Source organism: Stegostoma tigrinum, chromosome 3 (genome assembly GCF_030684315.1).
Source record: "Stegostoma tigrinum isolate sSteTig4 chromosome 3, sSteTig4.hap1, whole genome shotgun sequence".
Classification (NCBI taxonomy): domain Eukaryota; kingdom Metazoa; phylum Chordata; class Chondrichthyes; order Orectolobiformes; family Stegostomatidae; genus Stegostoma; species Stegostoma tigrinum.
The window spans coordinates 111745571-111817659 of record NC_081356.1 but is presented as its reverse complement, the minus strand read 5'-3'; the positions used below and the strand labels follow the sequence as shown (position 1 = coordinate 111817659).

The 72089-nt window shown below is 43.2% G+C and overlaps 1 protein-coding gene across 3 annotated transcripts; it reads left to right on the top strand.

Moving 5' to 3' along the window:
- Positions 1–35472: 35472 nt before the first annotated feature.
- tlr3 (toll-like receptor 3) lies at positions 35473–62214 on the top strand. 3 transcript variants are annotated; one of them, XM_059644834.1, is made up of 5 exons: positions 35473–35808; positions 47201–47672; positions 54628–54819; positions 56150–57990; positions 59341–62214. In XM_059644834.1, exons 2-5 carry the CDS (start codon positions 47232–47234, stop codon positions 59567–59569), a joined length of 2703 nt encoding a protein of 900 aa, XP_059500817.1. In that variant the 5' UTR covers positions 35473–35808; positions 47201–47231; the 3' UTR covers positions 59570–62214. The 3 variants fall into 3 exon arrangements, with proteins under 3 accessions (XP_059500817.1, XP_059500815.1, XP_059500816.1); XM_059644832.1 differs by having other exon boundaries at positions 35473–35890; XM_059644833.1 differs by having other exon boundaries at positions 35474–35777.
- The last annotated feature ends 9875 nt before the right edge of the window (positions 62215–72089 follow it).

The window sequence follows — 72089 nt, the reverse complement described above, 5'->3', positions numbered from 1 at the left end:
CTGCCTCTTTCAGGACCTGCAACCTGTACGCCTGCATCCCTCTGCATGTTAATGCTCCTAAGGTTCTGTCATTTATTACATACTTCCCTCCCGCATTAGGCCCTCCAAAATGCATCACCTCACATTTGTCCGAAATATGTCTTTTGATTTCTATAAATTAGAAACAATTGTATTATTATCAAAGTGCCAATATTTCATGAGTTTTTCCTGATTATTCTTCATGTGGCTGGTAAACAACCAGAGATAATTAGATTAGATTACCTACAGTGTGGAAACAGGCCCTTTGGCCCAACAAGTCCACACTGCCCCTGTCTACAAGCAAAATAACAAGCTTGTAGCTGGTGAACACAGCAGGCCAAGCAGCATCTTAGGAGCGCAAAAGCTGCTGTTTCGGGCCTAGACCCTCCATCAGGGATCAACTTTTCTGATGAAGGGTAGGCCTGAAACGTCAGCTTTTGTGCTCCTGAGATGCTGCTCGGCCTGCTGTGTTCATCCAGCTCCACACTTTGTTATCTTGGATTCTCCAGCATCTGCAGTTCCCATTATCTCTGATCACAAAGTCTACAAGCATACAAGTACAAAACAAAGGTTAGGGAGAATAGGAAAGAGGGTGGAGATTAAATTAAAATGGGGTCTTAGAGGGAATAGTCATTACTATTTCTTCTTTTCTTTCTAGCCAGAGAGGCTTTTCCACACCTCTGGAGCATTTTTTTTTAAACCACCTCCAAATAATCCATGCTTCAAATGAACAAAAAGTTTACAAGTTTTTCCCACAAGGGGGCAGTGCTACGACAAGAAAAGTGAGGGAGAGTAGGGAGAAACGGAAGCAGTGTTGATGGTATTCATGAGGAGCTAACAAATGCAAAAGAGTTTCCAAAAGAGGTCACAAAACGTGCCAAACCACCTAGAAGCTTCTGAGAACTTGATATCAAAATGTCATCTCATCACCAGGTATGTTACTCCACATGCCCTTCTAAAACTCCAAGGAGGATGAGAAAATTAAACCCATTTTCTTTTCACGTTTACAATACTGTCTTTCCCTTTAAGGATGATAATTTTGAAGGCCCCTTTGGATTTGGTCCAGTTCCTATAATCATCAGCAAATCAATTCAATTGTAAATAAAGAACATCAGAAAAATTTATTGTCTGTGTCTAAATACCATTAGATATTAAATAGAGCAAAACAGACATGCAGAGCCACCAAAGAATCCAAATATTATCACAAAGATAACATAAGGCTGCCACAGACTATAGGCTTGGTCGATATTCAAGCAATCACAATGGGAACCATTGCGACGGATGCATCAAACACAGATTTTGTTTTAATTTTAACATGAAATCAACTTTTAATGTCCATCCATACTTGTTCCTGAGAAGATGTTTGTCAGTTCACAATGTATTAGATGAAAATAATTTCACTGAAAAATCGTAATTTTTTTTATTTTCTCGGGAAGTGGCCATCACAGGCAAGATTTGTTGCTTTTCTCTATGTGTCCTGAAACGGTGATACTGCAGTCTCTATGGTACTGTACAGTATTTTGGCAGTACTTCATATCTTAATAGTTCACCTCGGACGCAATTAAAATTCAACCACTTTTGGATCTAGAGTCACGTATGACGCATAATGGGAAAAGTTTGTATTTTAAAGGACTTTGTGAACTGAATGGCTTTTCACAATATTCTATCAGTTTCATGGTCATTTTGCTCTACCAGACATTGGCCTTTAGGTCCAGACCTTATAAACAAAATTAGATTTTCCAGTTAGGATTTGAACTCATAGTCTTTGGATTATTTGTACAAGGACAGTATCATTACACTATTGTATGATTTAGCTGTAATGTTTTAAACAATGTCTATGATGAGGTTGAATTAATGAAAAGTGCCTTGAGGCCCAGTAAATTAAATGCTTTCTAAAGTCAATTGGTTGTTTGGAGGAGAAAGACCATCCTGGGTGAAATGAGTGCTAATTGCAAGGATACCAGCAGCAAAGGGGCTCCATCTGCTGAGTGAAACGCAGTAAATTTCATGTGAGAGCTGAGAAACATAAGAGTGTTTTAGGATAACTTCATGCAACAGCTGCCAAAGTAGCTGTAGATGAAAACAGCCTTCAAACAACAACATTGAATCTTGTACAGACGAAAGTCTTGTACCAAGTTTAATGGGAAAATACAACAAGTCATATGAAAACAGGAAGCTAAAAGCCAAGTTGCTATTTTCATGAAGCTATCAGTGGAACCATGCAACTCAGGGAACAAATTCTGGATCATCTTCAACTGAGCTTCTGCTTTTTGCCCGTAATTGAATGCAAGTTCTAGCCTAATGATGTCGGAATTTTCAGCTAACTGTCCAACCAGAGGGGAAGACCAGTTAAAAAACGGCACAGGAATACTTGGAAAAGAATGGATTAGTTGTAACATTTGAACCAGACAAGGGATGCCAGAGGAGTACATCTCAATCAGTAGTTTCACTGGCTTTTCTTTCTGCACATACACAAAATGTCTCAGCAACATAGAAAATTGGAACAGAAGTTGCCCATTTGACCCTTTGACCTTGCTCCACCATTCAATATGATCATGGTTGATCAACCAACTCAACAGCCTGTTCCAGATTTGTCCCCATACCCTTTGATCCCTTCAGAGCTAAGACCTACTAACTCTTTCTTGGAAGCATTCAGTGTGTTGGCTCAGTGATTAGCACTGCTGCCTGGCAGCTCCAGGAACCCAGGTTCAATTTTCACCTCACGCGCTTGTGTGTGTGGAGTTTGCACATTCTCCCTGTGTCTGCATCAGGGTGGATTGGCCATGCTAAACTGCCCATAGTGTTCAGGGATGTCAAGGTTAGATGCATTAGCCATGGGAAATACAAGGATAGAGGAGGGGGTTGGGTCAGAATTGGATGCTCTTCAGAGTGTTGGTGTGGACATTTTGGACTGAATGTCCTGTTTCTACACTGTGAGGATTCTATGAACTGGGTTCTGTGGCATAGAATTCTACAGGCTCACCTCTCGCTTGGTGAAGATTTTAACCTCCAGAGTCAGTAGAATCTTGAGAGACTACCAAATAATTCATCCGCTGTTTATGGGGCTACGGTGTGATGTACATTATCAGGCCTTGAGGGTTTATCAGCCTGTGGTCCCATCAATTTCACCAACATCATTTCCCTACTAATGCTGAAGTCCTTCAGTTCCTTCATTTCACTGAAACCTGTATTGCCAAGCATTTTTGGGTATTATTTTTGTAAAGAAATAACATATTATATTTTATAAAGACAGAACCAAAGTAAGTATGTAATTGGTTTGCCATCTCTTTGTTCCCCATTATAACTTCCCGTGTCTCTGACTGTAAAGAGCTTTCATTCGTCTTCTCTATTTTTTTCTCTTCACATACCTATAGAAGCTTTGTAATTGGCATATTCCCCACAAGCTTACTCCAGTACCTTATTTTCCTGCTCTTAATCAATCCCTTTGTCCTTCTTTGCTGAATTCTAAAGTGTTCCCAATCCTCAGGGCTGCTACTTTCTTCGGCTTATTTTGTAAACCCTTTCCCTAATTTCCCTTACTGGCCATGACCTGGACACCTTTAGTGTTTTAGTTTTATGATGGGCAGGAATGAGCATTTGTGCCGTTCAACTATGTACTGCTTAAATGTTTGCCTATCCACTGTCATTCCTTTAAATAATATTCACTGACTTATCAAAGCCAGCTCACACCTTATACCATCATAATGTCCTCTATTTATATCCAAATAACAGAGAACTGTCATGAGAACAGGACGTAAAAGCACTTCAGGACAAAGCTTTCTGTACTTCATTTATAACTTTGAAGTTAACATCTTCAAATCAAACCGTTTTATTAAGCCCTTCTCTCTGTCTTATACACTTTCATCTGGATTAATTTTTTATTTGCCATTAAAATTGAGAATATTCCTGCAGCTTCCTATGTCACTTACCTTGCCTCGTCTAGCCTTCCAAGTCAAATTTCTCTGAAGATTCCTCCCTGTCTTATTCCTAAGTTTACACTTTTTTCGAGTTTCTCTCAATGAATGCCACCTCCTGCTCTCTCCATTCTATTTCACTCAACAATATTCCTTCCTTACTGCCATATTAACTGATAATGTACACAATTCCTTCTCTTTGGGTAATTAAAATATATGTGCTCCTCCCAATCTGGCTTCTTGCACATTCCCATTTCTAATAGATCCACAATTGGTGGCTGTGTGGTTTGCTCCCTAGCCCCCTAAGCTTTGGACTTCACTTGTCCCTACTTAAGCTCTGCCTCCTGACGTCTCTCACTTCCACTTTTAACATGGTCTTTAAAACTTAATTCTTTGACAAACCTTTTGGTCACCTGTCATAATATCTCCTCCTGAAACTGTGATTTTGTCATCTTAAAAAGTTTTATATTATCGTATTGTGGTCATGAACGATGAGAAGAAATGCAGAGATTTCTTAGTTAATAATCAATTGAAACAGAGGTGAAAGGAGAAGAGGAGTGATTTCCAGTTTCAGTAGTTCAGCTGGAAGTGAAAATTGGTTTTAAAAAGAATGGTGCAAAGTTGTGAGATAGAACCCAGGCTCGGGTGGACCTGTTAGTAGAGAGGCCACAATACCATGCATACACTGTATTAGAAGCATTTACTGCCTTCATTTTGCTTGGACATTACAGTGCTCACAGGGAATTTCCATTGGCAGGTTGATCAAATCCTGCCAGGTCACAAAAACACAGGCAATTCCCCAGAAATCAGAGCTACTCTGACCTGTAACTTTTCCCATGACCATTATCCATCTGCCTCTGAGAGAAATTTATCAGGAGTGGGGCAGGTGTCCAGTAGCCTGATGGCCTATCTTGAGCAGGTTGCATCACTTAGGTGACTTTATTTTACCAGTGGAAGGGAGCCAGGTAAACACGGAAAGCTCCGCTGTGCGGTCAACAGATGAGCCTCTCCATCTGGGCATTCTGTATCCATTGGCGGTCCACCTCTAACAGCAACCTCCGCTTCCTCCCTCCCTTCCTTCTTGTTTCTCCCAAGCCCACCTGGCCTGCAGATCCTTGCAGGGGCCTCCCTCACTGACCTATCAGTCCAACCTCTGTGCTGTTCCTCATGAATAAAGGGCTGTAGTCGCAGAAAATGAGCACTATCCCTCAGAATGGATCCAATATCCTTGCTGGTAGGTTTACTCAGCTGTTGAAAAGGTTTTACACTAATTCGGCAGGGGCGTGAGACACAGAACAGATGCAAAGTTGGGTGGAAAATCCAGTCAGATATGGAAGGAACGGTAGATCCGGTAGATAGAGAAGATATGGATAAGGCACACGGCAGGTCTAGAAAGCCAAACTGCATCTATTTTAATGCAAATGGTTTGACTAGTAGGGCGGATGAACTTAGAGTATTGATCAACACACATGGGTACATGATATTGTTGCAATCACTGAGACATGGCTGAGGAAAGGAGAGGACGGGCAGCTCAACATGCCGGGCTATAGAAGCTTCTGGCACAATAGGTGGGTAGGTAAGAGAGGTGGGAGCATTGTATTATTGATGAAGGAAACCATCACTGCAGTAATGAAGTAGGATGTCCTCAACTGATCTTCAAGTGAGGCTTTTTGGGCAGAAGCTAGAAATAAAAAAGGGTAGATTACTTTTCTGGGATTATATTACAGACCTCCAAATAATCAGAAGGAGATAGAGGAGCAGATATGTAGACAAATCACAGAAAGGTGTGAGAGAAATGGGGTTACAGTTGAAGGGTATTTCACCTTTGCTGGCATTAACTAAGATTGCCTTAGTGTAAAAGGGTTAGACAGGGTGGAATTTTTGAAGTGCATCTGGAGAGCTTTCTGTGTCAGTACATAGATAGTTCTACTAGAGGTGGGGCAGTGCTAGCTCTAATTCTTGGGAATGAAACCACTCAAGTGGCTCAACAGTTTCAGTGGACAAGCATTTTGTGGATAGTGACCATAACTCTGCAAGTATCAAAGTCATTACGGAAAGAAGGGCAACAGAGTTAGGCTAGGTAATTACAGACCACTTAGTCTGGTGTCAGTGTAGGGAAATTACTGGCATAAATTTTGAAAGACAGGATTAATCAATACTTGGAAAGACAGTGATTGATTGGAGATATTAAGTACAGATTTATTAGCAGGAGATCCTGTCTGATGACTTAATTGAGACTTTTGTAAAGACAACCAAATATATTAATGAGGGTAGTGCAATTGATGCTTTTTACATATAAGGTTTTTGACAAAGCCCACATAATAGGTTGGTCCAAAAGGTGCCCCTAGGATGCAAAACAAGTTGGCAAACTAGATCCAAAATTGGCTTACAAATAGGAGCCTAAGGGTGATGGTGGATGGATATTTTTGTGATTGGAAGCTTGTGACCAGCTGCATACCACAGAAATCAGTGTTGGAACCCTTGCTGTTTGTCTTGTGCATTAATGACTTGGATGTGAATGTAGAAGGTACAATTAGTAAGTTTGAAGATGATGTGAAAATTGGAGAAGTTATAAATAACCTTTGCATTCATTTAAGTAACAGGGGAGATCACAGTAAACTGTAGAATGGCCAACATTGTTGCTTTGATTAAGAAGGGCAACAGGGATAATCTGGGAAATTACAAGCTGGTGAGCTTTACTCCATTTGTAGTGAAATTATTGGAGGAGATTCTCAGGGATAGGATTTACTCACATTTGGAAAAATATGGACTTATTAGTGACAGGCAGCATGGTTTTGTGCAGGGGAAGGGATGTCTCACAAACTTGATTGAGTTTTTTGAAGAAGTGACAAAAATGAGGGCCAGGCGTTGGATATTGTCTACATGGACATTACCAAGGCTTTTTACAAGATCCTCATGGCAGGCTGATAGAAAAAATGAAGTCATGAGGAATCCACCGGTAATGGATAGAGAACTGATTTGGTCACAGAAGTTAAGAGTAATGCTGAAAGTGTGTTTTTCTGACTGGAGGTCTGTGACCTGTGGTGTTCCACAGAAATCAGTGCTGGGACCCCCACTGCCTGTCATATATAAATAATTTGGTGGAGAATGTGGGTCGCCTAATTGGTAAGTTTGTGGACAACACAAAGATTGTGGGAGCCGCAGATACTGAGGAGGATTACCAGAGGATACAGCAGGATATAGGTAGGCTGGAGGCTCAGGTAGAGAAATGACAGATGAAATTTAATCCAGACAAATGTGAGGTGATCCATTCTGGAAGTCTGAATATGCAGGTGGGAGGCAGACAGTAAATGGTAGAACCTTTCGAAGCATTAACATATAGAGTGATCTCGGCATACAGGTCCACTGCTCCTATAAGTGGCAACACAAGGGGATATGGTGGTCAAGAAGGCATACAGCAGGAGTCGCAGGTCTGGCAGACTTGCTGAGCTTTTCCAGCAATTTCTGTTTTGTTTCTCGATTTACAGCATCTGCAGTTCTTTCGTTATTTATACAGCATGAGTCAGTTAGATCATAGAGTATAAAAATTGGTAAGTCATGTAGCAGCCTTATACATCTTGAGTCAGATCACATTTGGAATAATGTATACAGTTCTAGTTGCCACAGTACCAGGGAATGTGAAGGCTTTTAACAGGAAAGGTTTATCAGGATTTGGCTGTTATTAGCTATGAGGGGAGATTGGAAAAACCCGGCTTGTTTTCATTTGAACATTAGAGGTTGAGAGGCTGAGAATTACAAAATTTTGAGACGCATGAATAAATAGATAGTCAGAGTCTTTTTCCCAGGTACAAATGCCAATTACTCAGGGACACAGGATTAAAGTAAAGGAGGAAACTGTAACGGAGATGTGAGAGGCACGTTTTTGACAATGACGGTGGCAAGTGCCTGGAATGCGCTGCCAGAGGAGGTAGTAGAAGCAGATACAATAGTAACATTTAAGATGCAACTTGACGGATACATGAATAGGCAGGGAATGGAGGGATAAGGACTGCAAAGGGGCAAACAACTTTAGTCCAGAAAGCATCATATGTTAGCACAGTCTTGGTCGGTCAAACGGCCTGTTCCTGTGCATTATTCTTCTTCGTTCTTTGTTATACACAAGAGAATTGTTCTCTTTTGCAATTGAACATTGTGGTATCCTCACAATTTGTTTAATAAGTAATAGTTACCTTATCACACAGTATGTATTACTGCTGCACTCAACTGTTGTTTAGCCATTTGAATCTGTTATCCTTGCGTCCATATACCTTTTAGTTTGGCGGGCTCATTCTGTAGAAACAATGTCTCATTGCAAATGTACAAACAACCTGTTTTCCCAACCTCAACACTCATCATCCCGTAACCACAGGTTTCATTTCCATTTTCTCACACAGACACCATCTGTTTAAGCATTTCCTTCCAGGCAACTATGAAATAATAGTTGTACATTCATTCATCTTGTTAAAATGTTGCGACTTAGATTTCACAAAATAATGGTTAAAATCTATATCGCTGTTAAATGCAGCATAGCAATGTGAAACCAGTAGCTTCCTTCATCAAACAAAGACAGTCACAAAATCTCGACTACTATTTTGATTAACTTTTCCCAATTTGTTCTTTTACATTCCCTGAATGGATTACCTGTCAGGGGGCAAAAGCCTAGGGCCAGACAGATCTAAAATTTATAAATAGTCCCCTCATGAACAACCCACTTTTCCTTGGCTCCATCAAAATATGTTTCAAGTCAAGGACCTCTTTTTTGCCTTGACAGATTTTTGCAAAGCTATATCAACCAGAACAGGTAGCATGACTTGTGTTAAGAAGTGGCAAGAAACATTCATGCCACCCAAAGATTGGGCAAAGGCCATCTTCAACAAGGTTACTGGACCAGCCATATATATGCAGCTACAAAATCATGTCAAAGCCTGGGAATTATGTGGTAGGTAACTCATATCATGTCTCCTCAGCCTGCTCACAAGTAAAAAGTAGGGAGTATGATAGAGGACACCCCACTTTCCAGGCTAAGCACATCTACAGTAATACTGGGCAAGGCAAGCACCAATTTTTAGTATCCCACCCATACCTTAAGCATTCACTCTCTCCACCATCACTAAACAATGGCACTGGTGTATTTCATCAACTAGGGCCTGAGGCAGGTACATCAGGTGCCAATAACCAGGACCCAGAATCTCAAAGGGATCTTCTCTCCTTGAGTCTAGGTGGGGTTACTATGTTGGATGGGCTGTACTATCCCCAGTGAGCAAAGGACAGGGGCCTAATACACAATATGCCCCTGCTTAGAGACCAAACTACACCAACCATAGGCACACGTATATAACTTGATGCCAAGGCAGCAAAGTAGTCACTTGTTAAAGTCACCAGGAAATCAGTTAAGAAACTGAAGAACACATGAAAGGGCTACTCGACTTACGTAGAAAGAATACAGTCCCAAGTTCATTGTTCAACAAGGATTTTGAGCAAAGCTATGAGTGTCATGAACACCTTCATTATTGACATTTTTGAGTGCATTGGATCTGTAACTCATTCACTAGTGCCATATGATCTTGGCTAGGGACATCCAAAGTACATTTGTCTCTTTTTGCCAGTGGAATAAGCCACACACACCAACTCCAAAGCCACAAAAGCAGTCACCAAATACTCCAACTCCATTCAGGCCACCTATACAATTGAGAAATAAACAATCCATTCCTATTTGGCTACAGTTGTCTGTCAGAATTCACATACACTACACACATTCATGCCAGAGATAGTAGGAACTGCAGATGCTGGAGAATCTGAGATAACAAGGTGTAGAGCTGCATGAACACAGCAGGCTAAGCTGCATCAGAAGAGCAGGAAAGCTGACATTTCAGGCCTAGACCCTCCTTCAGAAATGACTTCTGAAGAAGGGTCTAGGCCCAAAATGTCAGCATTCCTGCTCCCCTGATGCTGCTTGGCCTGCTGTGTTCATACAGCTCTACACTTTGTTATCACACATTCATGCCAGTTCTCTTAATTTGTCTTCTACAAAAAGAAACATGAGTGTATCGGTAGTGATGGGGGTCTACTGACTATGCATTTGAAAATCTGAGACATGCCGTGATGTAACTATAACTCTAGCAAGTCTCTGCTAGAAGGTTGAACGATAGTGGCTTAAAACAGAGTCTCTACTGCACAGTCTTCATGTATATAGGCCTAATAAATATTGTGTAACAAAATATGTTGAGCTCTGACCTAAGCTTATGTGGTAGAAAGCATGTGATTTATATATATTTTGATATCATTTATTTTTGAGCTTGAATTTTGAATGAGTGGCATATGGGTTTTGGTTTACGTGGCTAAGGTTTAATTCTTTTTCTGTTAATTTTGTGGGATGTGGGAATTGCTGGCTAGCCAGCGGTTTCTTGCCAACCCTTAGCTGCCCTTGAGAAGGGGGTGGTGAGATGCCTTTTGAACCACTGCAGTCCACTTGCTGTGGGTTGACCCACAATGCCGTTAGGCAGGGAATTCCAGGATTTTGACCCAATGATGAAACCCGAGACTGAAGGAACGGCTCCAAATCAGAATGGTGAGTAGCTTGAGGGGTATTTGAATGTGGCAGTGTTCCACATGTTTGCTTCCCGCATCCTTTTAGATGGAAGTCATTCGTAAGTTTGGAAGGTGCTATCTGAGGCTCTTTGGTGAATTTCTGCAGTGCATCTTGTAGATAGTATATACTACTGCTACTGAGCGTCGGTGGTGGAGGGAATGGATGCTTGTGGATGTAGTGCCAATCAAGTGGGCTGCTTTGTCCTGGATGGTGACAAGCTTCTTGAGTGTTGCATTCATCTGGGCAAGTGGGGAGTATTCCATCACACTCCTGATTTATGCCTTGTAGATGGTGAACAGGCTTTGAGGAGTCAGGTGGTGAGTTACTCACCACAGTATTCCCAGATTCTGGCCTTCTCTTGTAGCCAATGTGTTTACGTGGTGAGTCCAGTTGAGTTTCTGGTCAATGATAACCCCCAGGATATTAATAGTGGGGGAATTCAGTGATGGTAACACCATTGAATGTTAAGGCGTGGTGGTTAGATTGTTTCTTAACGGTGATGGCCATAGCCTGGCATTTGTGTGGCACGAATATCACTTGCCAATTGTCAGCCCAAGCCTGGATATGGTCCAGATCTTGTTGCATTTGAACATGGACTGCTTCAGTATCTGAGGGATCGTGAATGGGGCTGAACATTGTGCAATCATTAGTGAACATCCTCACTTGTGACCTTATGATGGAGGGAAGGTCAATGATGAAGCAGCTGAAAATGGTTGCGCTGAGGACACTACCTGAAGAACTCCAGCAGAGATGTCCTGGAACTGAGAGGATTGACCTCCAACAACCACAACCATCCTCCTATGTGTCAGGTGTGACTCCAACCACTGGAGAGTTTGTCACCTGATACCCATTGATTCCAGTTTTGCTCAGGGCTCCTTGATGCCACACTCAGTCATCTGAAGCTTTGATGTCAAGAGTTGTCACTCTCACCCTATCTCTGGAATTCAGCTCTTTTGTCCATGTTTGAACCAGGGCTGTAATGAGATCAGGAGCTGAGTGGCCCTGGCGGAACCCAAACAGGGTGTCACTGAGCAGGTTATTGCTGAGCAGGTGCTGCGGGGTAGCACTGTTGATAGCACCTTCCATCACTTTACTGACGATCGAGAGGAGACTGATTGGGCGATAATTGGCTGGGTTGGATTTGTCCTACTTTTTATGTACAGGACATACTTGGGCGACCTCCCAAATTGCCAGGTAGATACCAGTGTTGTAACTGTAGTGGAGCAGCTTGGCTAGGGAAGCGGCATGTTCTGGAGCCTGAGTTTTCAGTACTATTGCCGGGATGTTGTCAGGGCCCCTAACCTTTGCAGTATCCAGTGTCTTGAACCATTTCTTGACATCACGTGGTTGAAAATAGATACCTGTAATGCTGGGGATGACTGGAGAAGGCCGAGATGGATCATCCACTTGGCACTTCCAGCTGAAGATTTCTGCGAATGCTTCAGCCTTATCTTGTGTGCTGGATACTTCTATCATTGAGGATGTAGATATTTCTGGAGCCTCCTCCTCCAGTGAGTTGTTTAATTGTTCACCACCATTCATGACTGGATTGCGAAGTTTAGATCTGATCCATTGGTTGTGGCATCATTTAGCTCAGCCTAACACTTGCTGCTTTTGCTATTTGGTGTACAAGTACTCCTGTTTGGTGGTTTCACCAAATTGATACCACATCTTCAGGTATGCCTGGTGCTGCCCCTGGCGTGCCTTCCTGCACTCTCCATTGAACCAGGGACGATCCCCTAGCTTGACAGTAATAGTTGAGTGGGAGAGATGTTAGACCATGAGGTTACAGATTGTGCTGGAATACAATTCTGCTGCTGTTGATGGCCCAAAGTGCCTCATGGATGCCCTGTCCTGAGTTGCTAGATCTGTGTGAAGTCTGCCCCATTTAGCACGGTGATAGTGCCACAGAATATGATGGAAGTTATTCTCAGTGTGAAGGTGGAACTTCTTCTCCACAAGGACTGTGCGATGGTCACTCTTACTGATACTGTCATGGACAAATGTGTTTGCAGCTGGCAGGTTGGTAAGGGTAAGGTCAAGTATGCTTTTCCCTCTTGTTGTTTCCCTCACCACCTGCCGCAGACCCAGTCTAGCAGCTGTGTCCTATCTGGCCTGACCGGCTTTATCAGTCGTGTTGCTGCCAAGCCACTCTTGGTGGAGGACATTGAAATCCCCCACCCAGAGTACATTTTGTGCCCTTGCCATCCTCAGTGCTTCCTCTAAGTGTTGTTCAACAGCTGAGGGATGACAGAATGTGGTAATCAGCAGGAGGTTTCCTTGCCCATGTTTAACCAGAAGCCATGAGACTTCATGGGGTCCGGAGTCAATGCTGAGGACTCCCAGGGCATCTCTCTCCTGGCTGTATACCACTATGTCACCCTCTCTGCTGGGTCTATCCTGCTGATGGGACAGGACATATCCAGGAGTGGTGACAGTGGTGTCAGAGACATTGTCTGTAAGGTATGATTCTGTGAGTATGACTATGTCAGGCTGTTGCTTGAATATTCTATGAGACAGCTCTCCCAATTTTGTCACTAACCCTCAGACATTAGTGAGGAGGACTTTGCAGGGTCTACAGGGCTGTTTCCGTTGTTCTCTTCTCCAGTGCCTAGGTCGATGTCAGATGCTCCATTCAGTTTTTTTCTTTTAGACTCTATAGTGATTGGTGCAAAGTAATGGCTTGCTAGGCCATTTCAGACGGCAATTGAGAGTCAACCACAATGCTGTGGGTCTGGAGTCACATGCAGGCCAGACCAGGTGACGGTGGCAGAATTCCTTCCCTGAAGTGTATTAGTGAACCAAATGGGTTTTTCCAACTGTCAACTTGGGTTCATGGTCATCATTAGATTCTTAATACTAGATATTTATTGAAACCGAATTCCACCATCTGCCGTGGTAGGATTCAAATCCCAGTTCCCAGAGCTTTATCTGGTCTCTGGATTAACAGTCCAGTGATAATACCTCTTGGCCATTGCCTCCCCTCTTCTGGACAATAGACAGTAGACAATAGGTGCAGGAGTAGGCCAATCAGCCCTTCGAGCCAGCACCACCATTCATTATGATCATGGCTGATCATCCACAATCAGTATCCTGTTCCTGCCTTATCCCCAGAACCCTTGATTCCACTAACTTTAAGAGCTCTATCTATCTCTTTCTTGAAACTATCCAGAGACTTGGCCTCCACTGCCTTCTGGGCCAGAGCATTCCATATATCCACCATTCTCTGGGTGAAGAAGTTTCTCCCCAACTCTGTTCTAAATGGCCTACCCCTTATTTTTAAACCGTGTCCTCTGGTTCTGGACTCCCCCATCAATGGAAACATGCTTCCTGCCTCCAGAGTGTCCAATCCTTGGGATTAATGTGATCATGTGTTTCAAGATCTGTAAACCTGTGTTATATGTAGATAATTTGGCTTATTCTATTTTATTTTCCTGTCTTTTGCATAATAACTTTCTTTGTTATTACTAAAAATATATCTATAGCTTTGCTTGTTTGTGTTTCAGTGTAAGACAACCTCATTGAAACCAGAAATCAAAATATGATCTGTCACGCTGCGTTTCAGTCTGGGATCTGACTTGTCCAGTAGTAGCATCAGATCAGCTCATAACACTGATCAAACAGACAAAACCACACCAAAACAACTTTAATGACCTCAAAATGTTATTAATCCTTAGATCATGTGGTGCAGGCATATTGTGTATTGTCTAGGTGCATAGAGGTCTCACTGACTTCCTCATCAGAGACATAAAGAAAGAGTGGCCGTGTCACAGGACTGGTAACCAAGAGGATCACAATATTTTTCTGGGGACATGAGTTCAAAAAAATTCAAGTGCAAGTATTAAAAAATCTGGAAGTGAAAGCTAGTCCACAAAACCATGAAACTATATTTGATTGCTGTATAAATCCATGTGGTTCACTACTGTCCTTTAGAGATCGAAATCCATCATCTTGTCCTGGCCTAGTCTTCATGTGAATTCAGATCTAGGGGAATGTAGTTCACTCTGTTCTGTAAAATGGTCTACGAAACTATTCATTTCAACGGCAATCAGAGATCGGCAATAATTTATGCCTTTGCCAGTGACACTCACATCCAATAAATGAAAAGATTTGAAAAACTGGGATTTGAATCTGTCATGAAGTTTTACTTCCTAAAAAGATCGATGCAATTAATTACCTCTCTGTATTGTGGATACGCAACAAGTACAACATCAGTACAAATGTTGATAGTGAAACTACCTGAACATGAACATTATCTGATATACCTTTGTTCATGTGAAGGGAACACTTGGGTGACACAGTGGGACACTTCCCGCAGACACCGGTCTCTCATTTGCATCTAATTGTTGGACCCTCTCTCAGCATTGCCAAAGATCTGTGTAAGAACAGCCTATTTGGCAGAAATAAGGCTTCTTTTTCCCCCATGTTATGGCTGTCACAACCTGAAGCCCCAATGTGGTCAATTTAGAAAAAAGAGACTGCAGCTGACTGGTGGCTTGAGCCTTTGTCTTAGCATTCGTTGTGGAAGCCATACTGCCAAGTGAGGTCTGCAGTAGAAGATACTACAGTCATTATAGTATAGAATGGCCTTTATTATCACATGCTCTTGAATGAGTGCAGTGAAAAATTTGTCATGTCACCTCTCAGTGCCATCTTAGGTACAGGGTACCTAGGTCCAGATACTTAAAGTGTTGTTACAGAATTGAAACAGTAAGAAAAGATAGTCTAGTATAGGAATGTATCATACGATCATGCAGCACTGCAGAGATATGTTCAGAGAACTGTTGCCCCGAAACCATCAGATGACAATTCTGACAAACAGGCATTGGTACTTGGGAGAAGTCAGAGATACAGTCAGACAAATCGATCTACACCTCAGAATATGTTGTCATTGACAAGTCTAAAGAAGAAAAATGTAACTATTGCGAAGAGTACAGAAGAACAAGAACTTGGACAGCATGGTGGCTCAGTGGTTAGCAGTGCTGTCTCGCCAGGTTCGATTCCAGCCTCAGGTGACTGTCTGTGTGGAATGTGCACATTCTCTCTGTGTCTGTGTGGGTTTCCACCAGGTGCTCCGGTTACCTCCCACAGGTCAATGATGTGCAAATCAGGTGAACTGACCTTGCTAAATTTCCCAGAGCGTTCAGGGGTGTGTAGGCTGGTGGTGGGTGGGCGGGGGGGGGGGAGTTGGTGGTGGTGGTGGTAGCTGTAGGAAATGCCGGGATAGGATGGGGGGTGGGTCTGGTTGGGATGCCCTTCAGAGGTTTGGTCAGTGTGGATTCATTGGGCCGAATGGTATATTTACACACTGAAGGAGTTTGATGGTTCTAACATCAACCACATATGAAGTATTAGGTCCCTTCACATTAATTGTGCACCAAGGAGCCCTAGCAAAACTAGAAACAACAGGATTCAGGCCATCTCTGCAGGACTTCCTCAGGGTCGTGTCCCGGACCAAACCATCTTCAGCTGCTTCATTAATGACTTTTCCTCCATCGTAAGGTCAGAATGGGGATAATCACTGATGATGACACAATGTTCAGCGCCATTCACAACTTTTCAGATACTGAACCAGTCCATGTTCAAGTGAAGCAAGACCTGGGCAATACCCAGGTTTGGGCTGACAAGTGGCAAGCAACATTTGTAACAAATGTCTGGCAATGACCAGTAAATGATATTGGCAAAATCCAGGAGAACCAATGAGGTGACAACTTTTGCAATGGTTTATCACTTTATGAATGTCACTTTTATCAATGTAGTGATGTGCTATTTAGATTCAAAAATACACCAGCAACTTGCCAATAATTCACCAGCAGTCATTGAAAGATTGTGCAATTGTATTGTTCCCATAGGTGAAGTCATTGTGTTCAGCCAAACCTCAGAAGAACATTGCCACCACTTTAACAAACTGAATAGGTTGAACATCACTTCAACAAATCGATCAGAACAACTTTTCATTGTTCTTTTCGTCACCTCATCCAATCCCAATCAAATTTATCATTTTTGCTATTTAACTAGACTATCAACAACCCCTCAATCACAAATGTGACTTGAAGGGATTATAACTGAAGCACATCTGATCCTATTTGATTAATGCTGCTTCTGCATTATGACAATCAGAGGAATCTCCCAAAAGCATGTGGTCAATTTATGAGACACAGCCTACTCTTTCCAAATTCGTGGTGCCTGTTCAGTGTTTTTGTCATTAATATCGACTGGGTCACATTTAATGCTCCATAACATTTCAGCCCGGACAAAAAGCAAACATATCTCCATTTTCCAGTTTTCCACTAGAGGAAAAGATTTACCTGACTGCAAGATGGAAGTCTGTCTAAATTACAGTTTTGTTTTGATGATACACGTCTGGTAAAGAAAGATGTACTTGATCTTTTCTTGGTTGAGGACTCTGTCAAACCAGACAGCAACCAATTCTTTTTTTCTCCTCAATCTCATTGTCCCTCCTGTCAGTTGTCATCGTAACCAAACTTTGCCAATAGGAGCAAATGGAGTCATTGAGACAGAGAATTGTGCAACAGGGAAACAGACTCTTCAGTCTAACTCATTCATGCTGATCAGATATCCTAAACTAATTTAGTCCCATTTGCCAGATTTGGCCCATATCACTCTAAACCATCTTATATATTTACCTATTCAGATGCCTTTTAAACGTTGTCATTATATACTGGCCTCCACCACTTCCTCTGGCAGCTCATTCCATACATGCATGAAAATGTTGCCCCTTCAGTTCCTTTTAAATCTTTCCTCCCTCACCTTAAACTATGTCCTCTAGTTTTGGACTCCCCAACCCTTGGGAATAGGCCTTGCCTATTTACCCTATCCATGCTCTTCATGATTTTATAAACTTCTATAAGGTCACCCCTCAGCCTACGATGCTCCAGGGAAAATAGCCGCAGCCTGTTCAGCCTGTCCCTGTAGTTCAAACCTTTGTAAATTTTTTCTGAACCCTTTCAAGTTTCACATCATCCTTCCTACAGCAGGAAAACCAGAATTGAGTGCAATATTCCAAAAGTGGCCCAACCAATGTCCCGTACAACTGCAACATGATCTCCCAACTCCCATACTCAATGCACTGACCAATAAAGGCAAGCTTACCAAATATCCAGTCTACCTGAAACTCCACTTTCAAGGAACTATGAACTTGTACTCCAAGGTCTCTTTGTTCAGCAACACCCCCAAAGGACCTTACCAATAAGTATATATAAGTTCTGCCCTAATTTTCCTTTCCAAAATGCAGCACCTCACATTTATCTAAATTAAACTCAATTTGCTACTCTTCAGCCAATCGGCCCATCTGATCAAAGTCCTGTGGTACTCTGAAGTAACCTGCTTTGCTGTCCACTACACCTCCAATTTTGGAGTCATCTGCAAACTTACTAACCATACTTCCTATGTTCACATCCAAATCATTTATATAAATTACAAAAAGCAGTGGACCCAGTACAAATCCTGAAGCCAGCAGTAGCAGGAAGCCTGAGTGACAAAATCAAGTTGGAACAACAGAAAGCCAAATTTGACTTTGATAGATGTGCTAAGTCATTTCCAGAGCAGAGAATTAGGGAGCCAGTCAGAGTACAAATGTTTAACATCCTCAACAAAAGTCTGCCTAAATAGCAACTTAGGGTCTGTGTAGGGCAATTGTAAGACCAAAAGACCATAAGATATAAGAGCAATGTTAGGCTTATCGACCCATTGAATCTCATCCACCATTTGTTCATGGCTGATAATGTTTCTCAATCCCATAACCCTTGATTCCCTTCGCAATCAAGAACCTATGTATGCCTTAAATACATTCAATGACTTGGCCTCCACAGCTTCTGTGACAATGAGTTTCTCGGATCAACCATGCACTAGCTGAGGGTGTCGCCTCAACTGTTTACAACGAATATCAAGGACCTGACATATTGTCACAACGACAGACAAATACATACAACATAAGGAGCTGTTCCTTAACTGCAGACGCTGGATCAGGAATAAACTCACCACTAGCACAGAACAACCATCAGTCCCAGCAATCCCCTGTTCCCAGCAACAGAAATGGATCAGCGACAACAGTTAACATGGCAACAGCATTACCCATAGGAATGACACTCCCTGGAGAAGAAACATCACCCGAGGAATAGGCAGGTACAAAAAGAACAGCAATAACAACACAGATGCATATCACCATTTACAGACCCACACTGTTTATTGATGTCTGTGATGCATGTGCAGAACTGATGGAATTGGAACTGATTGAGTTAACACATTGTGTTGTTAATCAGTGAAAATTTTTTTTGTATCTGTGTATACTTGGTAACTTACACAATTTGTAAATGCAAATGATAGTGAATGTATTTGTTTGTGTTTCTTCAATAAACATGGGACATTTGGCTGCTGCTTCTGCTGTACGTGTTCTAGTGTGACTTTTGTTGAGAATGTTAAACATTTGTACTCTGACTGGCATCCTCATTCTCTGCTCTGGAAATGACTTGGCACATCTATCAAAGTCAAATTTGGCTTTCTTTTATTCCACCTTGATTTTGTCATGGCAGCCATTCAAGAGATCACTTATGACAATCTTTGGTACCAACAATCACAACCATCTTCCTTTGTGCTAGTTTGGCAACAAACAGGAGACAGTTTCCCCAATTCCCATTGACTTCAATTGTGCTCCTGCACCGTAATGCAATATTTAAATATTACCTGTATGTCAAGCACAGCTACTCACACATTGCTTCTAGAATCATTTCTTTGTTGGAGAACCAAGTAGTTCTGTTTCATTTTAAACACGTATTACTGTTAGATGTAATTGATGTAACAAGTAGCAGCATTTAAGCATCATTTTGTCACTTGAAAATGAATGTTTCAGTTACATTCTTCAAGAACTAATCCGTATTTCTGTCTCCAGTTATGATTCCTATCAATTTCTCTTGTAATCCAAAATTTTACGCTATTATTATCAGCCATATTGCCTACATTACAACCACAGCCACTTTTCAAAAGTAGTGAATTGCTTGTAAAGTGTTTTGAGATGTCCTTTAGTTGTGAAAGGTGCGATATAAATTTTAACATTTCTTTTCATAACTACAGCTGAAGTTAATGATATATTTCTTGGGATAGAGATAAGGTCAAATTCCAGCTAAACTACTGCAATCAACTCAACTCTAAATTGCTACATTCTCAATGTTTTTTTTAGAAAGCCTTGTTAAAACTAATCCGAGCAATCTACAAACAGCTTCGAGAAACAAGTGGCATTTAGCCATATGAGATTATTTAAATCGTGTTTCTCACGCAAGTCTTCTGCTCCCTCTGCAGGATAAACAAGGTATTCTCCTCAAAAATTAAAGGGCCTAAGTTAATTGGACATGCAAAGGACTTGGGCTTGAACTTCACATTTGGGTCCATTTTCATCTCTGTGTAACTACAGAGAGAAAGTGAGAAGGTCAAGAACCATACAATGGTGCAAAATAGAGTTCTGCCAAGATTCTCCCCTCCAGAATAAATAGTATCAACTTGTACTGAAATAAACATCATTATTGTAGAAAACATTACAGAATTTCACTGTCACAGTTAGATAAAAGCATTAAATATCCTGCCAAGGCATAGTGTTGCAGCTAAAACAAACCCCACCATCTCTATGGTGGAAAAAAAAGTTGTAATTCTCCAGAAAGATATTCACAAAGCCTTCAATACTACTCTCAAGTTTGTAAAATCGCTTGATGCTGTCACATAATTTATTGCTCTACACAAATGAAATATGAATAAGTTTCAAGGTTGAATGAGACTATTTCACAGACCCCCAAAACAACAAACTTCTTATCTAGGCAAAAACGCCAACCACAAAATATAACCAGTTGTCAACAAAGGGACCATCACAGTAAACAAAATGCACCAACAAGATTCTGCAATTATCTATGAAATAAAGTGTCCAGTTGATTTACAATGTGGTGATGTTGATTAGGGAAGGGGTTTTAGTTTCCATATGAATCACTGTGCAATTGGTTAGGCCCCAGACTTAATGGACTGCACTTAGAATAATGCAGCAAAGAAATTCATTGGTGCATTAGCTTAAGTCAGGTAGTGAAATAGTCGCAAGGGGCTTGCATCTTCAACCTTCTAATCAAGTTAACTTTATATTATAGAGGGTGTTCAAGATTTTCTCATCTTTGAGATACCAAATCAGTCTGTGTTGCACGTATCAGGTTCTGGATAATATTTAGGTCTGTGAAGATAAATGCCAAGTAGCATTCATGCCAAAATTCCAGACAATGCCCATCTCTAGCAAAAGGGAATCTAACCACTTACATTTGACATTCAATATCATTACCAAGTGCCCGCCTGTAAGTATCCTATGGGCTCATCATGATCATGAATTTAACTGGACATAGGAAAGCAGGGTAGGAGGAGACCTTTGATCCCCTTGAGCCTGCTCCACCATTCATAAGACCGTAGCTGTAAGATACAGGAGCAGAATTAAGACATTCAACCCATCAAATCTGCTTCACCATTCTATCATGGCTGATATGTTTCTCAATCCATTCTCCTGTCTTCTCCCCTGTAACCCTTTCAACAACAGCTGATCTGGTACGTTAACACTACTTATCTGCACTGAGCCCAAATGTTTTTATATCACTAATGTCAATCTTGATATCAATCTACATTAATACCATGTGATGTAAGAACAGATTCTGCTGAATCTCCAAACCTTTCTACTATTTACATGGCACAACTCGGGAATGGAACTAAATGCAACAGGCTACAAGGAAGTTGACGAAAACAATAGAAGTAAAAGAGTGACCTCAGTGAAGGATGAAATTACCTGCCTGATAATGGATGCTATTATGAGAGTTGAGCGTACAGTGAAGACATTATATGTGCATAATTATAAACAGAAAGTAATTTCAGTCTGGAGCAGCTGTTATGTGCAGGACACATGAGCAGCTATTAGCTGGCATTTTGTACAAAGGGAAGGATTAAACAGGCAATAATGGCACAATAATTTTAATAGATAATTTTAATTTCTTATAGATTGGGACAGGCAGACTGTAACATGTCAGAAGGGTAGTGAGTTTCTTGCATGTGTCTGGGTAGTTTTCTGCAGCAATATGTCCCAGGTTCACAAAGTGGGCATCCCATATTCAAATTAGCAATGAGTGATGAACCAATTTTAGGTTATAGCCTGATGCCAGGTTATTTCAAAAGTGTTTAAAAAGGAGAAATGCAAAGCATCCAGAAAAGATTCCAGATTTAAATAAGGCTGAGTTCAATAGGAGAAGAAATGACCTCCCACAGAATACTTGTCTAATCTGTGAATTGGTAAAATGACTGAAGATCAATGGGAGGTGTTCGAAATGAAATCAAACGATTTCGAGCCAGTCTGTATCGCTAAGGCGTAAAACTTACACCTGCCAAAATGGACAGCCTTGCGCAACTAAAAAAGATCAAAGTAAAAGAAAGAAAAGTAAAATCACGGAAATAAACTGTAAGACCAAACCTAATGAATTGGAAAATTACAATAAGTGGCAATGGGTGGCAGTTAGCACTGTTAAGGGGAGCATGAAAAAATCCTTCAAAAGGATATCAAATTCAGCACGAACAAAATCATTATTACATCAGGGGAAATGTTGACAATCAGGGCAACTGTAAAAATTGATAACTGATGTCATCAATGTAAACAAGAAAATGGAAGGTATGCTAACCAATAACTTAGTGTCGATATTTACCGTAGCAGAAGAGTTCAGTGTGCCAAACATTAAAGGAAGTTACCATTGAATAAGCAACAGACTCAACCAAACTGATGTCGGCAAAGTAAGAGTCAAGAGAAGGAAGGTTCTGAACAGGGTCTTAGATAATAAAATGTAAGGCTGGATGAACACAGCAGGCCCAGCAGCATCTCAGGAGCACAAAAGCTGACGCTTTGAGGGTCTAGGCCCGAAACATCAGCTTTTGTGCTCCTGAGATGCTGCTGGGCCTGCTGTGTTCATCCAGCCTCACATTTTATTATCTTGGATTCTCCAGCTTCTGCAGTTCCCATTATCTCTGAACAGGGTCTGTTGCTTTCCATCTCAGGACTTTTAAAAATGTAGATAGAATATTGCAACCACAATTAAACTTAAAAAGTTCTCTCAATTTGGGAGCTATTTCTTTCAATCGGAAAATTGATTGTGTCATTTCATTATTTAAGGAAAGTGAGAGAGAGAGGGAACTGAGGGAATTACAACCAGTTAGCCTTGCATCACTTGTCTGGTAATGATTAGAGGCAGTGAGCAGAACTTTAACAGCTAAAGGGAAGTGGTGTGTGGGTCAGACATGGAGGTTAAAGCACAGACAGATTAGGAATCTAGCAGGCTTAAGCCTGGATGGATTTGCAGATGAGGTGTGGAAGCTCCACGGGACAGCTGGGAAAGGAATTAAAATACTGGATGAGGCAATTAACTGAGAATTTAACTCAGCAATCTGGGTTGAACAGCAAGTCTCTGGGCTTCCTGATCAGTGTGGAGCTTACCAAAGTCAACTAAAGAAAAGTAGTGGGATGTGCTACGTCAGTGAAACTGATCAATTGAGAAGCCTTCAAACAGTGAAACTGAATAGCAGTATCCAGGCCTCATTGAGAAGTTGATGCTTATAGCACATCTTTTGTCTTCTTACTGTTTGACAGGTGGGTTCCAACTTCTTGGAAGTCAGTCCACTCACGCGGTCTGCACATCCCTGCTGTAACGCTTCAGTGGAGCAGCCTCTGCAACCCCTCACTGCACCTCTGATGACTAACAAGAACAGTAACATCCCAACAGCAACTCCTGGGAGTGCAGGAGGAGCAACACCGCTTCCTTCTCCTCAGCCATATACCACTCCACAAGACACAAAGATCATGCCTGAAACAGGGAGAAGGATCTTCAACCCAAGACCTACAGGCAGAGAATCAGCTCCCCCAGCATGTGCAAAAGCATGTGCCATAGGAGGTTTTAGGTTTCACAGTAGATTGTTGCTGAACTCCTGCAGCTCCCTGGAACAAAACCTCCAACCCAGATGACCAGGCAAGAATGCACTGCCAAAGCTAAAGCCAACGCTCTTGAAATTAAAGAAAAAAGGCTGATTTTTTTTTAGGAAATTGGGTGAATGGAAGAAGACAAACTGGAGGGACAATGGGCCATGGCTCTGATAGGCAGAATCTTACAAATTATAAAAGGATCTATGTTGGGAGCTCAACTATATATCTTGCTAATGAACAGAATAAATAATAGCTACATACCTGAGCTTGGTGACATCACAAAGATTATTAGCATTATCAGCAGTGAAGGAGGAAGCACAGCATTTCAAAAAAAAATACATACATTAAATTCCTAATTTATATGAATGAACAATGTGGACAAACCTAAGGTCATGCAATTTCGAATCCAAAATGCTGGAAGAGGGTGCTTTTTAACTGGTGAAAATCTAGAAACAGTGAAAGCCCAAAAAGTCTGTTTTTTTATTATTAACTTCAGATGAATTAACTAAATTACATTTCGCCTGATGCTGTGCTGAAATCTGAAATCATACCCTTGAATCATTAACTTGAGCTTCTAGGTTATTAATTCAACAACATTACCAGGATGCTACGTTTCTGAAGTAGGGTCAAGGGTCTAGGCCCAAAACGTCGGCTTTTGTGCTCCTGAGATGCTGCTTGGCCTGCTGTGTTCATCCAGCTTCATACTTTGTTATCTAGGCCTGAAATGTCAGCTTTCCTGCTCCTCTGATGCTGCTTGGCCTGTTGTGTTCCTCCAAGTCAACACCTTGTTATCTCAGATTCTCCAGCATCTGCAGTTCCTATTATCGCTGCCACATTGTGCATTGTTTCAGGGAAGGAAATCTGCCATTCTTATCAATGGCTCACTAAGCCATTCAGTTGTATCAAACTAAAATTAAACCATTTATCATCACAATGGCAAACACAACCTTACCGACCTTGCCAAGTCCTCTTTGCTGGCTTGAGCCAAAACTGGGAGAGCTGTCAAACAACATTGTATTCAGAGAAACATACTTTATAAGAGAATGAAGCAACATACCAGGCATCCCCGGGTATGTCCTGTCATTGGCAGAAAGGCTCCCTGAGGTGGTGACAGGGTGGCATACAGTTGGGAGGGAGATGCCTTGGAGCCCTGCAATATCAACTGTGGACCCCAAGAAGTGAAATAGCACCAAATCAGTCATCAGGAAGGAAATCTGCCAGTTATCGCCAATGCCTTCCCAACCCCCAACCCTGCCTCAGGTGATGAATCAATATCCCTTCACTTTGAGGGTGCCAAGGTCACAGAATGTTATTTGGGTGGGCTCTTCAGTGTCCATCATCAATCATGGCTCAGTAGCCCCATTACAGACCAAGCTGTCTGAGCCATAAAGAACAGAGGAGCTAGCCTGGATCTGAGAGAAACAATAAGAGGATAAAAAATGTATTGTCCTTATCCTCACCAATCTGCCTGTGATAAATGCATCTGACCATAATGGTACCTGGTGGAATATAAGAACACAGAACATAAGAAATAGAAGCAGGAGTAGGCCATCTACCCCATCAAACATGATCTGCCATTCAATAATGGCTGATCTTTTCATGGATTCAGCTCCACTCGTCTGCCCACTCACCATAGCCCTTAGTCCCTTTACTATTCAAAAATCTATCTTTGCCTTAAAAACATTCAGCGAGCTAGCCTCATCTGCTTCACTGGGCAGGGAATTCCATAGATTCACAGCCCTTTGAGTGAAGACATTCCTCCTCAACTCATTCCTAAATCTGTTCCCCTTTATTTTGAGGCAATGCACCCTGGTGATGACCACAACATAATCCTTTGGAGACAAAGTCCAATCTTCACTCTGAGGATATGCTTCATTGTGTTGTGGGTCGCTGCAACCAGGCTAAATGGGCTGGATCAGCTCAAAATTGGGCACCAATGAGATGCTGGGGCCAACAGCAGCCGCATAATTATATTAGACGACAATCTGTAATCTCGTGGCCTGGCACCTCCCTCACTCCAGCTGTATTATCAATCCAGAGGATCAAGACTACTTCAATGAAGAGTAGAGGAGGGCGTGCAAAAAGCAGTTTTAAGCATGCCTGATGACAATACATATTTATATTTAAGGACGGTATGAAAAAATGGAAAGACGTGGAATTATTTGAGACATTTTTCTGGAGTTAAAAGGATGCCATGTGGTTTTACTAAGGAATAAAGTCAACAGTCTGATGTGTGCTCGAAACCACCTGTTTTTTCCTGAAAAACTTATGCACCTTCAGAGAAGGCAAGAAAAGTTTTCCAGGAGGTAAAGATTTTGTGGTCCTTAATTACTGAAAGACCTAAATTTTTAAAGACTAGAACTCCTCTAAAGCTAACCATTGCTCAGCAACTTTTACTGGACTTAGTTTGCTGTTTTACAAACCTGTGTCAATCAGGAAGGAAGACATCCCAGATGCTGAAAGTCTCTCTCCTGGTTTGTTTTTCCCCCCAATACAAGCCCCTGGTAACCTGACAAAATTTCCCAATATCAGTATTTCTGACCACCTTTTAAAAAGTGGGACGACGGGCAGTCAACACATTCCAAAGACTCAGATCCAGGATGATTCCATTCAGAACTGAACATTTTCCATCAATTAGTGGAAGTCAGCAATTCAGTTTTACCAACAAGGAACCCAGTGGAGCATGAGAAGTCATCAGTATGTCCCTTGTCTTCAAACTCTTGTCTCACAGATTTCTTCTTTTCCTTTTTTCTATTTTATAAGAAATATATGCAAAGATTGTTGTCTTTTTGTACTGTCTAAATGAGTCTGTGCTCGCAATTGTGGGGATATAATTTTAATTCTAGATCAGAGCTTAGACATTAAACAGTATTTGCTGCTTGTTTGGAAAAGAAGTTTTGTTTTTGGATAAATAAATTATTTTGAGTTCATCAAAGAAGCCTTGTGAGAATATCTTTAATCCTGGATAGCAGTACAAAAATCAAGAGATTTGCCACTTTGATGACTGAATCAACTCATTTATAATAATCCAGTTATGTGGAAGGGTCACCGGACCCAAAACATTTACTCTTGAGTTCTCTCCACAGATGCTGCCGACCTGCTAAGCTCTACCAGCAATTTCTGATTTTGTTTCTGAGTTACAGCATCTGCAGTTCTTTCAGATTTTCCATTTATAATAATGTTGGGGACTGGTGGGACTCTTCACCTAACCTACATATCCCTGGACACCTGGGGGGAAATTTAACATGGTCAATCCGCAAACCTGCACATCTTTGGACCATGGGAGGAAACAAGAGCACTTGGAGGAAACCCGCGCAGGTACATGGGCAACGAGTAAACTCCACACAGTCACCCAAGGCTTGAGTTAAATCTGGATCCCTGGTGCTGTGAGGCAACAGTGTTAGCCATTGAGACACAGTACCATCCCAAGTTTGGAGGTATAGAAAAGTTGTGAATTGCACTTGAGCCAGGTAGGAATCTGCATAATGACATTTGTGATGAATTTGCCGTGCCACCCAGAGCCTTCCATTTCCCAACATTCTACAATCTCTCTCCATTTAAGTAATATTCTGCCTCTCTTGTCTTCCTACCAAAGTGGTCAAGGTCATATTTTCCCACATTATATCAAGAGCAGCAAAGATTCATGAATGATACCCGGACTCCAAGCATTAAACAACGACGAGGGAATGCACAAACTAGACTTGTATACCATGAATTATGCAAAGGGAAGAGCGCTTTAATAAAAATAAATCAGCATATTAAAAAGGATATATAATAGACACTAGGTTAAACATTTACCATCAGTTGGAGATCTTTGGGCTAGGATGGCTGAGTCAAAACTTAAAGCAGACTTTTCAGAATTGCTATTAGGAAACACTGCTTCAAACAAAAGAAGTTAACATAGAACATAGAACATAGAACAGTACAGCACAGAACAGGCCCTTCAGCCCACAATGTTGTGCCGACCATTGATCCTCATCTATGCACCCTCAAATTTCTGTGACCAACATCTATGACTCTCTTCCACAAACACAACAAGCATTGCTGTACTCATTGTTATTTCTGCACTAATGGAGAGCAGCTAATGGGGAAAGGAGCACCAAACAGAAGTCACAGAATGTTGAGGCACTTCTTTGCTATTAATGTGACAAAATCTGATGATATGCATTTCATCAAGATGTCATACAAACATGTTAATCCTTCAAAAATGCCTGCAAAGGACAGCCATCACATAGCTTACTGTATATTCATGAACAACAGTTCAGCTTTTCATTTTGGACTCAACTTTTCATAATAATTTCACCGAATATTGTTGCTAAGTCAAAGAGTCGAACATTTTTCTTTGTTTTTTACACAAAACTGTGAACCAAACCAAATGATGTACTGGCTTCTAGGGATGATCCACTTTATGGAATAATTTTAACTCACAATACGTGAACTTGATAATGTGGGACACTGGAAAATGCCATTCAAAAAGAGATGAAAGAGACAGAAGTTGCAGTCAGTTGTATTGTACTGCATGTCGGTGCTTCATAAATTTCAGCCTAGAATTGTGTGTCTATGAACACCATTCCAATTCGGTAATTTCAAAATAATAAACTACTATTAACCAGTACTGTATTGATCGCAGTTATTTATTAAGCCAGCGTGAAACTTGCCTTTGCAGCATTATCTCTTCAATTCATCTCGTCATCTCAAAAAGACACGAATTAATTTCCTCAAATTATATTTTTAAACCACTTCTGTTTGTTCATTCGGGGAACATTCACTTTAGTGGCCAGGCGAGCATCCATTGCCCATTCCAATCATCCTTGAGAAGGTGAACTGGCTTTTTGAGCTGATGCAGTCTATTTGGTTTAGGTAGACCCAAATGCTATTAGGAAGAGATTTCCAGGATGTTGACACAGTGATGGTGATGAAACAGTAACATATTTCCAAGCCAGGATGGCGAGTGGCTTGGAGGTGTGGTGAATCCACGTATCTGTTACCCATGTCCTTCTAGATGGAAGTGGGTTTGGACATGTATGGTGCTGTCTAAGGATCTTCGGTGGTGCAACTTTTAGATAGCGCTGCTGCTACTGTGGTGTGGTAGTGCAGGGAATTAATGTTTGTGGATGTGGTACCAGTCAAACAAGCTGCTTTTACCTGTATGGTGTCAAGCTTCTTGAGGGTTGTTGGAGCTGCACTCATCCAAACAAATGGGGAATATTCCCTGTCTTGTGCCTTGTAGAGGATTGACAGCTTTTCGGGAGTCAGGATTCCTAACCTCCGACCTTGTTTTGAGCAACAGTATTGATATCCCTGAATATATATCGTAATCCCTGAAAGTTGCCACCCAGGTTGATAGTGCTGTCAAGAAGGCTCACAGTGTGTTAGGTTTTATTGGTAGAGGGATTGAGTTCCGGAGCCGTGATGTCATGCTGCAACTGTACAAAATGCTAGTGCGGCCTCATTTGGAATATTGCGTGCAGTTCTGGTCGCCCCATTACAGGAAGGATGTGGAAGCATTGGAAAAGGTGCAGAGGAGATTTAACAGGATGTTGCCTGGTCTGGAGTGCAGGCCTTATGAAGAAAGGCTGAGGGACTTGGGTCTGTTCTCATTGGAGAGAAGGAGGCTAAGAGGGTTTTAACAGAGACATACAAGATGGTCAGAGGATTAGATAGGGTGGACAGTGAGAGTCTTTTTCCGAGGATGATGACGTGAGCTTGTACGAGGGGGCATAGCTACAAATTGAGGGGTGTTAGATTTAAGACAGATGTCGGAGGCAAGTTCTTTACTCAGAGAATGGTAAGGGCGTGGAACGCCCTGTCTGCCAATGTAGTGAACTCAGCCACATTAGGGACACTTAAACAGTCCTTGGATAAGCATATGAATGATGATGGGATAGTGTAGGGGGATTGGCTTATATGAGTTCACAGGCCGGCGCAATATCGAGGGCCGAAGGGCCTGTTCTGCGCTGTATTGTTCTATGTTCTATGTTCTATATGGCTAATCATAGCTCTGTTTGCAGTCAATGGTAACCCCCAGGATATTGATATCACATATTGGTACCTCTTTATGTAGCTGGTCTGATCTTCATTATTTGTTTGTGGAATGTAGGCATATGCTGCCCAGCCAGCATTTATTACCTATCTATAACTGCCCAGGAGAAGGGGGTGGGGAACTGCTTTCTTAAATGCTGCCAGTCCTTAGGGTGTGAGGAACCTACAGTGCTGTCGAGGGCAGTCACTCTCAGAACATCTCTGGGGATCAGCTCTTTTGTCCAGTTTGGACTAAGGCCGTAATGAGGCCAGGAGCCTAGCGGCCCTGGTGAAACCCAGACTGACCAGGTTATTCTTTTGCCAGTGCACCTGAGAGCCTCAGTTAAAACCTCTAATTGAAAGGGCAGTAACTGGCGTGGTTGGTTTCTCCTGCTTTTAGAGTTCAGAAGATAGCTGGGAAATTCAGAGAGGCGGTGCCATTGTGGTAATATCCACATACAGATTGCATCAGGCAGTAAGAATGCTAGCTGCATTTTGTTGTATTTACCTTTTCAAGATAAATACCTTGAGCCATTATTCAGTTTTTCCAATCAATCTTAGGTTGCAGTTCACCTTGCCCAGCTCTGCTCTTTCCCCATTGAAATTGGTTCTCTGCCAGTTGGTTATTTCTGCTATAGATAGATTGGTGTGCCTTTCCTCTGTCATCTTAAACCTCCTTCCTACACTATCTTTCATCTCTCTTAGCTTCCCATATTTGTTTTCACTTGTATGTGGTATTAGGAGTAATCCAGAGATTACTACTTTGGAAACACTGCTTGCTAATTTTCTACCCAATTTCCTAAATTCCGATTGCAGGACAACATCTTTTACTATCTATATTGTTGGTTCCAATGTGGATCATGACCTCAGTTCTAGGAAGGGTCACCAGACCCAAAATGTTAACTCTGTTTTCTCCTCCAAATATGCGGCCAGACCTGCTGAGCTTTTCCAGCAACTTTGTTTTTGCTCCTGATTTACAGCATCCGCAGTTCTTTCGGTTTTTGTGACCTCGAGTTGTTCACCCCCAGCACTCCCCTCCCTCCCCTCAACAATGATGTCCTGCAGCCATTCTTTGACATCCTAAACATAGCACCATGGAATCAACATGACATCCTGGAGTCACATCAGTGGTCACAGAAATGCCTGTCTGTTCCCCTAATCTCCTGTCATTACTTCTCTTGGTTCTTGCTGCACTTCCTTAAGGAATCAGCACCCAGAATGGAAATCCAGTGAGTGAGTGGGTTCTCTGGGGGCTCCTGCACTACCTGCCGGCAGATTAAGAACAGTTGCCCATTCCCTTTCTGCCTGCTTGTCCTTATGTTGTATATATTGCCACAGCAACTCAAATTCCTGGGCAGCTGGTATAATTCAGGTTGGTGCCAACAGCATGGGACTCAAATCATTAATTCAGCTGGTCTGGAATCGGGACCAGTCAGATCCCTTTCCAAACATATTGTGGAAATCATAGCGCTAGCCTTCAAGACGGAGAACTTAAGAAGAGGAAGCGAGGTTTCATTAAATAATAAAAACACAAATAAAACTAGAAACTAAGAAACTGCATAAAATAGGAAATGAGAAAACTTAGGGAAGTGGGGCAAAGGAGATGAGATAAGAGATGTGAAACCTTTGTAGCCTGCTTTAAACCTGAGCTAAACTCATGATACACTTCTCACAGATATGTAATAAATGAAAGTTGACCATTCTGATGTATAACCTGACTCTCATTAACTGTATATTTAAGGAAAGTGATTACAACACAACTTGTTTCACATTTAAAACAAATACACCATTTTGACTACATTTAAACTTTTCAATACATTTAAATGTTACACTAGAAACCATGCCCATTTTCTACAAACAAAATTGATTACATACAAAAGGAAAAATAGAAATGATCATAAGAGGCTGTTGCAACTGATTTTTTGCATTGATTTACATAGTTGGTAGCACAGAACCAGGCTATTCAGCTCAATGTTGGCTATACTTTTGTTTACTTTGAATTGATGTAATTTAAAACATCTGATTGATGTGGAAGGTGCTACACCTGCCCCACACATCCCCCATCACCTCCATCCCAGGCCCCAAGAAAACCTTCCACATTAAACCGATGTTCACCTGCACATTTGCTAATGTGGTATACTGTATCCACTGTTCCCGGTGTGGCCTCCTCTACATCTCAGAAACCAACCAGAGGCTTGGGGGCTGCTTTGTGGAACGTCAATGCTCGGCTCGCAACAAACAACTGCACCTCCCAGTCACAAACCACTTCAACACCCCCTCCCACTCCTTGGACAACGTCTCCATCCTGGGCCTTCTCCAGTGCCACAACAATGCCACCTGAAGGTTGCAGGAACAGCACCTCATATTTCGCTTGGGAACCCTGCAACCCAATGGTATCAATGTGGACTTCACAGGGTTCAAAATCTCCCCAGCCCCAACTACATCCCAAAACCAGCCCAGCTTGTCCCCACCTCCCTAACCTGCCTGTCCTTTCTCCCACCTATTCACTCCTCCCACCTCAACCCCAACCCCACCTCCTACCTACCAGCCTCATCCCCACCTCCTTGATCTGTCTGTCTCCTCTCCACCTATCTGCTCCTTTATCCATCTTCCATCCACCTTACCCTCTCTCTATTTATCTCAGAATCCGCTTCCCCTCCCCCACTTCTGAAGAAGGGTCCAGACCCAAAATGTCAGCTTTCCTGCTCCTGTGATGTTGCTTGGCCTACTGTGTACATCCAGCTCCATACCATGTTATCCCAGATTCTCCAGCATTGGCAGTTCCTACTATCTCCATAATAATAAGATTATCTGTTTTCTTTGGTGCTGTTTGAGGAATAAATATTGGCCAGGGTATCGGGAACCGATTTTTTTTACTATTGGGCCACGGAATCTTTTACATTCACTGAAACAGGCAGAAACATCTCAGTTTAAAAATTGCAGCCAAAAGACAGCTCCCCCCACATCATTATTGCACAGAAGTGTTATCTTTGTTTTTTCTGCTCAAATTCTGAAGTGGGGCCTAACCTAAACCCAAAGACCTGTGACTCAGAAGTGAGCATGCTGCAAATTGAGCCATATCAGGCACTTAGTCACATTATTATAGGGGTATGGGATTAAGTGAATAGTCATTTTACAGGACTGGTAGGTTGAATGTCTTGTATTTTGCAGTAAATCTTTATGATTCACCAAATCTGTGACTTTGTTTCTGCCAGGCGATAATTAAATTTTCAGAATTCTTTTAATCTAGTGTGGGATATTTTACTTTTATCACAGAATGCTATTGTTGATTCAAGAGCACAGGAATTTGTGTTTCATCTGTGATTAAACATCTGGATTCTCAGAATCTTGCAGATCTTTTCCAGCAAAGAAAAGACAGAATGCAAAAGCACAAGTGCAGTTCATTACAAGATTTAAGGATGCCCCAAAGGATTTTGCAGCCAATGAAGTTCTCTTTTATTTTGTGAAACCTTAACAGTCTATTTGGTTCCAGCAAACTTCCACAAGCAGAAACTTGACAAATGAACAGATAATCTGTTTGACTGGAGTTAATTGAGTAGCAAATCTTAATTCATGCATGCGGTAAACACCCGCACTCATCAAAATTATACAGCAGGACTCTTACATGGATTTTAGAGGGTACACAAACCCTTGGTTTCATGTCTTATTTGAATGAAGGTGCCTCCAACAGTATGGCACCCTGAGAGCACAAGTAATTTTTGAATTACCTGGAAGTTCAGGAACCATGCTTTCTCCAGAGCAACTCCTAAGCAAAAGAGAATGAAGCCACTTTTCTCCAGTGGTATAAATTATGGCAGTCATTTGAAATTTGGCATTCTTGTAGTTGTCCTGATGCATGCAAGATGAAAAGTTTCACAAAAATTCCCCATCAAAACTATTCAAGTTCTTAACTACTAAGGATTTTTTTTTTGCAGATTCTGCTGCTTTCATAATTACTAATACAGGATTCCATAGGTGCTAGTGAGTTTTGAGAAGATTTGTAGCTCAGGTTGAGGTTCTGGATGTGAGTTTGCTCGCTGAGCTGGAAGGTTAGTTTTCAGACGTTTCGTCACCATTCTAGGTAACATCATCAGTGAGCCTCCGATGAAGCGCTGGGTTATGTCCCGCTTTCTATTTATCTGGTTAGGTTTCCTTGGGTTGGTGATGTCATTTCCTGTTCTTTTTCTCAGGGGATGGTAGATTGGCTCCAAGTCAATGTGTTTGTTGATGGAGTTCCGGTTGGAATGCCATGCTTCTAGGAATTCTCGTGCATGTCTCTGTTTGGCTTGTCCTAGGATGGATGTGTTGTCCCAATCAAAGTGCTGTCCTTCCTTATCTGTATGTAAGGATACAAGTGATAGTGGGTCATGTCGTTTTGTGGCTAGTTGATGTTCATGTATCCTGGTGGCTAGCTTCCTGCCAGTTTGTCCAATGTAGTGTTTGTCACAGTTCTTGCAAGGTATTTTGTAGATGACGTTCATTTTATTTGTTGTCTGTATAGGGTCTTTTAAGTTCATTAGCTGTTGTTTTAGTGTGTTGGTGGGTTTGTGGGCTACCCTGATGCCAAGGGGTCCGAGTAGTCTGGCAGTCATTTCGGAAATGTGTTTGATGTAGGGAAGAGTGGTTATGGTTTCTGAGCCCGTTTTGTCTGTTTGTTTGGGTTTGTTGCTGAGAAATCGGCGGACTGTGTTCATAGGGTACCCATTCTTTCTGTGACAAACACTACATTGGACAAACTGGCAGGAAGCTAGCCATCAGGATACATGAACATCAACTAGCCACAAAACGACATGACCCACTATCAGTCGTATCCTTACATACAGATAAGGAAGGACACCACTTTGATTGGGACAACACATCCATCCTAGGACAAGCCAAACAGAGACATGCACGAGAATTCCTAGAAGCATGGCATTCCAACCGGAACTCCATCAACAAACACATTGACTTGGAGCCAATCTACCATCCCCTGAGAAAAAGAACAGGAAATGACATCACCAACCCAAGGAAACCTAACCAGATAAATAGAAAGCAGGACAAAACACCAGCGCTTCGTCGGAGGCTCACTGATGATGTTACCTAGAATCGTGACGAAACATCTGAAAACTAACCTTCCAGCTCAGCGAGCAAACTCACATCCAGAACAGGATTCCATATCATTGGTTGGCTAAGTACCACCTTCCCAAGAGCAATGAGAGTGGGTAACAATTGTTGGCTTTACTTGTTCTGCTCACACCCCATGAAAGATTTTTTTTACAATGCTTAAGAAAAATTTCTGACACTCCCCCTTGGACAGTAGCGTTAATTCACACCCTTGGGTTACTGAGTTAACTGTAACTGCTAACTGTCTTTATCTTACCAAACACACTCCCACTTACAAGCTATCAGATCTCTTCACCTCTCTTCTATTCCAGTGACAGAAAGCTGATATCAAGATTAACCTGGTGATAATGGGAACTGCAGATGCTGGAGAATCCAAGGTAATGAAATGTGAGGCTGGATGAACACAGCAGGCCCAGCAGCATCTCAGGAGCACCTGAGGGCCTGCTGTGTTCATCCAGCCTCACATCTCATTATCAAGATTAATCTAGTCATTCTAATTATTAGAAGTGTGGGTTTGGACATCCAAGCAAATTGGCATTTGTAACCGCCCCCTTGAACATGCCTCAGCTTCAATCTAAAATCTCTTATTCCTCACTCACAGTGAGCAACTATTAAAAACAGAAACTGCTGGAGGAACTCAGCAGGTCTGTCAGCATCTGTGGACAGAAAGCAGAGTTAACGTTTGGGAACCAGTGACCCGGTTTCAGAACAGAAAGGATCATCGTTTCGCAGTCCTGGAGCGGACACGATTTGGGAGTGTTCCCACAGCTTCCCGAAGCTGCACAATTCTCCCAGCAATTAGCTGATTGAGCTGCCAATGCAGGAGATCGTCCAATAGCCTAACAACTCCTCCACATCCTACAGTGTCCGCCTCTTCGAAAGTGAAAGTGGCAGAACGGAAGAGTGACCCAGGATCTAAGCGCCTTAAATAAGATGCGATCACAAACGGCGACTGTACAGTGACTGAGGCTCAGAATGTAGAACGAGATGTGAGCCAATTTGCTCTCAACGTCTGCATCTCACGCTCAACTTGATCCGCAGGCACTTACGCTGTTGCAGTATGTCCGGACACGGGGCAGTTTGACTTGAAAATGCGGGTTAAGTACCGGGTGAAGGTGTGATTTGCGGCTGACCTGGTGGGAAGGTGAGCTGGAAACTGAGATGAAGCTGCTGCGGTGAGGAAGAACGGTCACCTCTTACTCCCGACGCTTTCGTGGCAGGTCCAATGCATCAATTCAACCAAGACGACCCTTTTTGGTATAAGTGTAGACTTTAAAGAATGCGCCCGTATTACTTTAGATATGAAAAATTATAAAATGTGAGGCTGGATGAACACAGCAGACCCAGCAGCGTCTCAGGAGCACAAAAGCTGACGTTTCGGGCCTAGACCCTTCATCAGAGAGGGGGATGGGGGGAGGGAACTGGAATAAATAGGGAGAGAGGGGGAGGCGGACCGAAGATGGAGACAAAAGAAGATAGGTGGAGAGGGTGTAGGTGGGGAGGTAGGGAGGGGATAGGTCAGTCCAGGGAAGACGGACAGGTCAGGGAGGTGGGATGAGGTTAGTAGGTAGATGGAGGTGCGGCTTGGGGTGGGAGGAAGGGATGGGTGAGAGGAAGAACGGGTTAGGGAGGCAGAGACAGGTTGGACTGGTTTTGGGATGCAGTGGGTGGAGGGGAAGAGCTGGGCTGGTTGTGTGGTGCAGTGGGGGGAGGGGACGAACTGTGCTGGGTTTGGGATGTGGTGGAGGAAGGGGAGATTTTGAAGCTGGTGAAGTCCACATTGATAGCATTGGGCTGCAGGGTTCCCAAGCGGAATATGAGTTGCTGTTCCTGCAACCTTCGGGTGGCATCATTGTGGCACTGCAGGAGGCCTATGATGGACATGTCATCTAAAGAATGGGAGGGGGAGTGGAAATGGTTTGCGACTGGGAGGTGCAGTTGTTTATTGCGAACCGAGTGGAGGTGTTCTGCAAAGCGGTTCCCAAGCCTCCGCTTGATTTCCCCAATGTAGAGGAAGCCACACCGGGTACAGTGGATGCAGTATACCACATTGGCAGATGTGCAGGTGAACCTCTGCTTAATGTGGAAAGTCATCTTGGGGCCTGGGATAGGGGTGAGGGAGGAGGTGTGGGGGCAAGTGTAGCATTTCCTGCGGTTGCAGGGGAAGGTGCCGGGTGTGGTGGGGTTGGAGGGTGGTGTGGAGCGAACAAGGGAGTCACGGAGAGAGTGGTCTCTCCGGAAAGCAGACAGGGGTGGGGATGGAAAAATGTCTTGGGTGGTGGGGTTGGATTGTAGATGGCGGAAGTGTCGGAGGATGATGCGTTGTATCCGGAGGTTGGTGGCGTGGTGTGTGAGAACGAAGGGGATCCTCTTTGGGCGGTTGTGGCGGGGGTGGGGTGTGAGGGATGTGTTGCGGGAAATGTGGGAGACGCGGTCAAGGGCGTTCTCGACCACTGTGGGGGGAAAGTTGCGGTCCTTAAAGAACTTGGACATCTGGGATGTGCGGGAGTGGAATGCCTCACCGTGGGAGCAGATGCGGCGGAGGTGGAGGAATTGGGAATAGGGGATGGAATTTTTGCAGGAGGGTGGGTAGGAGGAGGTGTATTCTAGGTAGCTGTGGGAGTCGGTGGGCTTGAAATGGACATCAGTTACAAGCTGGTTGCCTGAGATGGAGACTGAGAGATCCAGGAAGGTGAAGGATGTGCTGGAGATGGCCCAGGTGAACTGAAGGTTGGGGTGGAAGGTGTTGGTGAAGTGGATGAACTGTTCGAGCTCCTCTGGGGAGCAAGAGGCGGCGCCGATACAGTCATCAATGTAACGGAGGAAGAGATGGGGTTTGGGGCCTGTGTAGGTGCGGAAGAGGGACTGTTCCTCGTAACCTACAAAGAGGCAGGCATAGCTGGGGCCCATGCGGGTGCCCATGGCCACCCCCATAGTCTGTAGGAAGTGGGAGGAATCGAAAGAGAAGTTGTTGAGGGTGAGGACGAGTTCGGCTAGGCGGATGAGGGTGTCGGTGGAGGGGGACTGGTCAGGCCTGCGGAACAGGAAGAAGCAGAGGGCTTTGAGGCCATCTGCATGCGGAATGCAGGTATATAGGGACTGGACATCCATGGTGAAAATGAGGTGTTGGGATCCAGGGAATTGGAAGTCCTGGAGGAGGTGGAGGGCATGGGTGGTGTCACGAACGTAGGTGGGGAGTTTCTGGACCAAAGGGGAGAAAATGGAGTCCAGATAGGTGGAGATGAGTTTGGTGGGGCAGGAGCAGGCTGAGACGATGGGTCAACCAGGGCAGGCAGGTTTGTGGATTTTGGGAAGGAGATAGAAACGGGCCGTGTGGGGTTGGGGAACAATGAGGTTGGAGGCTGTGGGTGGGAGGTCCCCTGAGTTGATGAGGTCATGAATGGTGTTGGAGATGATGGTTTGGTGCTCGGATGTGGGGTCATGATCGAGGGGGCGGTAGGAGGTTGTGTCGGAGAGTTGACGTCTCGTCTCGGCGATGTAGAGGTCAGTGTGCCATACTACCACTGCGCCACCCTTGTCTGCGGGTTTGATGGTGAGGTTGGGGTTGGAGCGGAGGGAGCGGAGGGCTGCCTGTGCAGTGGGGGAGAGGTTGGAGTGGGTGAGAGGGGTGGAGAGGTTGAGGCGGTTAATGTCTCGATGGCAGTTAGAGATGAAGAGGTCGAGGGAGGGTAGGAGGCCTGGGGGTGGTGTCCAGGAGGAGGACTTGAGTTGGAAGCGGGTGAAGGGGTCAGTGGAGGGAGGGTTAGGTTCCCGGTTGAAGAAGTAGGCGTGGAGGCGAAGGCGGCGGAAAAACTGTTCTATGTCCAATCGTAAGATAATAAAATGTGAGGCTGGACGAACACAGCAGGCCAAGCAGCATCTCAGGAGCACAAAAGCTGACGTTTCGGGCCTAGACCCTTCTCTCTGATGAAGGGTCTAGGCCCGAAACGTCAGCTTTTGTGCTCCTGAGATGCTGCTTGGCCTGCTGTGTTCGTCCAGCCTCACATTTTATTATCTTGGAATCTCCAGCATCTGCAGTTCCCATTATCTATGTCCAATCGTGACTGGTATTCGTTGATGTGTGATTGTAGGGGGACAAAGGTGAGCCCCTTACTAAGGACTGATCGTTCGTCCTCGGTTAGTGGGAAGACTGGGGGGGATGGTGAAGATGCGGCAGGGTTGTGTTGACTGCAAGAATTGTAGCTCAAATTGCAGCAGCGCCGAAAGGTCCATCTGTTTGGCTATTCAGTGAGATCAGTGCTATTCTGATGATCCTTGACTCCACTTTTCTGCCTTTTCTCCAGAAAATACTCTTTGGAATTTAGAAGAATGAGGGAGGAATCTGATAGAAATGTATGAAATTATGAAGAGAGTAGATGAGATAGAAGCAGGGAGGTTGTTTTCACTGGTGGGTGGAACGGGAACAAAGGGACATAGCCTCAAATTTAGGGGAAGCAGACTTAGGACTGAATTGAGAAAGAATTTCTTCACCCAAAAGGTTGTGAACCTGTGGAATTCCCTATCTGGTGAAGCAGCTGAGGCTACCTCATTCATTTTTTTGAAGGCAAAGATAGATTTTTGAACAGTAAGCATGAGTGGAGGCATGTAAGTGGAGCTGAGTCCATGAAAAGATCAACTCTGGTCCGAATGGAGCAGGCCCGAGGGGCCAGATGGCCCACTTTTCCTCCTTTTTCTTATGTTCATGTAACCCATGATTCCCTTAGCCAGTCAGCAATCCACTTAGTGCCATTTCATTACCTTTATCCCCTCACCCTGCATATTCTTCCTTTTGGGGTGACAGTGCAGTTCTCTTGAGGTTATCTCCATTGACTTTGTCTGTGCTGCCCGCTCCAGCAGTACATTTGGGTCTTGATCTTATGCTATCTCTTAGCAGCCTTCCTTCATTATGCTTTACCAATTATTTTAAACCAATGCCCTCTCATTCTCGATCCTTTTGTAAGTGGTATCAGCTTCTCCCTGTCTGCTCTGTACAGACCCTATGTGATTATGAATACTTTTTTTTCAGATCTCCTCTCATCCTTCTCCCAGCTAGAAAATTGAGATTAAGATATCAAGTTCCTGTTTTTAACAGGTGCAGATTCGATGGGCCAAAGGGCCTTTTTCTGTGCCATAAATCTCTTATGACTCACTGACTAACTTCTCCAATCTATCTTTGTGACTGGAGTTCCTCATCTGTAGAAGCAGTCTCATTAATTGGTTCCACACTCATGAGCACTATTTTCCTGTACAAATGTATTTTAACTTATTCTGTCATTTGCATGGAGCTGACTCACATTCCTACTTTACAGAGCTGTCAAAGCCAACATGGTTCTTTGTGGAGGATATGATGTTTGTACATACACATGTCCAGTTGAGATACAAAGCATTACAAAATATTCACAACAGTAATGTCAAAGAAAATTGCTTTAATTTCACATTGCCACAAATGTCTTTTCAGCAAATCTGAGTTTAAAAGAAAGACCTGGCATTTTGTACAATGCCTTTTGTGTTTTCAGAATGCCCCAAAACACCACCGGCATTCAATTACTTTGGAAGTATGGCCAGTGTTGTTTTGTAGGCAGCTGTGCAACAGCATTTTGTCTTTATATATCATCATTAACATAGCGGAGCTAATTTGCACACAGAAAGGTCCTGCAAACAGCAACAATATGATAGCCTGGGTGAAAGTTCTTAGAGTATTTGAGGATAAATGTCAACCCAAACACGTGCCAATTTGAACAGATTTTGGAAAGGAATATCGTGAAACAAACATGACCGAGTACTTTACTGAGGTGGTAGGTGTGGTAGACAGGAACAGTGAAAATGTGACAATTATGGACCACCAGAAAACATTTGACAACAGGAAATTACCAGAACAGATTAGTTGGCATGAAAATAGGGAAAGGGTAGGAGATTGGAGTTAAAGCAGATTGGAAGGAAGAAATCAGAGGGCAGAACCACCTGTTGTGCAGGCTCAATTTGTCATTGGGCATTTGATTATGTATTTCTAGCTCATTACAAATGCACGGATGAGTAGCTCAGTGATTCACGCCATGGGAGCCAGCAGGAGGTCATTTTTGCTTATGTGAGTGAAAATCCTGATGGTACACTTAAATGTCATCTTTAAGGCAAGGCCTTCATTCACTGCAAGCCAGCAGCATCACTCAGGCTTTTGCAGTTAAAGTAACATTTGCACCACACAAATGCCAGGCAATGATCATTTCCAACAAAAGGCAATCTAATGTGAAAAAGAGTGGAAGGGCGATAGTCATTGGGGATTCAATTGGGGGCGTAGATAGGCGGTTCTGTGGTCGAAAACGGGACTCCCGAATGGTATGTTGCCTCCCAGATGCACGGGTCAAGGATGTCTCCAATCGGCTGCAGAACATTCTGGGGGAGGAGGGCGAACAGCCAGTTGTCACGGTGCATATGGGCACCAATGATATAGGCAGAAAACGGGATGAGGTCCTACAAGCAGAATTTAGGGAGTTAGGAGCCAAGTTAAAAAGTAGGACCTCAAAGGTAGTAATCTCAGGATTGCTACCAGTGCCATGTGCTAGTCAGTGGAGAAATGAAAGAATAGCTAAGATGAATGCATGGCTTGAGAGATGGTGTAGGAGGGAGGGGTTCAGATTTTTGGGATATTGGAACCGGTTCTGGGGAAGGTGGGACAATTACAAATTGGATGGTCTACACCTGAACCGGACTGGAACCAATGTCCTTGGGGGTGCTTTTGCTAATGCTGTGGGGGAGGGTTTAAACTAATGTGGCGGGGGATGGGAACCAAATATTGGACAGAAAAGAGGTAGAAACGAAAGCCTGTAGGGAACGAGATAATGGAGTCAGTGTGACTAAGGGGAATAGTGGTCGGGGAGCAGATGATGAACACAAAGGGACAGGTGGTCTGAGGTGCATTTGTTTTAATGTGAGAAGTGTAGTAGACAAGGCAGATGAGCTCAGGGCTTGGATCGGTACCTGGAGGTGTGATATTATTGCTATTACTGAGACTTGGTTGAGGGGAGGGCATGACTGGCAACTAGTTGTCCCAGAATATCGATGCTTCAGGCAGGATAGAGAGGGAGGTAAAAGGGGTGGAGGAGTTGCAGTAATGGTCAAAGACGATATCACAGCCGCACTGAAGGAGGGCCCCATGGAGGACTCAAGCAGTGAGGCAATATGGGTAGAACTCAGAAATGGGAAGGATGCAGTAACAATGCTGGGGCTGTACTACAGGTCTCCCAACAGCGAGCGTGAGATAGAGGTACAAATATGTAAAAAGATAATGGAAAGGTGTAGGAGAAACAGGGTGGTGGTGATGGGAGATTTTAATTTTCCCAATATTGACTGGGATTCACTCAGTGTTAGGGGTCAAGATGGAGCAGAATTTGTAAGGAGTGTACAGGAGGGTTTTCTGGAGCAGTATGTATGTAGTCCAACTCGGGAAAGGGCCATACTGGACCTGGTGCTGGGGAATGAACCTGGCCAGGTGGTTGATATTACACTAGGGGACTACTTTGGGAATAGCATCCACAATTCCGTAAGTTTTACAATACTCATGGACAAGGATAGGAGTGGTCCTAAATGAAGAGTACTAAACTGGGGGAAGGCCAACTATACCAAGATTCAGCAGGATCTGAGGAATATAGATTGGGAGAAACTGTTTGAAGATAAATCCACATTTGATATGTGGGGGGCTTTTAAAGAGAGGTTGATCAGCGTGCAGGAGAGACATGTTCCTGTGGAAATGAGGAATAGAAATGGCAAGATTAAGGAGCCATGGATGACAGGTGAAATTGTGAGACTAGCCAAGAGAAAAAAGGAAGCATACATGAGGTCTAGGCGACTGAAGACAGATGAAGCTTTGCAAGAATATCGGGAATGTAGAGCGAATCTGAAAAAAGGGATTAAGAGGGCTAAGAGAGGACATGAGATATTGCTGGCAAACGTGGCTAAGGAAAATCCCAAAGCCTTTTATTCATATATAAAGAGCAAGAGAGTAACTAGAGAAAGGATTGGCCCACTCAAGAACAAAGGAGGGAAGTTATGCGAGGAGTCACGAGAAAATGAGTGAGATTCTTAACAAGTACTTTGCATCGGTATTCACCAAGGAGAGGGACATGACGGATGTTGAGGTTAGGGATAGATGTTTGCTAGTCTAGGTCAAGTTGACATAAGGAAGGAGGAAGTGTTGGGTATCCTAAAAGACATTAAGGTGGACAAGTCCCCAGGTCCGGATGGGATCTATCCCAGGTTACTGAGGGAAGCGAGAGAGGAAATAGCCGGGGCCCTAACAGATATCTTTGCAGTGTCCTTAGACACGGGTGAGGTCCCAGAGGACTGGAGACTTGCTAATGTTGTCCCCTTGTTTAAGAAGGGCAGCAAGGATAATCCAGGTAATTATCGACCGGTGAGCCTGGCGTCAGTGGGAGGGAAGCTACTGGAGAAGATACTGAGAGATAGGATCTATTCCTATTTGTAAGAAAATGGGCTTATCAGTGATAGGCAACATGGTTTTGTGCAGGGAAGGTCATGTCTTATCAACTTAATTGAATTCTTTGAGGATGTGACAAAGTTGATTGATGAGGGAAAGGCTGTAGATGTCATATACATGGACTTCAGTAAGGCATTTGATAAGGTTCCCCATGGCAGGCTGATGGAGAAAGTGAAGTCACATGGGGTCCAGGGTGTGCTAGCTAGATGGATAAAAAACTTGCTAGGCTACAGGAGACAGAGAGTAGTCGTAGAAGGGAGTTTCTCAAATTGGAGACCTGTGACTAGTGGTGTTGCACAGGGATCTGTGCTGGGACCACTGTTGTTTGTGATATATGTAAATGATCTGGAGGAAGGTGTAGGTGGTCTGATCAGCAAGTTTGCTGATGACACTAAGATTGGTGGAGTAGCTGATAGTGAAGGGGACTGTCAGAAATTACAGCAGAATATAGATAGACTGGAGAGCTGGGCGGATAAATGGCAGATAGAGTTCAGTCCGGGCAAATGCGAGGTGATGCATTTTGGAAGATCAAATTCAAGGGCGAACTATACAGTAAATTGAAAAGTCCTAGGGAAAATTGATGAACAGAGAGATCTGGGTGTTCGGGTCCATTGTTCCCTGAAGGTGACAACACAGGTCAATAGGGTGGTCAAGAAGGCATATGGCATGCTTTCCTTCATTGGGCAGGGTATTGAGTACAAGAGTTGGCAGGTCATGTTGCAGTTGTATAGGACTTTGGTTCGGCACATTTGGAGTACTGTGTACAGTTCTGGTTGCCATATTACCAAAACGATGTGGATGCTTTGGAGAGGGTGCAGAGGAGGTTCACCAGGATGTTGCTTGGTATGGAGGGTGCTAGCTATGAAGAGAGGTTGAATAGATTAGGATTATTTTCATTAGAAAGACGGAGATTGAGGGGGGACCTGATTGAGGTCTACAAAATCATGAGGGGTATAGACAGGGTGGATAGCAAAAAGCTTTTTCCCAGAGTGGGGGATTCAGTTACTACGGGTCATGAGTTCAAAGTGAGAGGAGGAAAGTTTAAGGGAGATATGCGTGGAAAGTTCTTTACGCAGAGGGTGGTGGGCACCTGGAACGTGTTGCCAGCGGAGGTGGTAGATGCAGACACGTTGGCGTCTTTTAAGATATATTTGGACAGGTACATGGATGGGCAGGGAGCAAATGGACACAGACCGTTAGAAAATGGATGACAGGTTAGACAGAGGATCTTGATCAGCGCAGGCTTGGAGGGCCGGTTTCTTTGTTTTGTTAATCACTGCCCATTTGACATTCAATGGTGTTGTCACGAATAAATCTCCCCCTATTGATATCCTTGGGGTTACTATTGACCAGAAACTCAACTGCACTCACCTTATAAATACAAGACTTCGAGAGTATGTCAAGGGCTAGGAATACTGCAGCGATAGACTCATCTCCTGACTCTCTAAAGCCTATTCACTATCCAAAAGGCACAAGTCAGGAATGTGATCCACTTGCCTGGATGGGTGCAGCTCCAACAACACTGAAGAATCTTGACACCATCCAGTTCAAAGCCCCTTGCTTGATTGGCTCCAAATTCATACAAGTCTACTCCTTCCACTACTAACACTCAGTCGCATCAGTGTGTACGATCTACAAGGTGCACTGCAAAATTCACCAATGATCCTTAGATGGCACCTTCCAAACCCACAACCATCTCTACCAACAAGGACAAGAGCAGCAGATGCATGGGAACACCATCACCCACTCATTCCCCTCCAAACTACTCACCATCCTGGATTGGAAATACATGACTTTTTTTACACTGTCATTGGGTCAAAATCCTGCAACTCGCTCCCTAAAGGCATCATGGATTTAGTTACAGCATGTGAACTGCAATTTTCCAAGAAGGCAGCTCACCACCACCTTCTCTAGGGCAACTAGGGATGGGCAACAAATGCTGGCCCAGCCAACGACACCCATGAGTGAATAAATTTAAAAATTAATTCAGGCCCCTATCTTCATAGTCAGCCTTCTACTCTTCCCTGGTAAGCTTTCTTCCCTTCCACCCTTTACCAATCTCCTTGATCCATGCCCATTATACTCCAGCCTGTCTCCCATGGTGAGCCTCTCTGCCCTTTGCAACTTAGACTGTCACCACATGGGCTTCATCATCACCTGACATAGACAAATATTCCCAAAAGGAGATAGAGCAGTAGTTACTCATTCCAAGGTTCGAAAAGCCGACTGATTACCTTGCCTGCTGTGACCTCTGTTAAGCAGACACGAACCTGAAGCATGCATTCCTCTTTTGAGGAAAACTTACATGGGAAGAGGAACTTAATTCTGGTGCACTAGGCTTCCAATGAGCATCCATGAGATGCAAAAATGCCTCCTGATGATTGACTTTGGGAATTTCAACCCACCTTTCATATTCTGAGAACTTACATGCCACAGTTCATCTTGTTGTCGGGCTTTTAATTTTTGGTCTCAGTTAAGCTCCCTACCCAGCTTCTTCTTGCTCCTAGACCAGAATAGGATTCCATCTGAGAGAGGGAATTAAGGTCACTTTAGAGTTGTTGGAAGTGGGTTCTGTTCTGGGACTACTCCTATTTACTGTACATTAATGATCAGATACATGCCTAGAGTGAGTGGCCACCAACTAAATAATACACACAGTCATCAAATCAGAGGGCAGCAGAGATGTCACTGAGAGGAATTCTGGGAGATGGTGCAGCTGTCATCACGTCTGGTCTGAATATCACAAAGGAATTGGTGTCAAGGAGTGGTTAAACCCTAAATACTACTTTAATGCAGTATTCCTCCCACCACCCCACCTTCTCTAAACAAAAAAAAGGCACTGTGAGGAGGACAGGCAAGATAAGATTTTTTTGGAGATGGCAGTAATTTGCCCCTCCTGCCAGATGTGGGAATTAGGGACAGTCTGGTGTCCCTCACAACAACATTTGCAGGAAGTGTGACCAGCTGTAGCTCCTCACAGACCATGTGGTTCAGTTGGCGAAACAGCTGCACACATTGCAGTGCATACAGGGGACAGAGAGAGTGATGGACATTAGCTTTAGGGAGCTGGTTACACCACAGGTCCAGATGGGTGACTGCCAGGAGATGCAGGCAGGTTGTGCGGGAGATTCCTATGGCTGTTCCCCTCTCAAACAGGTATACCATTTTGGATACCTTTGGAGGGGGAGGGATAGCCTCTCAGGAGATAGTACAAGCAGCAGCTAGGCCTGTGGCATCACAATTGGTTCTGCGGTAGAGCAGGGTGGGGCAAAGTCCAGGCAAGCAATAGCAGTAAGTGACTTGATAGTCAGGGGCACAGACTGGCATTTCTGTGGCTGTGAACAAGACTCTAAGGTAGTGTGTTGCCTCCCTGGTGCCAGGGTCCTGGATGTCTCAGAGTGGGTACAGGACATCCTGAAACAGGAGGGAAAACAGACAGAAGTCATTGTCATATTGACACAAATGACGTAGAAAGGAAGAGGTCCAGTGGGGGCAATTCAAGGAGTTACGTAGGGAGTTAAAGCACAGGACCACCAGTGTAAATAATCTCAGATTTCTACCCATGCCACGGGCTAATGCAGCTAAAAACAGAGAGGTAGAGTACAGTTGAACATGTGCCTACTAATCTGGTGTAGGAGGGAGGGCTTTAGATATAGGGATTATTGGGATGCCTTCTGGGGAAGGTGGGACCTGTACACGAAAAACGGTTTGAACCTGAACTGGAGAGGCATCAATATCCTGGGTGGGAGGTTTGCTCGAGCTCTTCGGGAAGGTTTAAACCGGTGTGGGTGGGAACCGGAACAACAGGGCAGTAAGTGCAGGGACTGGTGACAAAGGAGAGACTGAGATATGATATCCAGTGGAAGTCAGGTTAAAGGAGGCTGCACATTTTCTCATTTGAATCCATTATTTTAAATGTGTTATGTCATTATTTATGAAGTTTTACTTTGCTCTGTGATGCTTTCATTCAAAAAACTTTGTACAATAGCAATTAATTTTGATTACATGTCATAGGCACAATTTAAACACAATTTGAACTAAGAGACTACAATGTTAACCTGTTTTTTTTTGTGTAGAACAAAAGCTTGAAGATTTCCCATTTGAAGAATGAAAATGTTTTTCCAGGCCATCACCTTGTATTTTGAATTTGCCATATGGTATTACGGTACTAGAGCCTCTGGAACTCAGTGTAAAATACAGGATCTGGTTGCGGATTGCAGTCACTTAAAGCTCTCCAGCGTCCCTTCTGATCTTCCGGTCAACATCACAGTGCTAAATCTCTCCCATAACCAACTGAAGCACTTGCCAGCTTCTGCACTGTCTCGGTACAGTCAGCTTCAAGCTTTGGATTCCGGCTATAATGTTGTCACTAAAATTGAAGAAAACCTTTGCAAAGTTCTTCCATTCCTGCAAATGCTGGGGCTTGAACACAATCAGTTGTCTCAGTTGTCTGTACATTATTTCTCATACTGCAGCAACCTGACTGAGCTGTACATTCAGTTCAATAGAATCAAGAAGATCACAGGTGACCCTTTCACAAACCTTCAGGTAAGGGTTAGTACGTTGCAGCTGGCTTTAAAAAGAATGCAATAATACTCTTGAAGAATATAGACAGGGTAGGAAGGAACTCAAACAGGGAGTTGGGAGGACTAAAAGAGGCTATGAAATGTCTTGATCAGCAGGGTTAAGGAGAATCCCAAGGCATTTTGTACATGTATTAGGAGCAAGACCATAGCTATGGAAAGAGTAGGCTCACTCAAGGATAAAGGAGGAAGGTTATATTTGGTGCCAGAGGAAATGTGTGACATCCTTACTGAGTACTTTACATCCGTATTCACGAAAGAGACAGACATGACAGATGTTGAGGTTAAGAATAAGTGCGTGAATACTCTTGGGCAGATCAACATAACAAAGAAGGAAGTGTTGGGTGTCATTGAAATACATTAAGGTAGACAAGTCCCCACAGGATCTATCCCAGGATACTGTTGGAGTCAAGAAAGGAAATAGCTGGGACCCTAATAGATATTGTTTACATCCTCTTTGGCTTCAGGCGAGGTTCCAGAGGAGTGGAGAATGTCCAATGTTGTTCCTTTGTTGAAGAAGGAAAACAGAGATGTTCCAAGTAATTACTTGCAGGTGAGCCTGACGTCAGTGGTGGGGAAGCTGTTGGAGAAGATACTGATACAGGATTTATTCATGTTTGGAAGAAAATAGACTTGTTAGTGATTGTGTATGTAGGGAAGGTCAAGTCTCACCAACTTGGTAGCCAGTGGCTTTTTATCAGGGTGGAAAAGTCGACTACAAGAGGGCACAGATTCAGTTTGAGAGCGGGAGAGCTTAGGGCAGAAGTCCAAGGAAAATTTTTCACACAGAGGGTGGTGGCTGCCTGGAGCGTACTGCCAGTGGAGATAGTGAAAGCAGGCATGTTAGCAACATTTGAGGTGTATCTTGACAGACGCACACACATGAGGCAAACAGGAGGATAGAAACCTTGCATGGACAATAAGTAGCAGGTCTAAATAAGGATTAGGAATTGGTGCAGGCTTGTTGGGCCAAAGGGCCTGTTTATGTGCTGTATTGTATTGCATTTTATTAATATCGTGTTTATTTTGCAGTCCTCTGACAAAACCACTTTCTTATAATTGTGTGTCATTAACACATCTGTCCACCTTAAACATCCAAAGTTAGTTGAAAGTTTCACTGAGTTGTAGAGGGTATCATGAATATTTTAACCTTGCAGTCCAGCAGCATCAGAAAACTCTGCCTCCGCCGCAGTGTTACTGTCAGCAATGACTCGCAGTTGGATGTGCTAATCTTCTACATACAACCTCCAGTGGAAGCACACTGTTCAACAATAAGCTTTTGTGTTGAAAATTTAGACCTTAACTATTTGGGATGAATTCTATAATGCATCATGGGTTATGAAACTATCAAAACCTTGTGGATACAACACTCAAGTAATTGTGTTTGCACACCAGTTGAAGAATGAATAACTAGGCGTCAATTAAGGGAGTGGTTAAGGAAAACTATGAAATTCATTTGTGTTGAATTGATTGAGCACATTTCATGGAATGTAGCATACCAATTTCAGTAATGCAGCCCCATCATAATCTACAAACCCACTTTGGTCTTCTTTGCTGGTTCACATTTTTTCACCTTATCTCTGCTTGATTACCTCCTCTTTATTTTCCAACAGTAGATTCATAAAGTTGTACAGCACGGAAACAGACCTTTCAGTTCAACTCATCCATGCCGACCAGCTATCCTAAATTAATCTAGTTCCGTTTGCTAACATTTAGCCTATATCCCTCTAAATCCTTCCTATTCATGTATCCATCCAGATGTATTTCAGATGTTGTAATTGTATAAGCCTCCTTCACTTCACCTGGCAGCTCATTCCATACATGCACCACCTTCTGCATGAACAGGTTGTCCCAATTTAAGACTGAAATAGATAGGTTCTTGATTATGAAGGGGATCAAGAGTTACGGGGAGGAAACAAGAGAATGGGGTTGAGGAACTTATCAGCCATGATTGAAAGGTGGAGCAGACTTGGTGGACCAAATGGTCTAATTTCTGCTCCTATGTCATTGTCTCATGGTCTTTTAAAACTTTTCCCTCACCCACAACCTATGCCCTCTAGTTTTGTTCTCCCTATCCTGGGACAAAGCCTTTGGCTATTCACCCTATCCATGCCCCTCACGATTTTATAAATCTCTACTGGGTCACCCTTCAGCTTCTGATGCTCCAGGGAAAACAGCCCCAACTATTCAGCCTCTCCCTATGGCTCAGACTTTCTAACGCTGGCAACATTCTTTTAAACCATTTCTGAACCCTTTCAAGTTTAACAGCATCTTTCCCATAGCAGGGAGACCAGAATTGAGCACAGTGTTCCAAAAATAGCTGAACCAATGTCCTGTACAGCCACAACGTGACCTCCCAACTCCTATAGTCAATGCACTGATCAATAAAGTTGTGTACCAAACGCCTTTTTCACTATCCTGACTATGTGTGACTCCACTTTAAAGCAACTGTGAACTTGCACCTCAAGGTCTCTTTGTTTGACAATGCTCCTCAGGACCCTATCATTAAGTGCATAAATCTGCCCTGATTTGCCTTACCAAAACATCTCACATTTATCTAAATTAAACTCCATCTGCCACTCCTCAGCCCACTGGCCCATTTGATCAAGGTCCCATTGTACTCTGAGATAACCTTCTTTACTGTGCACTACACAACCAATTTTGGTGTTGTCTGCAAACTTACTAACCATACCTCCTATCTTCACATCCAAATCATTTATACAAATGACGAGAAGTGGTGTATCCAACATCAATCCCTATGGCACACTGTAGGTCACAAGCCTTCAGTCTAAAAATAACCTTCCACCACCATTCTCTGTCCCCTAAATTCAAGCCAACTTTGTAACCAAATTGCTAGCTCTCCCTGAATTCCGTGTGATCTAATCTTGCCAAGCAGTCTACCATATGGAGCCTTACCAAATGCCTTGCTGAAGTCCATATAGAAAATGTATACTGCTCTGCCTTCATCAATCTTCTTTGTCACTTCTTTAAAAACTCAATCCAGTTAGTGAGACACGATTTCCCACATCCAAATCTCTGTTGACTATCCCGAATCAGTCTTTGCCCTTCCAAATTCATGTAAATCCTGACCCTCAGAATCCCCTCACTGGCCTATAGTTCCCCGGATTTTCCTTATAGCCTTTCTCAACTAGTGGCACCGCATCAGCCATCCGCCAGTCTTCCGTCACCTCACCGGTGGCCATTGATGATCCAAGTATCTTAGCAAAGGACCTAGCAATTGCCTCCCTAGCTTCCCACAGAGTTCTAGGGTGTACCTTATCAGCTCCTAGGGATTTATGCACTTTAATGAATTTTAAGATATCCGGCACCTTCTCCTCTGTAATATGGACATCATTTTCATTTTCAAGATGTTGCTATTTATTTCTTCAAGCTTTCTACCTTCCATATCCTTCTCCACATAAATACTGATGCAAAATACTCATTTAGTATCTCACCCATCTTCTGTGGTTCCACACATTGACAGCTTTGCTGATCTTTAAGGGGCCCTATTCTCTCCCTAGTTACTCTTTTGTCCTTAATGTATTTGTAGAATCGCTTTGGATTCCCCTTAACCCTATTTGCCAAAGCTATCTCATGTCCCGTTTTTGCTGTCCTGAATTCTACTCCTCTCGGGATTCGCTCTATCTCTGCTGGCTATACCTGACATGTGCCTCCTTTTTCTTGACCAGTACCTCAATATCTCTCATCACCCAGCATTCCCAACACCTACCAGCCTTGCCCTTAACCCTAACAGGAACATACTGTCTCCGGACTCTTGTTATCTCATTTTTGAAGACTTTCCAGCCTCCCTTTAGCTGCAAGCGGCCTCTCCCAATCAACTTTTGAAAGTTCTTGCCTAGTACCGTCAAAGTTGGCCTTACACCAAATTGGAATTTTAACTTTTAGATCAGGCCTATTCCTTTTCTATAACTATTTTAAAAACAACAGAATTATGATCACTGGCCTCAAAGTGCTCCCCCACTGACACCTCAATCACTTGTCCTGCCGTATTTGCCAAGAGAAAGTCAGGTTTTCCTTCTTTGCTAGATCACGATCCGGACATTCACACCCCCCTTATGTTTTGTTTTTTTTCCTGTGTGTCTCTGCCGCTCCCTTTGTCATTGCCACCATGAAGCCTTTTGTAATTCAGTCTCTCCTGCCTTTTACCTTTATCAAAGACCTTCCTTTTACATTATAAATGACATCGAACATGGTGTATAAGGCACATTATGGCTGTCCTTTTCTGCATTACACAGCTACATTATAGGTAAGCCCATCAAACCCAGGCCTATCTATTTTAATGGACCATCTTAGCATTGGCCATTTGGCGAAGGATTGAATCACCCTCTACAAAGCAAATACAACTGGCTAAGTGCGCAGCATCCACATATGCAGGCTCTGAAATGAGGTTGTTGTTGAGTTAAAGCAGTTTTTTGTCTTCTTCAGTTCCCTGCTGAGATGCAAAGGAAGCCATTCAGTCCATCATGCCTGCACTGGTTCTGTTACCTCGTGCCAATCCCCAGTTTTTTCCCTGTATGCCAATGCATCATTTCTATCCAACTAATCATCCAATACCCTCTTGAATGCCTCAATTGAATCTGCCTCCTTCACATTTCCAGGCAGTGCTTTCCAAACCCTACGCACTGTGTGAAAATGTTCTTTTTCAGATCACCCTTGCTTCGTTTGCACATCCCTTTAAATCTATGCCCTCTCTTCATATTTTCTTTTGAGTAGGAACAGTTTCTTCCCTATTTAATCTATCTGGCCCACTCACAATTTTGAAAATCTCCATCAAAACTGTTCTCAGCCTTCAAATCTCAAAGGAGAACAGTCCCAACTTCTTCAATATATCCTCATAACTGAAGCTTCTCATCCCTGGAGCCATTCTTGTAAATCGCTCCTGTACCTGTACAATACATTTATACATTAAACGTCCACAAGACTGCTGGCCGTGTCATACGTGTTTGTTTGCTTATTGTGCAATATGAGCTGCTGTTCTTGTTAAAAGTTACAGCTCCTACTATATAAGTGTAGGAAACTACAGGACCTGCTTGATCTAGCAACAATGAGGAAAGCCACTTCCTGGTCTAACTAGAAGAGTTTCTTGTTTATAACACAGTATTGTTTATGATATGTTAGCAACAGGGTACATTGGTATTGTTACAGAGACCTTGAGAACAAGATGTTGGGTCTCATTCTTTCACGATCGTAAGAGGTGCTGTTCAGAAACCAATATGATATTTTCATAGCAGATGGTGCTTATTGGAAATTCTCAATATTAAACCTTTTAAACCCATTTACAACAGAATAGATAATAATGCCACAATTGTTGTAATTATCTGCACTTAAATGATAAATTGTTGTTTTGAAAATCACCTTCTGATTCAAACATGCACATCACCCTAGGGGAAAGTAGGGAGATCAAGGGTTGTGAAGAAAGGACAGGAAAGTGGACGTGAGGAGTTTTGGATCAACCACAATCCTATTGAATAGCACAGCAGGCTTGAGGGGCCATATTTGTAATGGTCCTATGATTGCTGTTTTTGCAGCAGCACAGACTTCTCTGTACCATGTTCTCATGCAAGGTTGTTCAGCCTCTGATTGGATAGCTACTTGTGGCAGGCAGAAACATTGCATACACCCCCCGTGTCACACTTCGTCCTGGAGTTGCCTGATTCCCTACAAAGCTCCATCATTGCCCTCATCATTGCCATTGGCGGAAATTACTTAGGGCCTCCTGTGGAAGAGGATTGATCTCTCGCGGATCTTCAGATGTCAGATTAGAACCTATTGTCAATAGAAGATTTAAAGCTCTTTGCAAAGAAGCAAATTTGAGACGTGAAAAACAGCTTCACACAGCAAGTGGGTCAGGTCTGGAGTGCACTGCTTGGAAATATGGTACAGGCAGGTCCAGTTGGAGTGTTCAAGACAGCATTGGATGATTATCAAAATAAAAGTAATGTGCAGGGTTTTGGGGAAAAGGCAGGAGATTGATACTCAAAATGCTCAGAGAGCTAGTATGAACACAATGAGCTGAATGGCCTGTTCTGCTGCATCACAATTCTGTGATTCCACACTCTAGGTATGTGTTACACTCCCACCCACTGGCAGAAAGTAGGAACTGCAGCACTGAGGTGTCACGTTTTCTGACTGCAGTCATTTGATGGAGCTATGTAATTTCATATTCATTCCAGACCAAACATAATGAACCAAAGATGTGATTTGTTTTATATGCAGGAAAATCAATTACCTTAGGTTTTGTTAGTAATTTGGTAGCAAATATAAAACAACAATGCACGTTAAAAGAATGCCGAATGTCTTAAACAAAGAGAAATTTATTTGCAGATGGGTCAGCATTTGTGATGAAAACAAGTCAGTCTGTACTGCTGCAGCAATCCCAAAACAAATGAGGGAACCAGAGAGGATGTGCAACAGAGACAAGGAGGGGTAAAACTGAAACAAAAACAGGAGAAGCTTGCCAAAGTGGCGTGTCATCTAACAGCCCAAAAATGACAAAGCAAATAGGCAGATACTACCAGTTAGAAAAATTGGGACGAAAGAGGAATGTGATGTCTAAGATATCTGATTTTATCTAAATATCCTGGGAATATAGTTGGGGGCATTTAGCTAGACGTGATACAATGAGGTGGGAGAGTACAAATATTTCGTCCCGATGTGGTCTAGACTCCAGCCACCAGGGAAATTCTGGATCAGGCTCAAACGACCGAGGATATCACAACTCCAGATTTTCTCCTGAGCTTTGCACTTGGGTAACTGACCATTCCCTGCAGGTAAAGGTCAGAAAAATCAATCCTGTTCTCATGAACCAAATTTGACTGCTGATTGAACTGAGATAGGAATGAGCAGTATTTAAAATTGATCCTGCACTAACTGAGCGATCATATGCTTCTCTTTTAAAGGAGTTGACAGTCCTGGATGTGTCTCACAATAAATTGACTTCTGCCAAACTGGGAACTGAACGACAATTGCCAAAGCTGCAAAGATTGGTGCTGTCTGCAAACAAGATCACACAGTTAAAGAATGATGATTTTGATTTCCTCAACTCTAGCACACTGTACCAGCTGGATTTGTCATCCAATGGCATTACTGAGGTATTGGTGTTTTGTGCTGGCCGTCGGTCTGTGGTCACGTTTTACACCTGATTGCTTTGAAGAATAAGGCAAGTCATGTATAAACTGTGAAGCAAGCCCAATTAAAACTGGCATATTTCAGAGCCACCAGGTTGCTGCCTAGTGGAAGGCAGTACAGAAATGAAGATTTGCAAAAACTGGGTCTTTTCAATAGTCAGTGTGACAGAAGTCTTTAACATTCTGAAAATAGATACGTGTGAGTTGTCTCTAGTAATTGAGGGATCAGTACCAGAGTAAATGTGAGAGATGTTGAATAGAAAGCAAAAGTGGTTCCTTGATACAGAGCGGCTGGGGAATTCAATTGAAGCAGAAAATCTGTTCAAGAATAAACTAGATAGTTAGCTGAAGGGAAAGACGTTAAAAGGCTTGGTGAGCAGATGGGTAAATATGTTTGGACTACTTACACTCATCTGAACAACCAGTCATTGGTATCATAGCGAAGAGGTGGTGGAGGTAATGAAAGGAAATGACTGAAAATCTTGATAGAAAAGAAAGACAAGGCAGTTCGAGAGGCAGAAAATGCAATGAATGGCAGAGGCAAGTAAGAGGTAAAACTGAAGTGAAAACAGCTGGTTAATCACCTCTTTTCAAACGCTGTAATAGATGGGCAATAAATTCTGCCTGAACCAGTAACCCCAAAGACCCCATGGAAGAATACATTAAAAAGAAGCTCCCAAAATAAAGTGCAGTCCAGCAGATTTAAAAACAATAGGTTAATAGCAAAGTGGGAAGGATAGACTGACAGATAGCTAAGATAGATTGGGCTGAATGGTCTGTTCCTATGTTGTAAAGTGTGTGTATCTCTGTACACAAGGATACTCTGAGAGCTGCTTCTTTCTGAAAAAAAAATGCAGTGATGGTGATTTATGAAGAGCTTTTTTTTAAACAGGACCATTGTTTACTAAGGCCCACACAACGTTTGTTTGTAAGGGACAACTTATATTCCATTTATTAACCTCAATTGTTTTGAGACTAGCTTTACAATCCACTATTATTAATTAAACTTAAACTCTACAAGTTGCTGTGGGGGTGAGTCTGAACTGATGAACGCAGGATAGTAGCCTGGATTCCCCCTAAATCCTCTAGACATTGTCACTCCACCATCTCATCCCTGCAGTGGTCTGAGTAGATCCATCAGCACACTGGGCCTCTGAATTGTTAGCCATTACTGAACCAGCATCTCCACCCGCGCGCCCCCCACCCCCCGCAACTGCCCCGATATTTGCATTTGTGTGGCTCAAAAACATGGGAGTAGAAATGAACAACATGTTTCTCTTTTGCTCTTTTCCAGTTTGAACCTGGTTGTTTCCGCAAAATTGGAAGTTTACACGGTCTACTTTTGGACAATGTTGTTCTCGATCCCAGGCTTGCCAAGCATCTCTGTGGAGCATTATCATACACGGACATTGCTGAGCTTTTTTTGAGGAACACCCACCTGAAAATAGAGAGGTCTACTTTTGCTGAATTAAACAAAACAAACTTGACAGTTCTTGATCTGTCAAACAACAGATTAACTACGCTGCAAAATAATTCATTTCAGTGGTTGCGCAGCTTGGAGTATCTTCAGCTTGAAAACAACAGCATTAAACATGTCATTCCAAAGACATTTGCTGGATTGGAAAATTTGAGATATTTGAACTTGAAGAAAGGCCTCACCCAAGCAGAATCTGTCATCGATGATTACTCATTTCAGGAGTTGGGAAACCTCGTGGAACTCAATCTAGAAGACAATAATATTGCACATATTAAAGCACATACTTTCTCAGGCTTGAAAAATCTGAAATACCTTAGCCTGTATAAGACATCTGTGGTCGATCTAAAGACTATCACTAATGAAACTTTCATGTCACTTGCAGAGTCTCCCCTTGTCAGTTTGAACCTCACAAAAACAAAAATTTCAAAACTGCAGCCTGGAGCTTTTTCCTGGTTAAAGAAACTGAAGAAGCTGGATATAGGCCTCAATTCCATCGCTCAGATCCTAACAGGAGAGGAATTTCGAGGTCTAACTGAGATAGAGGTGATGTATCTGTCGTATAACTCGAAATTGATTTTGTCTTCAAGATCCTTTGTACATGTCCCTTCTCTGAAAATCTTGATGCTTAGCAAATCAGCAATTGTCTCATTGAGTCTTCAACCTTCGCCATTTGATTGCATTAAGAATCTGACTATCCTTGACCTCAGCAACAATAATTTAGCCAATTTAGATAAGGATGTTTTCCGTGAGCTTCAGCATCTTCAAGTTTTAATGTTACAACACAATAACTTGGCACGGCTTTGGAAGAGTGTTAATCCTGGAGGTCCAGTTCTTTATCTAAGTGGTTTAAAAGAGCTTCGGATTCTGGATTTGCAATCCAATGGGTTAGATGAGCTCCCAGAGAAAGCTTTTCAAGGATTGTATAAACTGAATAATTTGGATTTAAGCTTGAACAACTTAAACTTTCTTCCAGATGTTGTATTTGATGACCTGAAGTCTCTCAAATTGCTTCATATGCAGAAAAATCTGATTACATCTGTTGAAAAAGATGTTTTCAACCAAGTATTTAATAACCTATCAGTTCTTTATATGGGATTCAATCCTTTTGATTGTACTTGTGAAAGTATTTCCTGGTTTGTTACCTGGCTCAATAAGACCAATAGCACTGTCCCTGGCTTGAATAGTCAATACTTCTGCAATACTCCACCAAGTTACCACAACCATACAGTTGTAGCTTTTGACATATCACCCTGCAAAGAAATTGTTCCTTTCAAGGGTGCGTTTATCATCAGTAGCAGCATTATACTTGTTTTCATTTTTGCTGTGTTTCTGATTCACTTTAACGGATGGTGGCTAGAATTCTATTGGAATGTTTGTGTCAACCGAATATTTGGCTTTAAGGAAATAGACCATCAGGGAATTCAGTTTGAGTATGATGCATATATAATTCATGCCAAAAATGACATTAACTGGGTCAACAAATATTTATTGCCTTTGGAGCAACAGGACCAAAAAGCTATGTTCCAATTTTGCTTGGAAGAAAGGGACTCTGAGGTTGGAATTTCTGAGCTGGAATCTATTGTGAACAGTATAAGGCAGAGCAGAAAAATCATCTTTGTTATGACTCAAGAGCTTTTGAAGGATCCCTGGTGCAGAAGGTACGCTCACTTCACTTATATACTCACAAACTGCTTCCAAAACTAAATGTAAAACCAAACTATGTTTATTGTAGAGAAAGACCATGCAGCCACAGAAATCAGAGAGGATGAGTGAATACTTGAATGAATTAGCATCATCAGAGAGGAGGTATTAGAAGTTTTAGCAGGCATGGTAATAGATAAATTTCCAGGCCTCGATGAAGTCTATCCAAGACTGCTGTGGGAGGCAAGAGAGGAGTTTGCAGAGCGTCTGCAATTCAGTTTGAACTTCTCTCTGGAGGACAGTTAATGTGGCACCATTATTAAGACTGGTGAAAGGAATAAACCAGAAAACTGCAGGCCAACCCTATTGGAGAAAGTTCAACTGATTAATAGGCTTTAATTCTAAAGGGGAGGCAGCTACGTCCGTTTTGGAGTGCAGAGAGCTACAGCAATCCGAGTGAGTGATGGGCTGTAACTTGGATAGTTAGCTGGGATTATCAGTTAATCTGATTTAAACCAGTTCCTGAAACAACGGAGGCGCAGTATTAAAAAAGAGGTCTCCGTGAGTGAGGTGAAGTAGAGGATGGAGGTTTTGTTTTTTTTAAACTGCTGTCTTATTTTCTAAACTACATTTACAGATCAGTGAGGGCAAGAGCAGATGAAGGCCCAAGAGATGGGAGGTTATTAAGGGATTAACTAAGAAGCACCAGAGATAAGTAAACGTCGGAATAAGAGGCCAAAATCGAGGTAAAGGGAGTATCTTTAAGATTAAGTGATTCGAAGAGTTAGCAAGTAGGTTTAAGCAAGTTGAAGTTTAAGCAGTGGACTAGTGTAGATTTAGACTCATTTGTGTAAATACATTCTCGATGAGCCAAAGGGCCTCCTCTGAACTATATAATTCTATAATGGGCTGAACAGCCTGTTTCCATAGTGTAAAAACTCTGAGACTGGAGGTCTTTCAGTCCAACATGGTCTTGCTGGCACAAAATCATCAACTGCTGAAAAAGCTGAGCAGATCTGGCAGCATCGGTGAAGAGAAATCAGAGCTAATGCTTCGGGCCCAGCAATTCCTAAGGAAGGGTCACCAGACCGGAAACATTAACTCTGATTTCTCTTTACCGATGCTGCCAGATCTGCTCAGCTTTTCCAGCAACTTCTGTTTTTGTTTCCAATTTACAGCATCCGCAGGTCGTTCCGTTTTTATGTTCTTGCTGGTATTTTGTGATCCATATGGATACCTTCCATCCACTGACATTGGCAGCTTGAATGTCATTTTCATGATATGGGGACAACAACTCACAGGAGAAATATTCATGCCCTACATTCTACGTTGCCTTCTGCTTAATTCAATCACTTTTCTGCTTCCAGATTCAAGGTACATCAAGCAATGCAGCAAGTTATTCAACAAAGCCGTGATTCCATCATTTTGATATTTTTACATGATATCCCTGATTATAAATTGCACCAGATGCTGTGCCTCCGAAGGGGAATGTTCAAATCACACTGCATTCTAACCTGGCCTACTCAGAGCGAGCGAATTCCCGCCTTTCATCAGAAACTTCAAATCGCACTTGGTTCAACTAATCGAGTCCAATAGCCTTACATCTACTTCTTGTCTGCAATTAGTACTCTTCAGTCTAATACGAGGCAGAAATATAAAAAGGCAAATTTTGAGGCAAAAATCAGCAACAAATTCTGGACAATGTTATGGAGTGCTATCCTTCTGCGTTGTATCTATTTGGCCCATCACCTCCTTGCTAGCTGCCTGCAAGAGCAATTCACCAGTGTAGCTGTTTCACTTTTACCCCAGAGCGGTGCAAACCTTTTCTGTTCAGATAATGATCTTGTTCTCCTTTGAAAGCCACAAACTGAATCTGTGTCCACCAGACTTTCAGGCAATGTATTCTACATCCTAATCATCCGCAGCGTAGAAACAATTCTTCTCATGTTGCTGTTGCCTCTTTTGCCATTAACCTTAAAGCAGTGCCTTCTGATTCTTGATCCTTTCACCATTGGAAACAATTTCTTCTGACCTGCATTGTCTAGATCCCTCTCATGGTTTTGAACATGTCTGCCAAATCATCTCTTACGTTTCTGCAAGGAGAAAAGCCTCAGGTTCTCCAATCAATCCAGAAAACTGAAGTTCCTCAGCGCTGGATCAATTCCTGTGAATGTTTTGCCACCCTCTCTCATCCCTTCACATCTAATGCCAATAACCTCAGGAGATAATTTTCAAGAAACAGTTATAGCCATAAAGGGAAAGAAATGTGGAATGACCATCAAATGAGGCTGTATGAATTAAACCAAAGACTACAAAACAAGTTTAATCACAATGTTGGGTCTGTACTATAGACTCCAAAACAATCTTTCTTCAGACAGGTGTCTGCAAAAATAATAGGGCAGTAATAGCAGGGAATATCAACGCTCCAAATGTTAGGCTATTATTCTCACAGTGGCTTAAGAAGGCAGTTCATCACTACCTTTTCAAGGGCAACTTGTGATGGACAATAAATGCTGGTCGAGCCAACAATGAGTGAAAGAAACTGGAATAGAATTATTGTGAAAGGAACAGGGGGAGCACAATTCTAAAAATGTATTCAGAAGAATATTTAGCCAATGTAAGTAGGAGAGTGAACAAGAGAAGGGCCATTAGTGGACTTAATTTTAGAGAATGTTGCTGACCAAGTGGAAGTGCTATCAGTTGGGGAACATGTTGGTATAAGTAACCATGAATGGGTCAGACCTAAGTTGTTACAGTGAAGGACCAAGATAGACAAGGAGAAATGTTCTTAACTGTGAAGAAGTTAGCTTTTCTAAACTGAGATAACAAAGTGTGAGGCTGGAGGAACACAGCAGGCCAGGCAGCATCAGAGGAGCAGGAAAGTTGATGCTTTGGGTCAGGACCCTTCTTCAGAAAATGTTACCTGTAGCTTTTTTTTTAAAAACAACTTTGTATTTTCTCAACTGAGACTTGCTGAAGGAGACTAGAAGCAGCTACTTTCAGATAAATCAGTGCCATGTACCACCCAGAAAAGGTTAGATAGGACTCAAAGCAATTTGCTTTGAAGAAAAAAGTTTGGGATAATGATTCTAGAGCCCTCTGAATCTGAAGAGAATGAAAGAAAAGGACAGTGAAAAAGAGAAACTTGACAGATATGGGGGTCTGAAGGCAACAGAAAAAAAACTAAAGGTACATAAATAGTGACGGCCTGAAATTAAAATCACACCAGGAAAGTAAAATCAAGATTGTGCCCATAAATACTTCGAATCAGGAGGCTAACCAGAGTAAGAACAGTATTTATTAGAGACTATTCTACAGTGGGGGTGAGTGTAGGCAGCCTGAGGTCTCCCAGCACCTGTAGTGGTATTGAGTGTGGAACAATAGAGTCTAACGCAGAGGAGATCAAGACCAGAGATAATAAAGTGTGGAGCTGGATGAACACAGCAGGCCAAGCAGCATCTCAGGAGCACAAAAGCTGACGTTTCGGGCCTAGACCTTTCATCAGAGAGGGGGATGGGGAGAGGGAACTGGAATAAATAGGGAGAGAGGGGGAGGCGGACTGAAGATGGAGAGTAAAGAAGATAGGTGGAGAGGAGAGTATAGGTGGGGAGGTAGGGAGGGGATAGGTCAGTCCAGTGAAGGCGGACAGGTCAAGGAGGTGGGATGAGGTTAGTAGGTAGGAAATGGAGGTGCGGCTTGGGGTGGGAGGAAGGGATGAGTGAGAGGAAGAATAGGTTAGGGAGGCAGAGACAGGCTGGGCTGGTTTTGGGATGCAGTGGGTGGAGGGGAAGAGCTGATCTGGCTTTGGGATGCAGTCGGGGGAGGGGACGAACTGAGCTGGTTTTGGGATGCAGTGGAGGAAGGGGAGATTTTGAAGCTGGTGAAGTCCACACTGATAGCATTGGGCTGCAGGGTTCCCAGGCGGAATATGAATTGCTGTTCCTGCAACCTTCGGGTGGCATCATTGTGGCACTGCAGGAGGCCCATGATGGACATGTTGTCTGAGGAATGGGAGGGGGAGTTGAAATGGTTCGCGACTGGGAGGTGCAGTTGTTTATTGCGAACAGAGCGGAGGTGTTCTGCAAAGCGGTCTCCAAGCCTCCGCTTGGTTTCCCCAATGTAGAGGAAGCCACACCGGGTACAGTGGATGCAGTATGCCACATTGGCAGATGTGCAGGTGAACCTCTGCTTAATATGGAAAGTCATCTTGGGGCCTGGGATGGGAGTGAGGGAGGAGGTGTGGGGGCAAGTGTAGCATTTCCTGTGGTTGCAGGGGAAGGTGCCGGGTGTGGTGGGGTTGGAGGGCAGTGTGGAGTGAACAAGGGAGTCACGGAGAGAGTGGTCTCCGGAAGGAAGACAAGGGCGGGGATGGAAAAATGTCTTTGGTGGTGGGGTCGGATTGCAGACGGCGGAAGTGTCGGAGGATGATGCGTTGTATCCGGAGGTTGGTGGGGTGGTATGTGAGGACGAGGGGGATTCTCTTTTGGCGGATATTGCGGGGACCGGGTGTGAGGGATGAGTTGCGGGAGACATGGTTGAGGGTGTTCTCGACCCTCAAGGGGGAATGTTGCGGTACTTGAAAAACGAAGACATCTGAGATGTGCGGGAGTGGAATGCTTCATCATGGGAGCAGATGCGGTGGAGGCAAAGGAATTGGAAATAGAGGATGGCATTTTTGCAGGAAGGTGCGTGGGAGGAGGTGTATTCTAGGCAGCTGTGGGAGTCAGTGGGCATGAAATGGATATCAGTTTCTAGAAGGTTGCCGGAGATGGAGACAGAGAGATCCAGGAAGGAGAGAGAGGTATTAGAGATGGTCCAGGTGAACCTAAGGTTGAGGTGGAAGGTGTTGGTGACGTGGATGAACTGTTCGAGCTCCTCGTGGGAGCATGAGGCAGCGCTGATACAGTCGTCAATGTAACGGAGGAAGAGGTGGGGTTTGGGGCCTATGTAGGTGCGGAAGAGGGACTGTTCCACGTAACCTACAAAGAGGCAGGCATAGCTGGGGCCCATGCGGGTGCCCATGGCCACCCCCTTTGTCTGTAGGAAGTGGGAGGAATCGAAAGAGAAGTTGTTGAGGGTGAGGACGAGTTTGGCGAAACAGATGAGGGTGTCTGTGGAGGGGGACTGGTCAGGCCTGCGGACCCAAAGCTTCAGACTTCCTGCTCCTCTGATGCTGCTTGTCCTGCTGTGTTCATCCAGCTCTACACCTTGTTAACTCAGATTCTCCAGCATCTGCAGTTCCTACTATCTCTGAGACTTTGAAAGCTTGTGTTTTCAGATAAACCTGTTGGACCGTAACCTGGTGTTGTGTGATTTCTGACCTTCCCCTCCAAGCCATTCATTGTCTTGACTTGGAATTTATTGCCATTCTTTCACTGTCACTGGGTCAAAATCCTTCCTAACAGAACCATGGCTAACGAGAGCAGTAGCAGTTCAGGAGGCATCTCAAGGGCAATTAGAGATGACACCAGCCGGTGACACCAACTTCACAAGAATTAATAAAACAAAAACTATATGAATGGCCAGGATTTATTTTCTTTTGCAATCACAGAGGAGGTGGGATCTTTAAGCATGATTAACTCCCTCATCCAACAAGAAAGCCTGCCAGATCATGCACCAGCCAACTGGCAGGCTCTCCCTGCCCACACACAGAAACCTACCTGTCAATCAGGTGCCTGCAGCCGTTGCAGAGCAATGTCAGAGGTGCATGCTGATTAGGAGGAGGAGTGAGAAGGTTCCTATTTTGAGGGTTGCCTAAGTTCCTAGGAGTGGGAGTAGAGAATATTCAGAGGTCAGGGAGAGAGTGTCTGTCAGCAGCCATCTTCTTGTCTTCCCCACCCCCAGCTGGCAGGCAGACCATCTTGTCAGGAAAGTAGCCACTTCTTCCTGTTATTGGGAAGACATGAGTAGTTGGGCCAGTCGTCAGTAAAGACCCTTACGTGGTCATTGATTGAGCTCAATGGCCGCTATTTGGAGGCAGATCAAGAAGGACAAACTTGGACCTTCCCACTCCGAATGTAATTACTGACAGGTGCCAATTCATCTGGGTCTGCCATTTGCCGACCACTTCTAAGGAAGGGAAAGTGCTGCCCTTTATTTCAGTTTAGATGGATGAAAGAAAATTATTGTAAAATGGGAATAAGTTTGTATTTTTAAAAAGTGGTGACCAGAACTCTAAGCAAAATTGCAGATGTGGCCTGACTAAAGTTCTGTACAGCTGTGTCGTAACTTGTCTGTCTTTATACTCAGTGCCCCTCCCAAGGAAGGCAAGTATGCCAATGGCCTTTTTTATTATCTTACCTACCCGCACCGCCACCTTCAGCGAACTGTGGACCTGCACACCCGGATTCCTCTGTGTTTCGATACTGCTAAGCGTTCTGCCATTCACTGTTTAATTTCCACTTGTACTTGACCTTCTAAAATGCATCACCTCAAATTTGTCTAGATTAAACTCCATCTGCCATTTTTCTGCCTGTGCCTCCAACTGATTGATATCCTGATGTATCCTCTGACAATCTTCCTCACTATCTGCAACTCCACCAATCTTTGTATCGTCCGCAAACACCACCATCAATCTTAGTATTGTCCATCAATGGAGAAAATATACAAATAATTTCTTGTCAAATAAATATTTTGAATGAAAATATCCTTCACTTTTTGCAACAAAGGAAAAATACATTTTTGATACTTTAGATCTTTCAGTAGGTTTAAGTGTTAAAGCCTTGGAGAGAAGGTGAGTGAATGGTGCGGTAGCGGTTTATTGTATGATATTATTGATTGACAACTTGTGTTCCAAAATAGGATTTTTTTTTAGTTTTAGTTTTGGGAAGGTGACATTTGATTTTAAAGGATCAGAAACCTGTCAGTATGGGTAGGGGAGAGATGGAGAGAAACATACCTAGTGAGCATGCAGAAAGTCACTGAAAAGAAACGCCTATATACACAGCTTCACTTTTTTTTCCTTTTGTGTAACAAACTCATGTTCCTTTGTTAAAAGTGCATTGGCAGCTCCTTATGAGTAAGACCACTGACTGACCAACATGGTAACCAAATTTCAAAAGTAAAATTATTGTTTATTAAAGATAATGAAATGTGAGGCTGGATGAACACAGCAGGCCCAGCAGCATCTCAGGAGCACAAAAGCTGACGTTTCAGGCCTAGACCCTTCATCAGAGAGGGGGATGGGGGGAGGGTTCTGGAATAAATAGGGAGAGAGGGGGAGGTGGACCGAAGATGGAGAGAAAAGAAGATAGGTGGAGAGGAGAGTATAGGTAGGGAGGGGATAGGTCAGTCCAGGGAAGATGGACAGGTCAAGGAGGTGGGATGAGGTTAGTAGGTAGGAGATGGAGGTGTGGCTAGGGGTGGGAGGAAGGGATGGGTGAGAGGAAGAACAGGTTAGGGAGGCAGAGACAGGTTGGACTGGTTTTGGGATGCAGTGGGTGGAGGGGAAGAGCTGGGCTGGTTGTGTGGTGCAGTGGGGGGAGGGGACGAACTGGGCTGGTTTTGGGATGCAGTGGGGGAAGGGGAGATTTTGAAGTTGGTGAAGTCCACGTTGATACCATTGGGCTGCAGGGTTCCCAAGCGAAATATGAGTTGCTGTTCCTGCAACCTTCGGGTGGCATCATTGTGGCACTGCAGGAGGCCCATGATGGACATGTCATCTAAAGAATGGGAGGGGGAGTGGAAATGGTTCGTGACTGGGAGGTGCAGTTGTTTATTGCGAACCGAGTGGAGGTGTTCTGCAAAGCGGTTCCCAAGCCTCCGCTTGGTTTCCCCAATGTAGAGGAAGCCACACCGGGTACAGTGGATGCAGTATACCACATTGGCAGATGTGCAGGTGAACCTCTGCTTAATGTGGAAAGTCATCTTGGGGCCTGGGATAGGGGTGAGGGAGGAGGTGTGGGGGCAAGTGTAGCATTTCCTGCGGTTGCAGGGGAAGGTGCCGGGTGTGGTGGGGTTGGAGGGCAGTGTGGCGCAAACAAGGGAGTCACAGAGAGAGTGGTCTCTCCGGAAAGCAGACAGGGGTGGGGATGGAAAAATGTCTTGGGTGGTGGGGTCGGATTGTAGATGGCGGAAGTGTCGGAGGATGATGCGTTGTATCCGGAGGTTGGTGGCGTGGTGTGTGAGAACGAGGGGGATCCTCTTTGGGCGGTTGTGGCGGTGGCAGGGTGTGAGGGATGTGTTGCGGGAAATGCGGGAGACGCGGAGGAATTGGGAATAGGGGATGGAATTTTTGCAGGAGGGTGGGTGGGAGGAGGTGTATTCTAGGTAGCTGTGTGAGTCGGTGGGCTTGAAATGGACATCAGTTACAAGCTGGTTTCCTGAGTTGGAGTTGTTTATTAAGCCAGGTTTTACTCTGCAGCCAACTTGACTAGTACATCAAAGAAATGGGATCCTAACACTGGAGTGAGGGAAAAATTAGCCAATTGAATGATGAAGTAGGTTTGAGACATTTTAAGACTTATTACTGTTCCTATGTATAATATCCTAGTACCACCGTTTGTGCCAGCTCCAAAACTAATAATGCAGTCCATCATTGACGGCCAGCCAACTTGTATTATCATCTTGGAGCAATGAACATTTGAATAATCTGTATAGCTCCAGCAGAAGTCAGTTGTATTTGTAAATTTATTGCTGTGTTGACTTTCTTGGCCAATTAATATAAATGCAAACAGCATTTTTAAAAAAATCCAATAAATTTGCAAGTTTAACAGCAGATTAGTTTTCTTCTGAAAATCTTTTCTTTAGAGAATATTGTAGCTTATGATGGTGCAGTCATTTCTAGTTGCATTAACAATATTACATATTATACTGTTACTAAACTTAAAGTGAAATTGTTCCATTTAATTTGGATGTTGCCTTTTATAAAAAGAAAATTGCAAATATTGCCTGAATTCAATGTCCACCAAACCCAAGCTTTTCACTGTACTTAGGTACACATGACAATAAATCAAAACAATCAAACTCTGACTGCTCCTTCTGGCTAACCCACATGCTCAACCAAGAATGGACATTGGGTGGAAATTTCCCATCCCTGGAATGGCATTACCAATAGCGAGGAAGGTGGAAAAATACAACAAATGAAAAAATCAGAATATTTATATTGAGAGAATTTTTTGCAATTTTCCTGTCAAGTCTTAAATGGTAATTTCATTGAATGGTGAGTACTTTATTCCTTTCTCACCTGATTTATACATATCTCCAATTCTCATTTCCTTCCCTGGAAACTAAATGGCACTAATTCCTGATATATGAGTTAGAAAGGGTAATTAGTGACTGTAGCTTACAGAATTCTTATCCCAGACATTATCCAGGTGCTTCCTCAAAACAACATGCCGTCATACTCCATGATTACCATCGTCTTTGACCATTCATCTACCCATTGAGGGTTCAGCAAACCATCAATCCCACCATCTAATGAAATCTGCTCTCCAACCAACTCACACACCATGAAAGCCTTCAACAGTTTAATTTGGAACGATGGCTTGCATGCTTCTGACAGGTGACTTTACACCCAGGGGGACACTCATCAGATTCTTTTGCACAGAATGCTGGCTTGCTATTTTAGCCACATGGTCCTGAGTATTTGGTTACAGGCTCAGTGGATAGTATGGCTTTCAGTGCAGGGAGTAAAGCAGACTACTCTGTGCAATGTCAACATCACATCTGCAGCATGTGCCGTAAATCCACAGTGCAACAATTCTGCAAGTTTGAAGTGCTTCAAGTAAATGAAAGTCAAAGCAGAACATTCCTTGATGAGGTGAAAGAGTTTAAAGTTAATCAGGAATACTATCATTCAGTCAACTGACTCATCCAGTTCCAGTCCAAGAGGTTCCCATGGTCAATGAAGTGCTTGGTCCTTTCGAGTAAGGGGATCCATTCTTTGCAGTCGCTAATTAGGCCTGTTCTGCAGGTCAAGTGCAACCAGTCATGAATTATAGTATATTAGGTAGGATCAAGAGAGTTGATAAAGATTCCTGCAGTGAATCTGTAGGAAGCATAAAGGGCAGGGAGGGTAGGTAGCTTGAGAAAGAGATGAGTGAGAACCATTGATTGGATGTGAAGCCTGAAATAGTAAGGGTTTTAGCCCAAGAACTTTGATGAGGGGTGAATGCAGTGGCAGAGTTAGAGTGAGCATGATGTAATGGCAAGAAAATAGTGAAAATCAACCTTGCAGAGTGCAGAAGAATATTGGCCTCTTCCTACACTGATAGCCATCCCATTTCACCCAGGATTTTGCAGTTAGTGGGCTGCAATCTGTGTCCAGGATGATTGTGTCTGCTGGCATGTCTTCCTGTTGCAGACAGCTGCAAAAAGAATCCACGTTCTCATCAATTATCCATCCACCAACACCTCCAGGTCCCTGCACGTGAAAGCCCAAGGAATGAACTTTCTTTTGCTCTGCTTTTTTATGCGAGTGGTCAATCAGTTCAGTGTAAGGTCCAGTTCCTGGCTTGTCACAACTGAAGTGTTGTGCAGTTTTGCCTTAAATATGCTGTTAGAGGTGTGAATGCTAGAAATTTCAGCACTGGCATGTGGCCTCCTATTGCACAAGTCCCCAAGAAAGGTGTCTAAGAGCCTGGTTGCATATCAAGGAGTTTCAGTTGAAGGGATGGAAGTGGCATAGTGGCAATGTCATTGGATTAGTAATGCAAAATATGGGGTGAGTAGAGAGCAGCTGTTCCTCTTAGTTGGACGGTCAATAATAAAAGGGGCAAAATTGCAAAGTAAAAAGCAGGAGGATTAGAAAGGATTTTAGGAAAAAGGCTAAAGTTTTGGGAAGCAGGAAAGCTGACATTCTGAGTCTCCACCCGAAACATCAGTTTTCCTGCTGCTCTGATGCTGCTTGGCCTGCTGTGTTCATCCAGCTCTACACCTTGTTATCTCAGATTCTCCAGCAGCGGCAGTTCCTACTATCTCTAAAGTTTGAGAATATGGGCTTGAATCCCACTGTGGCAGATGGTGAAATTTGAATTTATCAAGGGAAAGAAAAATTTGGAATTTTAAAAAAACTAGCCCAATGGCAACAATGTAACCACTGCCAATTGTTGTAAAAACCCAGCGTGGTTCACTAATGTCCTTTCAAGAATGAAATCTGCCATCCTTACCTATTCTGGCCTACGTATAACTTCTGACCCACAACAAGAAGGGTGGTAGAGATAGACCAGGGAGCTATAGACCAGTGAGTTTAATATCAGTGGGAGATAAACTATTAGATAAATTAGTACCGGGGGATAGAGAGGCACAATTTGATCAGAATGGATCTGTGAAAAGGAGGTCAAGCCTAACAAACCTGGTGAAAAATTTCAAGGAAGTGACTGAGTGTTTCAATGAGAGTAGAGCAGGTGATGTAATTTGCATGGATTTCAGCAAGGACTTTGACAAGGTCCCACATGGGATCCCGGGTAACTTAGCAAGTTGGATGTAAAGTAGGCTTAGTGGCAGAAAACAAAGGGTGGTGGTAGAAAACAGTTTATGTGATGGAAATCTATGTGCAGTGAAATACCATCATGATCAGTGCTGGGTCCCTTACTGTTTGTGATCTTCATAAATGATGTAGCTAGGACTAGGGGAGGGATAATAAGTAAGTTTGCAGTGAGGAGAAAGGCGTTAGGTTACAGGATGATATAAACAGTTTTTGTCAAATGCATACATCGGTGGCAGATGGAATTTAACCCTGATAAACATGAAGTGATGCAGTATGGAAGAAGACAGAAGAATAGGGAGTACTCATCCAATGACAAGACACTATGTAGTTCAGGGGAATAGAAGCATGTTGGGGTGCTTTTCTATAAATTCCTGTAGGTGGCAGTAGAGGTTAACAGGATGGCTAAGATAGCATACCAGAAACTTGGAACAAAACAAAGTTGCTCGAAAAGCTAAGCAGGTCCGACAGCATCTGTGAAGGAAAAAAGAACTAACGTTTCAGGTCCGGTGACCCTTCCTCAGAGCAGGAAGCTTGTTTTTTATCAGTCGTGGCACAGATTATAAGAGGAGGGAGAATATTGGAGCTGTACAGAAATGTACAGAACTTTGCTAAGGGCTCAGCTGGTGTAAAGTGTGCAATTCTAGTCACTATGCTGTCAGCAGGATGTGGTGCAGAGCAGATGCCTGGGATGGAGCATTTTAGCAATGAAAAGAGGCTGGATAAGAGAGCAGGGAAGGTTGAGGCGAGACCCGATAGAGGTGTTTATGATTTTGAGGGGCACTGACAGGGTGAATAGAAAGCAACTGTTCCTTTTCTTTGGAGGGTCAATAATAAGGGGGCAAAATTGCAAAGTGAAAGGCAGCAGGTTTAGAAGGGATTTGAGGAAAAACCTTTTCTCTCAGATGGCAGTGGGTTTCTGGAATGCACTGCCTGGGAGGATAGTTGAGTTTGGGAGCCTCAAAACTTTTAAAAAATACTTGGTTGAGCACTTCAAGTGTCATAGCAATCAAGGCTGTGGGCCAAGAATGGGAAAGTGGGACTAGTGTTAGGTTGAGTGTGTTTTTGGAGTTTTAGACTCAGTGATCCAGATCTACACCTTGTTATCTCAGATTCTCCAGCAGTATGCTTCTATAATGTGGCTGACTCTTAATCGCCCTCTGAAGAGTGATGGGTGGACATTAAGTGCTGGCCTAGAGAGCGATGCCCTGTCCGCGCAGCTTTCCAACTCCAGTCCCATCCCAAACACCCCCACCCTGACAGCTGTGTCCCTCCTCCCCAGTCTCACAGAAGTCATTGGAAGTTACAAACCTCAAAATGGAAACATTGTGGGTAAACATTTGGGAAACTCCAGTACATAACATCTAATTAGCCTGGAATTTGTGTTTACAATGACTGCTAAAGTGTCAGTGATGTTGTAAATCTCTGCAGACACACAGTGAAATAGCGATTTTACAGACAGTGACAGCCTACTTCTCTGCAAAATGCAATCGTGCAGTCTCCACAGATAGAATCAATGCAGAATCAGTGAATTAATGAACATTTTACTTACTATTCTCGCCATGAAAATCAGCAAAAATGTTTAACCTTGTTAAATGAATTGTAACTGAGATTCTAACGGTATTCCATAGAAAGTTTTGCATTTACATGACATCTTTCAAAAACATGGGGCATCTCAAACAGCTTTACAGCCAATGAAGTATTCTTTCAAAATGCAGTCATTGCTTTAAGGTAGGAAGCATAGCAGCCGATTTACGCAGCCAGCTCCCAAACAACATGTTGATAGTGACCAGATGATCTGTTTTGTTTTTAATTGATCTTCAAAAGCATGATATAAACACAAGCCTTTGTCACACTGACTGTGGGATCAATATTGGCTTAGACACCAACCACAATTCTATCACCCATGCTTCCACCCTTGCCCTTTCCTATTACTCACAACATCGTGATCAAGTTATCTTTGTCCTCTCTTTTCATCGTACCAGCCTCCGCATTCAAAGGATCATTCTCCGCCATTTCAACAACTCCAGCAGAACACCATCACCAAAAGGGTCTAGGCACAAAACGTCAGCTTTTGTGCTCCTCAGATGCTGCTTGGCCTGCTGTGTTCATCCAGCTTCACACTTTGTTATCTATTCCCCTCACTCCTCATGTCTGCATTTTGCAAGGATCATTCCTTCCAGGACACCTTCGTCCATGCATCGACCACTAACACCACACCCCATTCCTACAGCACCTTCCCATGTAATCGCAGAAGGTGTAACACCTGCTCCTTCACTTCCTCCCTGCTCACCGTCCAATGGCCTAAACAGTGTTTCCAGGTGAAGCAGTATTTCACCTGTACCTACTCCAATCTTGTGTACTGCATTCACTGCACCCAGTGCGGGCTACTCCACTTTGGAGAAATCAAAACTCAGACTGGGTGACCACTTTTCAGAACACCCCAGTCTGTGCGCAAGCATGACCCCGTATTTCCCATAGCTGGTCATTTTAACACAGTGAAGTGCTCACATACCCATATCTGCCCTCAGTGTGCTGCAGTGCTCCAGTGAATCATGGAGCAAACTGGAGGAACAACATCACATCTTCAGGCGAGGCTCTTTACAGCCTTCTGGACTTACTGTTGAATTCAACACCTCCAAATTGTGAACCAACTCCTTTTTCTCTCCTTTCTTGTTTGTTACTTATTTG

Coding starts and splice junctions, on each gene's coding strand:
- tlr3 (XM_059644834.1), top strand. CDS start 47,232: ATGAAAATGTTTTTCCAGGCCATCACCTTGTATTTTGAATTTGCCATA. Junction 47,673..54,627: donor ACCCTTTCACAAACCTTCAG/GTAAGGGTTAGT, acceptor TCTCTTTTAAAG/GAGTTGACAGTCCTGGATGT. Junction 57,991..59,340: donor AAGGATCCCTGGTGCAGAAG/GTACGCTCACTT, acceptor TTCTGCTTCCAG/ATTCAAGGTACATCAAGCAA.